At 44.1% G+C, this 72,089-nt stretch overlaps 1 protein-coding gene across 2 annotated transcripts; it reads left to right on the top strand.

Moving 5' to 3' along the window:
- The first annotated feature begins 25,609 nt into the window (after positions 1–25,609).
- Positions 25,610–50,592, top strand: scn4ab (sodium channel, voltage-gated, type IV, alpha, b). Of its 2 annotated transcripts, XM_085404974.1 has the most exons (30): positions 25,610–25,777; positions 25,861–25,998; positions 27,986–28,104; positions 28,197–28,286; positions 30,073–30,201; positions 30,510–30,601; positions 30,755–31,027; positions 31,101–31,164; positions 31,252–31,393; positions 34,251–34,451; positions 34,520–34,628; positions 35,597–35,835; positions 35,965–36,036; positions 36,116–36,217; positions 36,767–37,123; positions 38,681–38,882; positions 38,974–39,215; positions 39,407–39,506; positions 39,656–39,810; positions 42,608–42,781; positions 43,960–44,082; positions 44,170–44,454; positions 44,629–44,682; positions 46,188–46,329; positions 46,413–46,510; positions 46,603–46,873; positions 47,004–47,625; positions 47,725–47,869; positions 47,948–48,025; positions 49,158–50,592. In XM_085404974.1, exons 1-30 carry the CDS (start codon positions 25,646–25,648, stop codon positions 49,506–49,508), a joined length of 5,301 nt encoding a protein of 1,766 aa, XP_085261100.1. In that variant the 5' UTR covers positions 25,610–25,645; the 3' UTR covers positions 49,509–50,592. The 2 variants fall into 2 exon arrangements, with proteins under 2 accessions (XP_085261100.1, XP_085261099.1); XM_085404973.1 differs by lacking the exon at positions 25,610–25,777 and having other exon boundaries at positions 25,931–28,104; positions 46,188–46,325; positions 46,406–46,510.
- Positions 50,593–72,089: the final 21,497 nt, after the last annotated feature.

Genomic DNA, 72,089 nt, shown 5'->3' with positions numbered 1-72,089 from the left:
AGCCAGAGAGGGAACCAACACCTTCCCCTCCTCTGGAGCCTTTACAACCAACGGAGCCAAATCTGGAGACTCCGAAAGACCAGAGAGTGGGCAGGCTCTTCGCCTCGCTTCAAGAGACAACATGCCAGGAACGACCACTTTCCCCCTCCACCCAAACACCACAACCTGACCAGGTGTCACACACTGAGGTGCTGGACCTCACACAGGGGGAATCCACCCCCGTTAAGGCAAGACGCATTGGCCCTGTGAAAGGGTTTAAACCACAAACAGCTTCTCACCGGGGCCCACCTCGCAGCGGTTTAGACAGACTCAGCTCCTGTGTGCAAACTCGGCTCCAGATTCAGCCAGCAGAAGGATCACCATCTCCTCCACCATCTCTTCCTTCTTCACCGACCTTACCGGGACAGCAGGTGAGGACCCCGACCAGACATCCCAACACATACAGGAAACTGACAGACTGGCATCTACACGTCGGGGACCCCTGGCTCATCGTCGGCGATTCCAATGTTAGCAAATTGCCTCCCTTTGCAACCGACAGCCTTCAGATTGACAGTTTCCCGGGTGCCAAATGGTGGCATGCAGAGTTCATCCTACAGAAGGCCACTATTGACACTACGGTGACACATCTGATCCTGTCTTTTGGCATTAACAACAGGTCCCAGAGAGACAAAAATGTGCCTGTTCTAGAACTAAAGAGAGTCCTAAAGACAGCCCGGGAGAAATTCCCTGAGGCAGACATTTATGTGCCTGCGGTTAACTTTTCCTCTGCTCTCCCTCAGATCGAACAGGACACTTTGCTGCATATGAACACCTTTATTACAGGTTTAAAAGAGCACATTCCAGCCCTCGCCCCAGACAGCTTCTCCACAGAAGATGATGATGTTCACTGGTCGCTTGAAACTGCAGAGGCAATGCTTCAGCACTGGGAGAAGTATGTAAATGGGGAATCCCCACAAGCCTGAGACGGGAGGGGTCAAGTGATTTACATGTTGTAAATGGTGTTATGAACTTGTCCAAAAAATTCCGTCCTTCCATTGCTCAGCGGACCCTATTGAATAGAGGCCTGACTTTTATCCCCACAAAAGGCTATAACAAAAATCTAAAATTACAGTGTAAATATGACATTCAGCAGTACCATAGGAGGATCAAATTGGCTGCCTTTTATGGAGATAAAAATGAGTCCCGATCTCAGCCCTTCACTCCAAAATCATACTGGTCACCACCCAATGCTCAGCTTCCATCCCAAATTCTTAATTTGATCAAAACAGATAATGAATTTTTTCAAAACCACTTTAATGTAGGACGACTTAAGTCCAATTTGACAGTAGAAGAAATAAAGGCCCTAACAGAATTGAAAGGAAACAAACAAATTATCATTAAACCAGCAGACAAAGGAAGCGCAGTCGTAATTTTGGATAGAGAACAGTATTTGGAGGAAGGCTACAGACAATTGAACGACAAAAAATATTATTTGAAACTAAAAAAAACCCATTTACCACGAAACAGTACCACTAGTGGAAAAGATTATTAATAATTTGAACCAAAAGAAATTTATAAACCTAAAACAAAAGAACTATTTACTGGGCTCCGCTGAGCCAAGAGGAAGACTTTTTTACATGCTGCCTAAGATCCATAAGGATCCGGCGAAATGGAGTGTCCCCTTTCAGGTGCCCCCAGGGCGACCAATCGTTTCAGACTGTGATAGTGAGACGTATTATACAGCTGAATACCTGGACTATTTCCTGACTCCTTTATCCACAAAACATGCAAGCTATATTAAAGATACATATGATTTTGTGGATAAAGTGAAGCAAATAGAAGTCCCCATTGATGCTTTTCTGTTTTCCATAGACATTGACAGCCTTTACACAAACATTGACATTGGTGAAGGCATTGACTCCATTAAGAGAGTCTTTCAAAGATACCCGGATAAGAAAAGGCCTGAAAAAGAATTACTACAACTTTTAGAAATAAACCTCACAAGGAACGATTTTGAATTCAATGGTGACTTCTATTTACAAATCAAGGGGACGGCTATGGGGAAAAAGTTTGCCCCAGCATATGCAAACATCTTCATGGCAGAGTGGGAAACTGCTGCATTAGATAAATGCATAAAGAAGCCACTGCATTATTATCGTTTTTTGGACGACATATGGGGTGTCTGGCAACATACTGAGCAGGACTTTGAGATGTTTCTTAAAACTTTAAATGACCACAATGCTTCTATTAAGCTTAAATCAACCATCAGTAAGACCTCTATTGACTTTCTTGACACAACCACCTTTAAGGGCACAAATTTCATAAATGACCACAAATTAGACATTAAGGTATTCTTTAAACCCACAGACACTCACGCCCTACTATTTAAAACAAGTTTTCATCCCAAACACACATTTGCAGGAATTGTCAAATCTCAACTGCTTAGATTCCACAGAATCTGCACACAAAAATCTGATTTTGGAACTGCTGTCAAGACCCTATTCTCTGCTCTCTCCACTAGAGGGTACCAGTGGTCTTTCCTAAGGAGGTGCTTCAAATCATTTCTGCTGACAAAGCCAATTGATGTCTCCCCTTTACTTCCAGTGGTCATCACATATGCCCCCTGCACCTGCAAATTAGTCAGGGCTATTAAGAACCATTTCCAGAACCTGTCTCGTGATGTACAGACACTCCATACTCACAGAGTGATTGCTGCCTTCAGGAGGCATAAAAATCTGGGTGATCTCCTCATTCGAGCGCAAATCACACCTCTCTCTGTGCCTAGACAGAGACATCAAGGGCAATTTTTCCATCATCATAGGTTGGTGCAAAGCCACTCCAATGGTCAGGTTTTTCTGTCATTGTGCAAAGGGACCCCGAGGTCCAAAAACTGTATATATTTGATTGCATGTAAGAGATGTGGGATCCAGTATGTGGGAGAAACTGGTAACACACTGCTCACCAGATTCACTCAACACAGGTACAACGTCACACGGAAAAAGAACACTCACACTCACCTTGTCAAACACTTTTTATTGCATGGCTGGGATTCTGTCACAGCGACAGCCATCCAAATCAACTCGAGGTGGACAACACAACAGAGATGGAGAGCTGAGAGGATTTGGATAGCTAAACTGAATACAGTTTATCCAAATGGCCTCAACGAAAAGGGTTATAGGAGGTATTAATACAATAATGTGTATATAGTTAATATTTCATGACTTTCGTGTATGTACTTATGGACAATTTGTCACTGCACTGGGGACCTCGCCTTTCTCATGTCTCACAGGGGAGCATCCTGGCCCTGAAATTGACCCTGACCCTAACCTCAGTGACCCCTCTAATAATTTGACCTCCTGCCCTAAACCTAACCACCTGCCACTCTGATTGGACACGAGAGCTGGTCATCCCCCACCCCTGGAGTGGACCCTAAACCTAACCTCCATACCCCTCCTCCCCCCACCTCTCTAACTGCATCTATTACGTTCCATTTGGAACTCCACTGGGGGGGTCCTGGACACCTGAGATGGGAGCAGGTATGGTCTGTGCATTGGAGCACGGCCCCCTTCGGGGACCGTGCTCCCAACTTTGATTTCCCCTAACCCTCTTTCCTGGAAATTAAATCTTAAACCTTACCCAAGTACTGATCTGAAGCCCAAGTAATCCTAATCCCAGCTGAAACCTAAAGCCTAACCCAAAGTCACATCTCCTTTCTAAATTTGCTCCCCAAGTCGGGTTGAGTCCTCCCCAAGCAGGGTTGAGAGTGTAGTATTAAAGCCAAGTCGGCATTGTAGTAGCCCAAAATTCGGAAGAGAAAGAGGTCAGATGTAGGCCAAAAGGAAGGGTAAAGGGCAGAGGTTAAGAGAAGGGAAGAAAAGGATGATGAAAAAGGAAAAGTTAAAAGGGGAAAGAGGAGAAGACTGGAAAGGAAGAAAGAAAGAAAAAAGGAAAAATGAGAGCCAAAAAGTCTGGCAGAATTGGAAAAAAGCAAACAGCTAAAAAAAAGATATTACAAGAAAGCCAAAGAAAGCCAAGGAGGCGGGATCAGAGGGGAGAGTATAAGTAGGGGCCTCAAACCCAGTGCTCTTCAGTATGCCCTCGCCTGAGGAAGAAGAAACAACTTCGAAACGTCGCGACAAGGGCATACTCATTTAATTTTTTCTATTTTACGTTAGTTTGTTGTTTTAGTTTGTTATTTTGGGGGATTTTATTTCATGTTTTAATTTATGTTTTATTGGTTTTCCTTAAAAGCTCAAATCAGAGACACGTTAAAACTAAATTAAAAGACCACACAGAAAACAAATTGGGATTGAAAATTCTTTATTAACACCAAACCAAGTAACGGACACGGTGAATCAGAACCTGCAAAAAAACAAATACTTACCTTGAACCTGTAAAAAAGAAAATACTTACCTTTCAAATTTAAAAACAATTATGGAGGTAGAGGGATGTGAGGCTGCGGACCATCGGGGTTGATGGCCCGTGCACGCCCTGTTCCTCCTTCGGGAGGGGCAGTTTCTTTTCTTCAACCCTAACCCTAACCTAATTAACCTTAATCTGGCCCCAACCCTATTCCTTACTTTAGCCCCAACCCACATGACAAACCCTAACCCTAACCACTTGGTGTTCTGGCCTTAGCCCTAATTAATTGGCTCCATAATTCATAATTAAATAATTTTTGATTTGGCCCTAACCCTAATTACTGGATAAAAATTACTTACAATTAATTAAAAACACTCAATTCAGGACTTACAAAAAATTACTACATACACAATAATAAAAAAATACAGTAGACATGGTTAAATGTGGTTAAAAAATTGTTTCTACGATTATAAATTGTTTACATGGTTAAAAAATTAAAATCTTTCTAAAAACATGTTTTTGCCAGTGAGGAGTGATTAAAAACTACATTTGTAAAAATTCTATTCGAAAAATTAAAAGCGAAAAGGTAAAAACACTAATTTGGCTTTCTAAAACTAAATTCGAACGGAAAAAAAGTGGGAGGGTATAAATAGAAGGGGAAGGCACTCGCTGCTCATTTCATTCCAAACCATCGGACAGAGCAGACGTCTGAGAGCAAGCCTGTTTCCCATTTATTTTTGTGTGTGCCTGGCCTGAAGAAGACCTTCACAGGTCGAAACGTTGCCACATAGGCACACAAATTCATTTATTTGGCCTATTGTAATTTGATTTCTTTTTTCTTTGATAACTAAAAGGTTTTTTTCAAAACCAATTCATTTTTTTATTTTATTTCTTTAAAAATTTAAGTTAAAAATTACATATTTAAGTTAAAGCTTTAAAAATTTACTTTAAAAATTTAATTTAAACTTTGGTAGAAAAACCAATTAAAAAAAACACTCGCCTCCATCCAACTCACCATGGTTGGATGGACTTCTGACTGGACCCTGGTGCGCCATGGCGGACGCCGTGGACAATCCAAGGTCCAGGCCCCTTACCGAGGGATGGCCCGTGCACCGCCCGCCTCCAATTGGAGGAGGGGCCCAAACACTCATCCTAACCCCCTAACCCAACTTTGATTTCCCCTAACCCTGACCCTGACCCTAACCTCAGTGACCCCTATAATAATTTGGCCTCCTGCCCTAAACCTAACCACTTGCCACCCTGATTGGACACGAGAGTTGGTCATCCCCCACCCCTTGAGTGGACCCTAAACCTAACCTCCACACCCCTCCTCCCCCCACCTCTCTAACTGCATCTATTACATTCCATTTGGAACTCCACTGGGGGGGTCCTGGACGCCTGAGATGGGAGCAGGTATGGTCTGTGCATTGGAGCATGGCCCCCTTCGGGGACCGTGCTCCCAACTTTGATTTCCCCTAACCGGCCCGTGCCGCCTGACCACCCGCTTGGGTTATTCTGGGACCCCTCACTGTGATGCTCTGTTACAAAAAGAGAAAAAAGACACATGTGACTGTATCACCTCAAATATGGACCATTACATCGCCTTGTACCAATTGTACACTGTATATATTACTTGTGACATTTCACTGTACTGGATGGACTGCTTGTATGCAAACGCCTCATGATCTGGACTTTGTTGTGTGAGAAAATCTCTCCACAATGTTGATCTGTACAACACTATTATGGCTGAATGCAATCTACCCTCTGTGTTTTAAAGACTTATTGCAGCCATGTTTCACACCTGTATTCATAGGTAAAAGTTTTTTTCAATATGACATTTGAACGGTCTGTCTTCCCAAGGTCCGTGAACGCAGCACCTGCGGGGACCGTGCTCCCAACTTTGATTTCCCCTAACCCTAAAGGAAGGGGGTGCCATAAACACAAATACAGTGAACGAAGGACGGGATGTCAAAAAAGACAGGGGGTGCCATAAAAAGATAAAGAGAAACAAAGAGATGAATAAAGAAAGACAAATAGAAAAAGACAAGAAGTCACGTACAAGAAAGCAGAAAAACAAATAGAGAAAAATTAAGAAAAAACAAAGAGAACAACGTAATGATATGAAAGAGAACAAACAGAGAAAAAGAAGTGAAAAGCTGTAAGAAGCAAAAGAATGTTTTACAAAACCTAAGAAACAATTTTTCAACTAAAAAACACAAGTGGGAGGAGCTAACAAAGGTATAAAAGGCCAAGGGAGGCAAACAGAAAGACAAAGACAAGACACACTGGGTCGGCCTGAAGAAGGCAAAAACATGCCGAAACGTCGCGAACGGCCCAGTTGATGCTAAAAGTGCACTAAAACCCTAGATAAGGGCAATTTTTTGAACCAGGGCAGGGACACCACCACCCGGCCCCATCGATGGCCCGTGCACCTCAGGCTACCAGCTTGCTGGTGGCCTGATTCTTTTCTCTCACCTTTAACTCATTGGTGTGTGTTATCTGGCTTCATGGATAGATAGAGCTGGGTGTCATCAGCATAGCAGTGAAAATGTATGCTATGCCTTCTAATGATGCTGCCTAGGGGAAGCATGTATAATGTAAACAGAATTGGCCCTAGCACTGAACCCTGTGGAACTCCATAATTAACCTCAGTGTGTGAAGAGGACTCTCCATTTACATGAACAAACTGGAGTCTATTGGATAGATATGATACAAACCACTGCAGCACAGTACCTGTAATACCTACAGCATGCTCTAATCGCTCTAATAGGACATTATGGTCGACAGTATCGAACGCTGCACTGAGGTCTAGCAGGACAAGCACAGAGATGAGTCCACTGTCAGAGGCCATAAGAAGATCATTTGTAACCTTCACTAAAGCTGTTTCTGTGCTGTGATGAGCTCTGAAACCTGACTGAAACTCTTGAAATAAGCCATTCCTCTGCAACATCGTTTTAAATGGCTATATCATATATGGTTAATCTAAAAATCATAGTTTTCCACAAATAAATCATGAAGTGGATAAAGATGTTAGGGTACCTGGGCTGTTGACCCAGCGTTTTCAGTTGTGTACCTTTATTTGTGTGCTCATCTTAGTTTATTACTGTGAAGGTTTTCATTTCTGTTTTGCATTTCTATTTTCCCCAGTTCTTCTTGGTGAACTTTTTTGTAGTTCTTAAATTTTGGTTTCCATACTCCTTCTATTCTGTGTCCAGTCAGTGTCTGTGTCTGCCCTGGTCCCACGTCTCTGTTCCCTCTGTTGCTGCCTGCTTGTCTGTGTCTGTAAGTTCAGTCTGTGGTTCTTGTTTCACTTTGAAAGTCCGTGTCTCAAGTTCAATGTGCTTCCCCTGTATCGTTAGCCCCGATTTGTCCCAGCTGTGTTTCCCTCCTGACTCTCATTCCCTGATTGCTCCCTCTGTGTATTTAAGCCCTGTGTTTTCTTTGGTCTGTGTCATGATCTCCATCGTTCATGCTGTGTGGCCTGCCCCAAATTGTTGTTTTCAGTTTAGTTTTTGTATTCTCAGTTTTGCCAGTTCTCTGTTTGCCTTCTAGCAATAAATCTGAGTTTCAGTTTACTTTCTGCCTCCAAGAGTCTGCACATTGGGCCCTCCTTACCACCACTTCTGCCTGCACACAGCCTTCACATGACAAAAAAAAATACCGTCAATTTATTTGCCAAATTTGAATTGATTATCAACATGACCCCAATCTACACCTCTAAATGCTTTGTTTCAAAAGTTTGGAGTTATAGTGTTAACAGACAGAATGACACGCAAACATAAAACCTCCTGATCTTACAACTGTTCCGAGAGAACACTTTTCCCGTCAGTTAACAGGTTTGGTTTTAAGAATATATCCTATATGGATGACTGGTTTCCCACTAAAGTACCTGATATTCTAACTGGATGGGACAAATGCTTAGTCTTGCAAGTGGAAACTAAAGTTGGAGTGTGTTATTAAGTGGAAAACATTCAGTTCAATTCAGTTTTATTTATATACCACCATAATACAACAAGTGTTGCCTAAAGGTGCCTTATACTGTCTGGTAAAGACCTTACGATAATACAGAGAAAATCCCCCAAATCTCATGACCCCGTAAGATTACAGTGGGAAGGACAAACAGGAAGAACCTGAGACAGAACCAGGCTCAGGGAGGGGGCAGACATGTTTGTGCAGTACAGATGATCTGATCTCCTGAGATATTCTGCTCAAGCCAAGGTCTGATGGGAAAATCCTCCAGCCTGCCTGTGGAGGGAAAGTATGCTGCAGGACTTTCAATTCCTCTCATGGCTGCATAAAAGCTTTTTATGACTGTTGTGACAAAAACTTACGTTGAATCTAGCTTAGCCTTGGTGAGATTCTGCTTTCAAGAGACATTTTAGATTCAAGCTCCTCAGTTGTCATGTCTCACATAGGAATGCATGTCATATATCATGCATCTTTAAAAACAAATATATTTTTGACCAATTAATCTGTTGATCTTACTAAATGTCTCTTTTATTATTTTAAATGAGGGGTTGATAATTTTATGTTGTCAGAAAGGATTTCATAAAGTTCTGATGGGAACTGCTGAACGTGTGTGTGTGTGTGTGTGTGTGTGTGTGTGTGTGTGTGTGTGTGTGTGTGACAGAGTGAGAGAGAGAGTGTGTGAGAGTGTGCTGACACACTACCTGACCTCTCAAGTTTCAGCCAGAGACGTAGAGTAAGGCGAGGCCAGAAGACCTGAGACGGAGAGAGACATACGGACAGGCAGCATGGTGCTGTGACTGATGTTTACTGGATTTATTGTGGAAGAAACAGCAGAAGCAGGTGAGTCTGAACTTTATGCTTTTGGACATGAAGTGAAACCTAAGATTTTATAGACTCAAGACATTGGTTTGTTGTTGACCTTTTCATTTGTTTATGGAGCAGTTTTTTGTGATAATTAAAGACACGTTTTCATCTGTTAGTCTGAAAACTTTAAAATTTACAAAAAATGTCTAAAATTACAATTTTCACCAAAGATTCAAAGTGCTTTGGATTCTGATTTAAATGTAAGAGCAGGATTTCATGCTTTAGTTTTCACTTTGAAACAACCGATCCTCGTTATTGTCCTGCTTCTCAGTACACTGTGTGTGTGTGTGTGTGTGTGTGTGTGTGTGTGTGTGTGTGTGTGTGTGTGTGTGTGTGTGTTACACCTGTTGCGTTGCTGTTAACCTGATACCCTCTGTCATCATATCTGCACATCATCAGACACTTTTTAGCTTAAATGAAAAAAATATCAAAGTAAATCAAAAGTAGACTCACTTTAACCAAACTGCTCTTCTTTTATGCAAAGATTCAATTCAATTTTATTTTATTTATATAGCGCCAAATCACAACATAAGTCGCCTCAAGGCGCTTTAAAAACCAAAAACACAGAATCATTTAATCTTTCCAGGCAGGTTTGGACTTTTGAATTTCCCCTATAGTGACCAGTCTCTCTACTTGAAACTTGTGTGAAAGCCTCACAGGAATGTTCAGTTGAGTGGCCTGTGCTTGCAGGTTTGGCATGTTTGCTAACTGAGTGTCTGTAAGCTCGAATTATGAGGATGAACTCTGATTGTTTCACTTCATGCTTTTGCTGCTAGAAATATAAAAAGGCAAAATAAATTTGTCTTGTTGCCATGGTTTTATGACGTGTCAAGAAACATGCTTCAGGGAATGATAGCGTAAGATGATAATAGCTCACAGTTTAAACAAGCAGGAGTATCTGAAGTGGCTGACGCAGAGACAGTGGAGTCAGATTTTTTATTTTTTTTTTTGGCCTTCTTATTTACTGCCCAATGTGTAAGTCGGAGAAACCAGAGTGCTCCTTCTTTAACATCTTTCTGGCAGATGATGACGTTGATCTCGTGTATGCAGCACACTGCAGCAGCACCTTGTGATTATGGAGGTTAGCATTACTATGCTACATTATCCACCCTAAATGCGACTCAGACTTTAATAGTTGTAAAGAGGGTTGGGTTTTATAAGACGAAGCACTGACTGGGTTTAGAGTTTAAGGTAAGCCAGCAGACATTATTTATAGGCCAGCTGACTGTAGTGAAGAAGCTGATCAGGGATCAGATATTAACAACTGCTGGGACCAACAACTGCTGCTTTCCAATATAGCCCTGTGTGGCTGCAGCAAAGCTGAGCACTAACAGAGGAGGGTCACACCAAAAGGTTAAGAGTCTGCCACAGGAAATGGCATTGAGCTGGTCACATTAGCACTATTAGAGTCAGATCAGGATGCTATGTTTGCTATAAGATGAAGTGGCAGCTTCTGACCAGGAAACATTTCGTTTAAATTGATGATCACATATCCGGTTGCTAAAACGAGCTTTTCTTGAGAACCGACAGGTGCAATAGTTTAATCACGTGTGCTAGCAGCTTCTAGCCTCACAGGCCTGTACTCCATACATAAGTTATGCTGCTGCCCGGGTTGGGTAGGTTAGGTCTGCAGGTATAGGTGTGAATGCGGGAGTGAATGCGAGCGCGAATGGTTGTCTGTCTCTGTGTGCAACAGACTGGCGACCTGTCCAGGGTGTGCCCCGCCTCTCGCCCTATGCCAGCTGGGATAGGCTCCAGCGCCCCCCGTTACCCTGAAAAGGATAAGTGGAAGTGAATGGATGGATGGATGGTCTGCTACTGTGACATTCTTTAGCAATAAATGCCCCAGGCTTTGTAAATAAGAATGCAACAATTTATTCAAGTGTTCAGGTCCCCAGGAAAACCCATGACATCCTAAAGCAGAGGCTGTCAGAGTCCAGAGCATTCTCATTCCCAACACATAACCCAAAGCTCTTCATAATCAATATGTCAAAGACATTTACATGTACAGATTCATTCCATCTGGCTCTCCTCTGTGTGGTTAGTCCTTTGTCTTTCCTGTTGTTGGCTCATCTGCTTACCTCCCTTATGTTTCCCAGGTTCCAGGTTTCGCGGTTCAGGTTTTTGTATTGTAGTTGTGCAGTGTTCTGTTAAAGCCTTCTCCGTCTCTGTCTCCATCTGCATTTGGGACCACAATCTCTCATCTCCGTCTGCCTCAGCAGATGTGACAGTAGCACTTTCAGCTTTGTTCATCATGTTTCATGTCTTGATCTTGCGTTGAATGACTTTGACAAGGTGCTGTTAGTTTTTGGTTCTTTGTTGTATTCATTTAGAAGTACTAGAATGTCTTTTTCTCCTCCAGTGGGTTGTCAGTTATTATTTATTTATTTATTAACCTTTATTTAACCAGGAAGATCCCATTGAGATTAAAAACCTCATTTTCAAGGGAGACCTGGCCAAGATAGGCAGCAGCAGATGTCTCACAGTTACAGAAATGACTCAAACACAGGCAGCAACAACACACATGCAACAATAAGTGAAAGAATACAAATAAAAAATAAAATAAAATTCTATAAAATTCAAACAAAAATAAAAAAGTCAGTTAAAATGACAATCAATCTAATTGAAACAGTTACATGTTATGGACTTGGCCTCAAGGATTCGTAAGTAACTATTAACAGTAGTTTCGTAACAAACAATGTTGCATGACTCACTTCAGCTTTTTGCTACCTTTTTTGTTGATCAAGTAAAGGGTGCTAGGATCTCCTCAGTAACTGTGGGAGGAGTAACATCACCAGGGTCAATTGAAAATCTGATCTAAAGATTAACCCTACATATTAATGACATTTATATGAAATAAGGACTACAGCCAGAGATTGGGAAGATAAAGCTTCCATGCCTGATGGGTACAAATTTAACCTATGTCAGCCTCTGCACCTTTACATGCTTGGCCTCTTCACACATGGAGAGTTCAGTTGCTCACAGATACGACAGTAACCACATCACTTGAACTTGCCTGAGTAGATGTCAGGCAAGTTCAGTTACAGTCAGGATTAGCTACATGAACTTAACTTTGGTTAATGCTGTTATTTCCATAGAGAGTACAATTTGTCTTCTTGTCAGTCTTTCATATCTTGTACATGTTTAACCTGATAAATATGTCACGGTGTGTTACACAGGTTTCACCACCAGGCAGTGCCAATGAGCAGAAAAATGTAGACAAATAAACTTTATCTAATGCTGATGCTAAATGTTAGCATAAGGAGAACTAGTTCCAGAAAGAGTGTTTCATTTACAGAAAAAAAACTCTACAAGTGAAACTGGTGCCAAGTTCACCTGTGTGTTTCACAGTAGTACTAACTTTAGTAAACTGTAAATTTACCTTTATCCAACCTCAAATAAAGTAGCATTAGTCACCTCTGGTAAGCATGAATCGTCCAACAAGTTAATGTTAGCTATTTAAATAACTGATAATTCCATCGTATCATACTTTAAGGCAGTGGTTCCCAAACGTTTTTTGCTGGGCCCCCCTTAGTTTTACAAGAAAAATGTTGCTCCCCCCCCCTCCCCCCACCACAAACACATCCTCCAACCACACACACCCATATTTTGTTACTCCATTGCGGTTTATTTAACACCTGAAACATTTAGTAAACAATTAAGCAAATACAAGTAAACTGCAATAAATTACAGGTAGTAATAAAATACACTACTAATTCTTTTACGCTACGTCCACACCTACACCTAAACGACTTCTACTGCCGTTTTGACGAGCCATCAGGCAGCCTTCACACCTCCAACGGCCCCAACAATAGAGACACTTTGGACACTAATTCCCCCACCTCTCCCCCCTCCATAGAGCCATCACCACCTTCAAACCGTTCACCTACAACACCCCCCTCCTCACCCCACACAAAAGAGGATTTCACACCACCTCCTCCCACCACAACTCTTCATATTCATGAAGCAGATGTGAGGAAGCAGTTTAAGAGTCTGAATGCTCGGAAAGCTCCCGGCCCAGACGGTGTGTCTCCTGCCACCCTCAGACACTGTGCAAACGAGCTGGCCCCAGTGTTTTCTGGCATTTTCAACTCCTCACTGCAGGCATGTCATGTGCCTTCCTGCTTCAAGTCCTCCACCATAATCCCTGTCCCCAAGAAACCTAGGATCACTGGACTAAATTACTACAGACCCGTGGCTCTGACATCTGTGGTCATGAAGTCTTTTGAGCGCCTAGTTCTCTCCCATCTCAGGACCCTCACGGCCCCCCTCCTGGACCCCCTGCAGTTTGCATATAGAGCCAACAGGTCTGTAGACGACGCCATCAACATGGCCCTACACTTCATCCTGCAGCATCTGGACTCCCCAGGAACCTACGCCAGGATCCTGTTTGTGGACTTCAGCTCTGCCTTCAACACCATCCTTCCAGACCATCTCCGAGGCAAGCTTTCCCAGATGAATGTGCCTGATCCCATCTGCCGGTGGATCACTGACTTCCTGACGGACAGGAAGCAGCATGTGAGGCTGGGAAAGAATGTCTCGGACTCCCGGACCATCAGCACCGGCTCCCCTCAGGGCTGTGTTCTTTCTCCTCTGCTCTTCTCCCTGTACACCAACTGCTGCACCTCCACCCACCAGTCTGTCAAGCTAATCAAGTTTGCAGATGACACCACCGTTATTGGACTCATCTCGGACGGGGACGAGTCTGCCTACAGGAGGGAGGTTGAACGTCATACAATATTGATTGTAAATAAGGTTAGCACGTTGTTAAAGCAGGCCATACAAAAGGCGTCATACGTTTTGTTGTCCTGGTGCAGCCACAACAACCTGGTGCTGAATGCCCAGAAGACAGTGGAGATTATTGTGGACTTCAGGAAGCACACAGCCCCACTCCCCCCCATCATCCTGACTGACACCCCCATCACCTCTGTGGACTCATTCCGCTTCCTGGGTACCACCATCACCCAGGACCTGAAGTGTTAGCCCACCATCACCTCCGTCATCAAGAAAGCCCAGCAGAGGATGTACTTCCTGAGGCAGCTGAAGAAATTCAACCTGCCAACATGGACGATGATGCAGTTCTACACTGCAATCATCGAGTCCATCCTCACCTCCTCCATCACCGTGTGGTACGCTGGAGCCACTATCAGGGACAAACAGAGACTGCAGCGTGTTGTGCGCTCTGCTGAGAAGGTGATTGGCTGCAGACTCCCATCTTTGCAGGACCTGTACACCTCCAGGACATTGCGGCGTGCAGCTCGGATCTCAGCTGACCCTTCTCACCCTGGACACAGTCTGTTTGACCTGCTCCCCTCAGGCAGGAGGCTCCGGTCCATTCGCACCAGAACCTCTCGCCATAAGAACAGTTTCTTCCCCTCTGCTGTTGGACACATGAACAATAACCATATGACTGTTCCCACCACTAACACATGACCCTACGCTGTGTTCACTGCATCATTCCATGTTTGGCACTGATCACCACCTGCACTCATGTATATATCTTTCAACGTAGCACTCTTAATTCTTATTCTCATGTATATATCTCATGTATATCTCATGCACATATCTTCCCACGTAGCACTTTTAATTCTTATCCCTACTTTTATTTTTTTCCATGTCTATTTAAGTGCTATTTATGACACTATGTTTGCACTGAAGCACCGCAGCAATTTCCTAATGTTGTAAACCTGCTCAACATTTGGCAATAAACCCCATTCTGATTCTGATTCTACACGGGTAAACCACACGTAAACTGCGCTTCGAATCACCGAAAACAGGTTTTTTTTAAACTCCTTTTTTGCGTTTACGTGTGGACGAGGAATACAGAGTTCGTCACGCAACGTCAAAGGTATGTGCCTTTTTTTCACGTCACGCTGTGCACCACGTTATTGTTTACATGTTTACAGGGGCGATCGTGGCTCAAGAGTTGGGAGTTCGCCTTGTAATCGGACGGTTGCCGGTTCGAGCCCCGTTGTATCCTTGCGCAAGACACTTCACCCGTTGCCTACTGGTGGTGGTCAGAGGGCCCGGTGGCGCCAGTGTCCGGCAGCCTCGCCTCTGTCAGTGCGCCCCAGGGTGGCTGTGGCTACAATGTAGCTTGCCATCACCAGTGTGTGAATGTGTGTGTGAATGGGTGGATGACTGGATATGTAAAGCTCTTTGGGGTCCTTAGGGACTAGTAAAGCGCTATATAAAATACAGGCCATTTACCATGAGATGAATTGCAGAATGGCAGATAGAGAGAAAATACTGTTAATCTGACAATCTGCAGGTTTTACACGCTTACATATACATTTAGAAAGGCAGAGGCGTCACGGTGTGATTATTTTAGTTGTAGTTGTTTTTTTCCTGTGTAATAATATTCAACACTGCTATCAATGTGCCTCTTTGTGCAAAATGGGTTCAAAAACATAAACAGCTGTGGGACTCTGTTTGTCCGTGATTTGAAGAGCCCAGCGCGTGTTCCCGACGCAAGGAAAACCAATTCTGCAGGGAGACCTACCTTGGCATTTGTGCAGGTGAAGCCAAAGGGCAGACATGCTTCACCATATTTTCTAGTCTTTGGCTTAGAATGAAGTTGGTTTGGAAACATATTCAGCGATGCTTCATCTCCTGTATTGTGTTTGTGTGGGAGCCCCAGGACTCTAGAATGCAACCAATTTGGTCACAAATGCGACCAAACTTTTCAGTGGTGCGACTAAAAAAAAATTTGGTCGCACCGGTGCAACCAACTGTTCGGGTAACAAAAAAATAAATAAATAAATCTCTGCAACTCTCCGTGTGGTCAACAACAGACACACATTATGCCCCTATCATGGACTAAACCAATCAGAGATAGTCAGGGGCGGGACCTCTCTGATTGGCCATGGTCCAGTTGAAAGTGCAGGTGGAAGAGGGAGGTAAGTAGCTTGAATAAAGCGATACCGATTCATTAAATCCTGAATTGAATTTTAAATATAACTGTGTTTTGCCAGAAACGCCAGATTCTCAGATTAAAGCTCAAAAAACTATTTCAACAACCACCAAACAGCAAATGAGAGCAGGTACACGGATTCCACACAAAGGCGTAAATACAGAGCGGACCCGACACATAAGAATCAGCTTTGTCTTTCTCAGCTTTCTCACCCGACGGCCCGCAGACAGACACGCTGTCGGAGCTTAGCGATTCTGATGCGTCGGGTCTGCTCTGTATTTACGTCTTTTTGCACTGATTCTGAGCTGCAGGTTTTGTCTCTCCAACCAAAATTCACCGAGCCAGCAGCAAAAGAAGCAGCAAACTACGCTTCATATTTGATAAATGTCGTCATGAATTCCCTCTGAGTTTTGCTGTTTTGCTTCCACCACGATAAAAATCACACTTCATGCACAGCTCTCTCTCTCTCTCTCTCTCTCTCTCCCTGTACTTCAAAAACAGTTTCCCGTCTCAAATCTCTGTTTTTTGCATTATTCATTCGCTTATTACCCATCAGTGTACCGTTGTTTACAGCGCTGTCGGCCGCTGTCTTTTTCTTTTTTTCACTTAAATGACCTCGGACAAGAAAGCCTAATTTCTGCTGTTCAGTACTGAAGAAATTCTAACTTTTTAAATTTTTTTGTGTTTTATTCTCAGTTACTTTGACACAAAGGCATCTGCAGTGATGTTCACAATTCTGATGAAGTCTCACATGTATCAGTACTGATGAATGATCAGAATTATAATATTTCTGACTGTCTGAGGCTAAATTGAATCGAATCAGGATGTTGAGAACCGGAATCGAATGGATTATAGAAATCAGTGATGATACCCAGCCCTAGTGAGCAGCCTAGGCCTGACAGAAGTAGATGTAGCTGTGGGTAACAAGAAAAGATGAAAAGAACTACAGGGAGTGCAGAATTATTAGGCAAGTTGTATTTTTGAGGAATAATTTTATTATTGAACAACAAACATGTTCTCAATGAACCCAAAAAACTCATTAATATCAAAGCTGAATGTTTTTGGAAGTCGTTTTTAGTTTGTTTTTAGTTTTAGCTATTTTAGGGGGATATCTGTGTGTGCAGGTGACTATTACTGTGCATAATTATTAGGCAACTTAACAAAAAACAAATATATACCCATTTCAATTATTTATTTTTACCAGTGACACCAATATAACATCTCCACATTCACAAATATACATTTCTGACATTCAAAAACAAAACAAAAACAAATCAGCGACCAATATAGCTACCTTTCTTTGCAAGGACATTCAAAAGCCTGCCATCCATGGATTCTGTCAGTGTTTTGATCTGTTCACCATCAACATTGCGTGCAACAGCAACCACAGCCTCCCAGACACTGTTCAGAGAGGTGTACTGTTTTCCCTCCTTGTAAATCTCACATTTGATGATGGACCACAATGGGGTTCAGATCAGGTGAACAAGGAGGCCATGTCATTAGTTTTTCTTCTTTTATACCCTTTCTTGCCAGCCACGCTGTGGAGTACTTGGACGCGTGTGATGGAGCATTGTCCTGCATGAAAATCATGTTTTTCTTGAAGGATGCAGACTTCTTCCTGTACCACTGCTTGAAGAAGGTGTCTTCCAGAAACTGGCAGTAGGACTGGGAGTTGAGCTTGACTCCATCCTCAACCCGAAAAGGCCCCACAAGCTCATCTTTGATGATACCAGCCCAAACCAGTACTCCAACTCCACCTTGCTGGCATCTGAGTCGGACTGGAGCTCTCTGCCCTTTACCAATCCAGCCACGGGCCCATCCATCTGGCCCATCAAGACTCACTCTCATTTCATCAGTCCATAAAACCTTAGAAAAACCAGTCTTGAGATATTTCTTGGCCCAGTCTTGACGTTTCAGCTTGTGTGTCTTGTTCAGTGGTGGTCGTCTTTCAGCCTTTCTTACCTTGGCCATGTCTCGGAGTATTGCACACCTTGTGCTTTTGGGTACTCCAGTGATGTTGCAGCTCTGGTGGCAAGTGGCATCTTGGCAGCTGCACGCTTGACTTTTCTCAGTTCATGGGCAGTTATTTTGCGCCTTGGTTTTTCCACACGCTTCTTGCGACCCTGTTGACTATTTTGAATGAAACTGTCACGGCTCGGGTCAGCGGCCGTGTGAAGGGTGGAAAGGAGGACTCAAATGCAGCACTTATTCAGACGTGAGGGTGATTTATTAACAATACCAAACATAAAGTGGAGATGGCAAACAGAACTAAGGATGAACTAAACTGGGAGAAACTAAGCCAAGGAGTGGCAAACCTGAACATCGAAGTGAGAAACAGCAGGGAGAGCACGCAGGGAATTTCACAGGGTGTGAACACAGACGACGCGACGAGGAGCAGAGGAAAACACACACTATAAGTACACAGAGAGACACTGGGAAATCACACACAGGTGGGGGAAACAGCTGGACCTGATTAACCTGACGAGACAGGGGAACACTAACACCAGGGACCAATAGAGGGAGCACAAACCCAGAACCCAGTATCTAAAATCCCAAACACAAACCATCCCAAAACAGCCACAAATAATAATGAAAGTAATAACAATAAAGAACATAAACACAAAGTCACTGAGTCATGGCCACAGGACCATGACAGAAACGCTTGATTGTTCGATGATCACGCTTCAGAAGCTTTGCAATTTTGAGACTGCTGCATCCCTCTGCAAAATATCTCACTATTTTTGACTTTTCTGAGCCTGTCAAGTCCTTCTTTTGACCCATTTTGCCAAAGGAAAGGAAGTTGCCTAATAATTATGCACTCCTGATATAGGGTGTTGATGTCATTAGACCACACCCCTTCTCATTACAGAGATGCACATCACCTAATATGCTTAATTGGTAGTAGGCTTTCGAGCCTATACAGCTTGGAGTGAGACAACATGCATGAAGAGGATGATGTGGACAAAATACTCATTTGCCTAATAATTCTGCACTCCCTGTATTGATAACTTTTTTGTTATGTTAAGGCCTGATCTGTCTGAAATTCATAGCCAGTGCTCTGACACAGTGCCATCAATCTGTGAATGCTGAAAAAGCACAGTGTATCCAGAAAACACATTATATGCTGCAATAAATACACTGCCCAAGTGTCCCTCTACCACTGCCTTTCAGCAGCGGACAGCAGCAAAAAGGTCGTCAGAGGCCGAGATGATGATTAAGTTTGACATTTTCTACAATATTGACAAAGCACTTTAAGCACAAGACTGTTAATCATTCAGAAGTGAATGTTGTCTGTATGGACTGCAATTTCCCCCCCAAAAAACTGCACATGTAAAACTGCGGTGTTAAGTGATGCGGTTGAAAAATTGGAGTGCGCCTAACTTTTGTGCCGGTGCGCCTATTTTTTTAAAGTTAGGCGCACCGGTGCCCCCATGGCAAAAAGTTAGTCTAGAGCTCTGGGGAGCCCCGTCACAAACCTGTCCATTATGCTAGCAGTGTCCAAGCGTTTATTTATTTATTTTCCTTTTCATACAGTGCCCCTCCTGCAATGGCTCTGCGCCCCCTGTAGGGGGTTGGCCCCACACTTTGGGAAGCTCTACTTTAAGGGTTAACAGAATTCACCGAAAACAGGATTCCAAAATCCTGCAGCTTAACCTGCAAACTGCCCCACATGGTGCCACAAGCACGACCTTAAGATGACAACTAAAAAGTTATTTGTTGTCATTTTCAACAGATAATCACTGAATACATTCAGGCCCACTAATCATGGCGTCTTCTTCACAAGCTGAATACATAAAAGACAACTGAGTGTTTCTGAGTGAATGACACAGACTAAACCACAACGAAAATGGGGCTAACGTTACACTAACCAGGAGATGGCAGCCTTTTAATGGGCAAAGTCTTTAAACCATCAGTGTGATAGAGTGGGAAAATTGGCTAACATCATATCAAATGTATCAGTTAAAGCCACCAATAGTAACATTAAGTGATACAATCTTAGTTTCAGAAACGTCTTCTAGAGTTAAACTTATTTTGTTTAGTGTGAATCCTGATCAAGGTCTCTCTTATCTGTCGCCTAGGATCAGGAGACGCTGGTCTTAGAAGCAAAAAATATCAAGAAATAATAAAACTGAAATAAACACATTTTTTCAGACATCTATTAAATAACACGTTGTTTTAAATTGTGTTAAATTGCGGGGACACCTTGTGTACCGGCATTATTAAAAATTGCATGCCAGGTTAACTAATGAATGACACAACACTTTACAGTTAAATAGATACATGGATAAAATTAAGGAAAACAACGATTTCATGGTTTCTCATCTGTCAGTGGCTTTGCTCGGTAAATATCATGAGGTAATTTTCCTGTAATAAACTTATTTTTGCACATTTCTTCTAACATATCTTTGAGATTTTCTTCAGTTTCCTAATCTCACAGAGCCTGATTGTCAGAGGTTGTGTGCGGAGGCGAGGAAGAGATGACCCACACGCAGGACTCTTGGTGCAGAATGAGGTTTATTGAACATGGAGACAAAAGATGATAGGACGGCTGGCTGAACTTAACGGACTGGTAGACTAACTGGCTGGATGACTGAACTGAACACGCGACAGGAACAACATCAATGACATGACCGTGAACGAGTAGAAACAGAGGGCTTAAATACACAGACTGATGAGGATGATAATGAGAGACCGGTGAGTACACAGCTGAACATAATCTGGCTAATGACACAAGACGAGCTGACACAGGAAAAGCAGGAAGTGAGCACATGGAAGTGGAAAAATAAACTGAACATGAACAAAACTGAAAACACTGGGTCACCGACCCAGGAACCCTGACACTGATATGTTCACACTGAATAGTTTAGTGCAGGACACAGCAGGTTGTATTTAGAGGCAGGAAATGAGGATACATACAATCCTCCATAAGTGGAACAAAACTGATAAGAACCTCTGTTAATCCCAACTCTTAAAATCTTCCTGCTTTGTCTTCCAGAGCCTGAGCTCCGGGAGAAAATACAGAGGCATCCTGTTTTGTTTTCCTTATTTGAGTATTTTGCCATTCATTTTTACCTGCCTCTTTGTTGTGTTAATTTATAACCTGTGTAACAGTTGGTGAAATGTTAGTATTTGACCACATTTTGACCAGCTCTTGTAATGATAATGTAATTAATGCATTTTATTTTGTATGTTTTATTTTTATGTTGAGCATAAACATTTTCCTTTTTTTTTTGCATACCGGATTGGTGTACAGTTAATTTGATACATGGAAAATAACCGGTTAATTTTGTAAGTATAAGGTAAGAGCAGAGGTTACTTCCTGTTTTGGGAAGTAAGGTCAGAGAAGCTGCTCATGGTGACGGTCTAGCCGTGTGAATGTTAAAGAAGAAATAAGTCCTAAGTTCCAATTACACCGGTTTGTCTACTTGCAGGCCAAAGTGGTATGTTTGTTTATATTTTGTGAATTTTATATTGCAATATGTTTTAATGCTGAAATATAGTTTTCTTGTACATTTGTATTCACCAGTTCTACGGTGTACCTGTGTATGTTAAGAGAAGCACAGTAAACATCAGTAAGGAAGAACTCTCGTGTCTCTCGTGTATGTGTACAAGCCGGCATAACCTGTTTTTATTTAATGTAGTTTTCAGAGTTGAAGAGAAGCATAACTGAATGAAACACCCACACATGCACACATGCGTGATGGCAGAAGGTTGGAGGATTTATAGTTACAAGTTTCTTGGCATCTGATTTGCAATGTGATCCTCGCAGAATCCGTACAGACAGAAGCACGTGTGTGTGTGTGTGTGTGTGTGTGTGTGTGTGTGTGTGTGTGTGTGTGTGTGTATCTCCATGTTTGCGTGTGTGTGTGTGTGTGTGTGTGTGTGTGTGTGTGTGTGTATCTGCATGTTTGTGTGTGTGTGTGCTGGTGTCTGTCAGCTGCTCGACTCTGCAGCTTGGTTCTTGTCCGCAGAGATTTCAGAGAGAAATTGTAGAATCTGAACTTGCTGTCAGTGAACTTGGGAACGTCTCAATCAGAGAAACTCACACAGCAAAATTTGACACTGACAATATTCAGACAAGACAAATTTGTCTGCAACAAACCACAAACCAGCTGGGGTGACGTTAAACAGTTCAAAAACAGCCATCAGCACTTCTGAATTGATTTAAGTAGATGACTGCAGAGCTTTGCTGTTCAGATCTTCAGGAGGTTCCAGCCATCCAATCATGACACACAGAAAGACAAAACATTACTAATAATATAAAAACTTCAAACAGCTGTGGTAAACAGTGAGCGACGGTTCTGCACAAAGCAAACCACGTCACGGAGGTAAGAGTCAGAAACTCTAACGGGAAAGTCAACGTTAGTGTGCAATGTCAGACATAGGCTAGCTCTGTACTCATGCATCACACAGTCTTCTAACTCTGTGCAATAGAAAAACAGTGAGTGAGACACTGAAATGATTCCATTCCAACAGAAGGCAGCTCGCTCACATATCGGAGCTCCCATCTGTCTCTCACATGAAGATTGTTCAGGTAGCTCCAAGTCTCAGGACACGACTGCAGTCTTTGTTTCTGTCATGTGGTCACTTTCTGTCCTCCATGTTTTGGATCAGTAGAAAGAGTGAGGTGAGCACCAACAGAAGGTGATCTGAAGACGAGCTCAGTATGGAAACCCTCTGTGTGTGTGTGTATTTGTTATTATTGCTGCAAATTGTGGTAAATTCAGACTGAATGACAGGCCCTACATTAGTCACATGACAGTCAGCTGTTTCATATTGGTGCTCTGTGGTCACACGCTGTGCTGTTTAAAGTCGATATAGTTTAAATATTGCTCACCGATTTACAAAGACTTAAAGACACACACACACCTTAGACTGTTCTTTGGGGAACAGGTTGTTATGATGTTCAAGTTGGTATGATGTTTAAGTTCCCAAATAACTGAATAAATGTTTCTTTAAAATGAAATGTGGAACAGCACCCCCTGCCTGTAGGAGGCGTCTGCAGCTGTAGTCTGTCATTCACTTCCTGCTCAAAGACCAACAGAGCCAAGAGGGAGACAGGAAATACCAAACGTTACTGAGCACATCCAACAGCATTCTGCAGGCTATGGTTACACACACACACACACACGCAGAGTTATCTGTGTTGTTGTTCCAGCAGGGTGTGATGATGTTGTGTCACACCGATAGAGAAAAGTCCTTCTGCTTTTAATGCATCTGTGGGTGTGTGCCCTCTGATAGTGTTAGTGTGAGCTGATTTATGTATTTTGTTCTCGGAGTCACTCAGACTTTCCTTTCCTTCCTTAAAGGTGTAAAAAAAAAGTTTTTCAGATAAACGGGATTCGATTGTGGACAAAGGAAAGCCTTTAAGAAGCTCAGTCAGCTTGATAAAATCTCCTTTTTCCTTTTCTGCAGCTGAATGTTTTCCAGGGAAGTTTATGAAATATTCTGGATTCACAGGCTGAAGATTTGTGCTGGAAAACTGCTTGTTGTCGATGTGAACACAAAATCAGAATGTCATCTGCATATAAACAGACTTTTTTGATCCGTGTTAGACGTCACGAATCAGGTCCTCATACTGCTGTGAATTCCGGCCTTATGCATTAACAGTGAGGTTTCACTGCCACCATTAGGACCAGAACACGATCAAACCATGTGGGGACTTAAGAACTTCTCTGGATGTCAGGTTTAATGAAGACCTCTTAGTTAGGCAGGCATTCAAATGACATAATCTTTTATTGATGGAAAACCAACATGCCAAAAAAACAGACACACTGGCAGCTAGGAAACCGACTTGAACTCTGGAAAATTACAAAATAGGAGGTACGATAAGCAGGAAACAAGATGATGTGACAATGGACTAAGGCAAACTGAGGGAATAAATACAAGAGCTGATGAGGGCCAAGGAGAGACACCTGGGAATACACACAGCTAAATCTAACAACGGGACAGGAGCTAAAGAATAACAAAGTCTGGACAGACGTCAGATTTAATCTATCATGAATTATGTTTATTACTATTAGTCATAATGGGTTTTTTACTTAAAATGGTCACTGTGAATGTAAAGTGATGTAAAGTGGTCTCTGATGCCATCTTGTGGTGAATCAAAACATTACTGTCTGTCAGTCTGTGTGTGGCGCCGGCTATCACCAGAACAAGAGGCTGAATGACATGTCACTGATGGACACACAAACATTCACACAAACACACAAACACATGCACACATTGACAAACAAAGACATATAAATGCACACACACACACTTTCAGGTTAAATCAGAGGACGCAGCTACAGCAGCTCTCACTGTAAGCCTGGTTTTGTGCCATCATCAGATTTTCTGTGGTTACATTTGACCTATTGTGCTTTCATGTGTTTGTATGTTCATGAATGTGCATGTGTGTGTGTGTGTTTTGTGTTTCCACAGCAGTGGCACTTTTAATGAGAGTTAATGTTTTGAGCTGAATGTTAACGAAGCTTTAAATGTGTTTGTTCTGATTGATGTTAGTGAAAGTTATTACATTTATTTTAAATCTGTTATTCTTACATGTGATGAAACAACATTTTAACACAGGTGTTACTTAGTGTTTGAGGTAATAATGAATTCTTTGGACTGATTCAAAGTGTGTGTGAGCGTCTCTATTAAGCTTCCTGTAGCCTAATATTTGTGGGAACCAGCAGAGTCACTGAGCTGACAGACGAGCTGGGAGACATGCAGTTTCTCTGCTGAGTCTACTGTAAAATGTAGTCAATCATCAGTGTGATCAATAGTGATGATTATATTCACTGAAAGAAGTTTTTATAACATGCTACATGTCGGAGTCACGGTGGATGAGTTTATATCCAGCTAAAATACAAAACAATGTAGGGGTTCAATGAGAGGTGAAGAGGGTATGAAAGAAAATCATGTAGAAACACTGAAAGGATGTGTGTGTGTGTGTGTGTGTGTGTGTGTGTGTGTGTGTGTGTGTGTGTGTGTGTGTGTGTGTGTGTGTGTGTGTGTGTGTTGGAATGAGCCAGGTCATCGTACTCACTGTAATTTTACACCCAAGGGTTAAATTGATGACTCCCAACAGCTGCTGGTGCCATAGTAACGCAAGGGTGGGGTCAACACCAGCAACACTGAAAACATGAAAGCTCAAGTGAAGTATAGTGAGATACTGCATTCTGATTTAATGTTGTAGTTTTGATTTAGCTTTACTTATAACTACCACATGACGGCAGGAAGCTCCGGCCCAAGGTAAAGACTCTAAAATATGAGAGAAAGTGTTGAGCTGTGAACAACATTTAAACGCTCCAGGCAGGAAGGTAGAACGTATTTTTAATAGTCACGTCATTTCAGATTACCAGTGAACTTTCTGATTGATTCTCGTAATTATTCACACTTTATTTACAGTCACATTTTTCTTGTGGTTCTTGTTTGACTTAGTTCGCTTTTAGTTAGTTTCACCGTGACATCATGGTGCTCCTTTCTAATGAAGGGCTTAAATCCCCTGCATTTTCTTTCCCTACAGGTGACAGGTGAACTAGGGAAGTTCAGGAGATTCTGCATGATGCCAACATGGCACCTCTTTTGCCCCCTATTGGTTCAGAGATTTTTAAACGATTCACACCAGCATCACTGGAGGAAATCCAACGGCGCCATGAAGCTGAAGAAAAGGAATGTCAGATAAGAAAGGAGAACAACATTGAGGTATATAATATACTGACTGATCAGCTAAGGATAAGTAATCAGGACTCTGAAAACATATAATCCATACTCTGGCTGTGCCACAGATTGCAGAGGAAGATCTTCCTAAACCAGCCAGTGACCTGGAGGCCGGAAAACCTCTTCCCCTTATATATGGAGACCCACCTCCTGAGTTTCTCAACACCCCACTGGAAGAGTTGGATCCTTTCTACCAGTCGAAGAAGGTGTTTTTGTTTAAAGAAATATATGTTTGAACATAAGGATGTCCATAAGTGTACAACACATTTCTGTAATTGTATTATCATATCTACGGCCATATGTTCTGAGCCCTCAGGTGAAGAGAGGAGCTGAACTGCCAACTGATCACCAATTGGTGGTGAGTTGGATCAGGTAGCAGGGGCAGATGCCAGACACACCTGGCACACCCAAATATATCATGGGGGTGTGCTGGAAATGTTCTACACCTTCATTGATTAGGCTGCTGCAAGGAGATGCAGCTGCAAAGCAGTTGATACCTCTCGTGATCCCTAATCAACATTGTGGACACCAGAGGGGAATAGAGCCACTGGGCCATTGGGCTTGGTTAGCCTGTGGGACTCCACAGGCAGCTGACAGGTACCGACAGGCGAAGGGGAACTCAGGCTATAGATGAAGCAAAATATCACAAGGGGAAAGAGGTGCTCGAATTAAACTGTTTATAGCAGGGTGGGTTGTTGCTTACTTCAGCTGACTTGGTCATAGAAAGGAATACTTTGAGGGCATCCTGAATCCTATTGGCATAGCTTCTGTAGAGCTAGCAGAGTCTGAGAACAAGGGAAGGAATTGGGCTTAGTTAGCCTATTACTAGAGGTGAGTCACTGACACAGTTAAGCAGTTTCTTGGAGGCCTGGCTCCTAGGGTGGATTAGGTTCACCATGAGTTTCTAAAAGCCCTGGATGTTGTAGGGCAGTCACGCTAATGGTAAAAACACAGCCCTTTTCTGCGGTGCCAAGGTGCCACGTTCCCAGCCACCATCGATGAGTCAGAGACCCCCGGGAGAATTGGTGGGGGCGCGGGAGATGTCGTCAGTAAGTCGGGAACTATCGCCTGGATGCTGAAGCTCCTGGTAGCCAGGAGAATGTGATCTGCTTCTTCTGCAAGTGAGTGGTAAACCTTCGCAGCCAGCAGTGCTCTCACTGTCAACGTAAATGAAGACAGAAAACCAAACAGCAGTGACTGAAGTTGGAGGACGAATGCAATTTTTTTTCCACACAAAGAGGGTTCCCGATGGTTAGGAACAAATGTAATCACATGGCAGGATGCTGTTAATGGACCAATTTTCAGTCAGGAGAACAACTGCAATAGAAGGTTAGTCATTAACATACTGCTGCATGGGCTGGGCTGTAGTTACATTGTAAGGTTTTAAAAACTGAGCTTAAAAAATGAATAGTAATGGTAAAATCCGAGAGAGGCCGACAGTGATCACTGACTGTTTTAGATTAAATAAAACAAGATACAAAGAGAACACGCTAAAAACACAACAGCCTTAATAAATGCAGAGTAGTTTGGACCCAGAAGCAGGATTCATCAGGTCATCACTTAATGATCGGATATTCCACCCTCTGTGAATGGTTTAATGCAGTACAGTTGTTATTATTATCACTCGTCACATCCTGTTTATGACAGTTAAAATAAATAACATTCATAAGAAAATTGTCTGTGTAAACTGTATCTGGTGTTTATTAGGCCGATACTACTGTACTTTAATGTAATTGATAAGGATAGTACTCCAAGAGCCATATATTTTATGAGGTGGTACTCATTGTGAAAAGCTTGAGTAGTAAGGCATTCCTAGTTGACACACCTGCAGCACAATGTGGAGCTCTGGGATGGTTCCTCTGGATTGGCAGACTGGGAAGGTGGTCCCCATCATTATGAAAGAGAACTGGAGGGTGGATGCTCCACCTATACAGCGTCTTGAGTTTTCCTGGAATTGTTTATGTCAGGGTACCAGAGACAAGAGTTCATTTGCTACTAGAACACTGGATTCAGGAGGAGCAGTTTTTGTCATGGTTGAAACAATGGACCAGTTCTTTATCCTCTCGAGGATATTTGAGGTTGTGTGGGACTTTACCCAACCAGTCTACATGTTATCATTTGATACTGATGGTGAGAAACACCATACCACCTGTCTGCCTGTCACCTGTGTCTCACCTGTCTGTCTCTCTGCAGACCTTCATTGTGCTCAGTAAAGGAAACGTGATCTACAGGTTTAATGCTGAACCCGCCTGTCACCTGCTGAGTCCATTCAACCCACTCAGGATCTTAGCCATCAAGGTCCTCATTCATTCATATCCTTTACGATAGTTTGCACCCTACCTGCATAATGTCACAGTATGCCTTTATGACAACAGGATGACATTTTTTTTCTTACAAATAAAACTTTATTCAGTCTGTTCATTATGGTAACGATTCTGACCAACTGTGCGTTTATGACGATGAGTGACCCACCAGCATGGAGCAAGACAGTCGAGTGAGTTCATGCACGCGCGCACACACACACTCTCTCTCTCTCTCTCTCTCTCTCTCTCTCTCTCTCTCTCTCTCTCTCTAAAGTGACATCACGTTTCAGGTTATTGTGTGGGGGTTTTTTCATGTTTTGTGGCTGTCTGAGACCCTGGAGTATAATCGTGGGTGGGTCTCTGCAGATGTCTCTATGACACCACGTGACATGTTTATCAGTGAGCACAGAGATTCTCAGAAAGCTGAGAGAAAGATCCTGCAACAGCTGGAAAACGTGCTCTGTGTCATGGTCCTGGGCCATGTTGGCCCAGTATTCTTAGTTTTCTTGTATGTTTGTATTTTGTTCCCTATTTAGGCCATGTTTCCTGAGTTGCCCTGTTGTGTTGTTCCCTAAGTGTTTTCCCTTCGTGGCTTTTACCCCCTGTGTGCCCCTCTGTGTATCTGTGAGCCCTCGCCTCTCCTTATGTTTTATTCCATGTTTCCCCTGCCCGTTATGTCTAAGTTCTCCCCGTGCTCTCTCTCCCCCTGTGTGCCCTCTGTGTATTTATGAGCCCTCGTCTCCCTTTGTGGTTGTTCCATGTTTCCCCAGCCCGTTATGTCTGTGTTTTCCCCGTGCTCTCTCTCCTCCTGTCTGAACCTCTGTACTTCCTGTTTGACTCTGCCCGTCTCCCGTCAGTGTTATGTTCACCCCGCCCTGTCTCGTTATGGTTATCTGTGTCAGCTGTGTTCCCCGTGTGTTCCCACTTTCCTCGTTAACCCTCTGTGTATTTCTGTCTGCGTCTCCCTCTGTTCGGCGTCGCGTTCTCCCTCATGCTGTGTGTGATTCCCCCTGTGTTTCCTGGTGAACTTTATGTTAGTTTTTCCCAGTTTAGTTTTCCTTTTATCTTTTGTCGGCAATAAAGCTGCATTTTGAGTTTATCCCCTGAGTCCGTGAGTTTGCATTTTGGGTCCTCATCCTGCCTGCCACACAGCGACCATGACACTCTGAGGGAAATGTTTTGGAAAAAACCCTTGGACTACCCACGTTCCCTCTTTTGACTTCTTGTATTCCAGCAGCGATTCTTAGTCTCAGCAGCTTTGGTCATTTGGTTGTTTAGTTCGCCCCAGGCACGTGGTTACAGTACCATGTTGAAGTCACATGACACATAAAAACAATAATCAAACATTAAACTAACTGAATCAAAGTTTCTTTGATTTAAATCATAATTAAGTGTTACAGCTCTCCTTTACTTTCCTCGTTTCACTCTGCAACCTGATTTCTGCTGGAAGAATATATGTAAACTCTCATTTCCCTCCATGAAATGTGATAAGAAAAAAATCCTGATCATATTGTAAAACTTCAGCAGAGGAAATCCTGTTTAATCGTGAAAGTAAGAGCATGCATATATGTGAAGGCAACTCTTAGTTTGCTACAAAGCACAAGGACTGGGTGCTGAAGGTCACTTGGTCTGATGAGTACAGGTTTACCTTGTTCCAGAGTGATGGAGACATGAGAGTAAGAAAACAAGTGGGTGACGTGATGCATCCATCATGTACACAATATCACTAGTACCTGCTATACAAGCCAACCTGATCAGCTGAGTGAGATGGTCAGGTGATGAGAGGTGAAATGTCCTCACAAAACTGTCACTTTCTTTCCAAACTCCACCATGACCTGGATGACCGATACCTACACAGACATATGTAATGGTCAGAAATCCAGTGTTAAGTCCAGTTGGGGATTTTGCTGTGCTGCTATAATACCCTGCTGATATGAGTTTTATGTTTTTTATTTTCTCTGTTTCCTTGTTGAACAGATATGTGTTCACAGGCATCTACACATTTGAAGCATCTATCAAAGTTTTGTCTCGAGGATTCTGCATCGGAGACTTCACCTTCCTCAAAGACCCGTGGAATTGGCTGGACTTCATGGTCATCAGCATGGCGTAATAATCAATCATACATTTGATGTATTAATCAGACAGCATACGGTTCAGATGTAATTTTATTTCATTTTATTTGGCAAAATGAAAAAAAGAAGCCTCAGAAGCAGCTTTAACTGTAAAAGCAAAATATTTTATTTTAGATGGAAGCTATTTATATTCCATCTTCATAGTTAAATTTCAAACAACATTTAGTAATTAAAGGAAGATGATGCAAGTGACGATGATTAGAATGATTACAAAGGTGAAAAAAATTATGAAAATAGTGACGATGATAAGAGATGAAGGTGTTGATGATGTGTCTATTCCAGATATTTGACGGAATTTGTGGATTTGGGAAATGTGTCGGCATTGAGGACATTCCGAGTTCTTCGAGCTCTTAAAACGATTACCGTCATCCCTGGTCAGTGTGTGTGTACATGACTGGATTTTGGATGTTAAGTGCACCTAAAAAACAAAAAACGTGTTTAACCACCAAAAAACCAGCGATTTTCGTCTCCCTGTAGTGATGACTTTGATGTTTGTGATTAGACTTTAACACCCATCCAATCCGCAGGTCTGAAAACAATTGTTGGAGCTCTCATCCAATCAGTGAAGAAGCTTGCTGATGTCATGATTCTGACAGTTTTCTGCCTCAGTGTCTTCGCTCTGATTGGTCTTCAGCTCTTCATGGGAAACCTGAGGCAAAAATGTGTCCTGATGCCACCACCATTTCTTAGCAACCACACGTCAGACAGTAATCTTAACACCAGTTTCTATGGCAATGACACTTACAGCAACAACACGGGAAGCAGTAACTTTGACTTCTACGAGTACATCAACAACCCAGGTAGGAATACTTTAAGGGTTAGGATTAAGCTTCTCTGAAGAACATAGCTGTAACCCCAGTCTGTCTGTCACAGAGAACCATTACTACTATCCTGGTCATGCTGATGCTCTGCTGTGTGGAAACAGCTCTGATGCTGGGTATGTTAACATAATGATACAAATAATAGTAAATGGCAATAATAGTAATGTTAACATGAGCACAGATGATGACAACAATGTGTCCAGGGTCTGTCCGGATGGTTACGTCTGTATGAAGGCAGGGAGAAACCCAAACTACGGCTACACCAGCTACGACACTTTCGGTTGGGCGTTCCTGGCTCTTTTCAGACTCATGACTCAGGACTTCTGGGAAAATCTGTTCCAGCTGGTCAGTAACTCGCTGGTCCACTATAGGCTGTTTCCACAAACTGTAAAAATGGACACATCCTCCATGTAGAAAAAGCTGCATACTTTCCAATCAATCAGGAGCCATTTGGTCTCTGCGAGAAAGTAAACCGACTACTTAACTGGCTTTTGAGTTCACTAAACTCTTTCCTAATGAAAACTGATGTTTGGATAGAAGCAGTTCACACCAATTATCTCAAGTCACTTGAAAATCGACACCCTACAATATTAGAGAGCACTCTGCAGCAAAATGCTCTATTAGGATGCTGTTATGGCATTTAAGATAAGATGGGACCTGATTGTTTAAGACCTTGTATGTGAGGAGCATGATTTTAAATTCATAATAAATGTAACCCTCTCAGGCTCAAATTAAACTTTTTGTTGCTAATGCACAACCAAGTCCTGCAGTGGTACTTCTGAGTAAAACAAACTCATAAAATATGTATGTGGGGTAATCAGGTTGTTAGTTTTTAACTGTTGCAAATCGGCAACGCCTGCCTTGAGAGGGTAAACAGGGAGCTAATGAGGAGAAGCCAGTATGGGGGAAATCAGCTCTCTTTATCAATATAATGTGTCTGTGTGTGTGTGTGTGTTTATTGTAGGTTTATTCATTTGTAAGGAACCCCATTAGCCTCCACAACAGTGGTTTCATGTCTTCCTGGGGCCCAAACCATCGAATACAATCAAATTTAAATGTCTGTGTGTGTGTGTGTGTGTGTGTGTGTGTGTGTGTGTGTGTGTGTGTGTGTGTGTGTGTGTGTGTGTCAGCCTGTATGTACACAAACCTCTGCATCCAATTCTTGTTTTTTAAAGTGATTCATGATGTGTGACATACAATCCTTCACTGCAGTTCACCGATACCATCAAAAGCCCTAAAATACTATGAGATTCATGCTCATGATGAGTGGATGGAAACTTCTGGCCGATGACTACTCTACTGATGATGATTTAAAATATTACGTAGCTCCATCAGACCTGTCGTGACTGATTTTCACTTCAGTTCTTGTGTAATTTGGCATACTTCAGGCTTTTCACTCTGTTTCCCACAACATTGGTTTGTCCCTTGAGTAAAGAGCTTTGTATGAGTTAATGATTTATAGGTCAGAGTTCAGAGGCTCAATACACACAAGAAAAAAATTTCATTTGAAAATGGTCAGGGACAAGGACTGGATTGAAAATGGATGAAAAAACATCCAATGTAAAAAGAAGAACTTTGAAAAAGCTTGAAAAAACGTGAAAAACTATTGGTCAAGAGAATTTTTTAAATTACAAGACAATCTGGCTCCTTGGAAGAAACATATGGAGAACTGAGGGATGGCATTTGGACATTACATCCATTTTTGAGATACAGTCTGTTTCCTGACTTCCCATGATGCACTGCCATGTTACGTTTCATTCGGTTTCTAACTTTCTCAGAATTTAGGATGAAAAATATTTGTGTGACGTTTGAAATATTTGACAGCTTGAAACAGCATAACTGTAGATATAAACATCATAAAGAGAACAAATACACCTGTGTGACGTCAGCACAGAGAAGGGCCATTTACCATTTTACCAAATAAACACAAAATAAATGAGTGCAGAATTAAATGAGAACATAAACAGGGCAACAGTGTCATACATAGGGCTGCTCGATTATGGCAAAAATGATAATCACGATTATTTTCACTGAAATTGAGATCACGATTATTTGACGATATTTATTTAACCCTTTAAGACCTACTATAGAACCAAGTCCACCAGAGCTTATATTATTTTTTTTACATGCTGTAGTGCCATTTGTGGGAGCATTTCAAGTTGCTATACATCAATACAACTGTTATAGCCCATATTTTAATAATATGTATGCATTAAGTCCATAGTAATTACATAAATTGCAAAAAAGTGCAATAAACTACAAAAAAAATTGAAAATCGCTTTTGTTTTGTTTACATATATTTCTACTTGGAGAAATTTAAGAGGTTTATCCCTCAAAACTTTAAATACAATAAAGTTGCAAAAAATAGTTTCCCACCACAGGAAATTTATTTTGAGTGTCTTCATAGTTTTATTTTGGAGATACAGCAATTTTTATATATTGCAGGAAAAACAAAAAACAATCCTATGATGCAAATTTGCAAAGAAAACAGCATGTGCATCATTTCACTGTGGGAAGTGTTACGAACAGCTGATAGGAACGGCAAAGCGTGTTTCTGGAATATTATGTTTTTGTTCCTGCAAGCGCTTTTTATGCAATTTTTGCAAAGCTATATGTGGAACGAAACCGTGACCGAGGACAAGCTGATGGCATCAGATGTAAGTACAACTCCTCCGGTTTCATATGCAAAACAAATTATTGCGCTAGCTTACACGGTTCAGGTTCTACAGGGATTTAAAAATAGTTACGCAAAACGGAGCGTGCTGCTCTGACCGGCTTTAAAGGGTTAACAATGACTTTAAAAAAATAATATAAAATAGTGTGCAACACCACTGAAGTTTTTTTTTTTTAAACTCTCTTTTCAACCAACGGCAGTCACTCTCCAAATAACTTCTGCTTAGCTTTCCGAGCTTCCCTCGGGTCCTCTTAATCAGCGGTCTCCAACCTTTTTTGCGCCACGGACCGGTTTATGCCCGACAATATTTTCACGGACTGGCCTTTAAGGTGTCGCGGATAAATTAGGGAGGGGCTAATAATCGGCTCAGTCATTTTTAATGATCGTTGAAAGCCCAGATCGTAATCGTGATTAAAATTCGATTAATTGAGCAGCCCTAGTCATACATCTTATATATTATGAGACAAACCAAGAGCCAAAGCACATACAGCAGTTCCGCCCACCTGTCCTTCTTTTGTTTCTATGCAGACTTTGCGAGCCGCCGGTAAAACCTACATGATCTTCTTTGTGGTCGTCATCTTCCTCGGGTCATTTTACCTCATTAACCTCATCCTGGCTGTGGTCGCCATGGCGTACGCCGAGCAGAATCAAGCCACCATCGCTGAAGCCAAACAGAAGGAGGAGGAGTACGCTCAGATCCTGGAGGCGCTGAAGAGGAGAGAAGAGGAGGTCTGATCACTGGCATGAAAACTTGCACAGGATCATTTAAACACAGCTGAATCTTTGTTTCATTACAGCAGGCAACCAGGACGGCAGAGCTGTTAGAGGATGCAGACCCAACACTGCAGAAGAAAAATTCATCTACAGATTTAAACAGCCACAAGCTAGAGCACAATGCAATGGAAGGTACATACACCTGTGTCATGTTACCTCTAACACAGAGCCTGTGGGATGTCCTGTCATTATGACCAACCAGGCCAAACTGTTCAGAGGTAGACGTTGAGCACCTTGCGGGAAAAACGAAGCTGGTCGTTTTCATTTGAATGGTCCCTATGTAAAGTCTCTTTAAAAGCATTTTGAAGTCTCTGGTAAAATCTCTGTGCTATACTAACAGTGTTCAGTGGCTCTGTGGTGTAGTGGTTAACACCTGGCCTTATACGTGAAAGATCTTTGGCTTGAAAGTGAAAGGAGGCACGAAATTCATCCTCAGTGAGTCCCAAGTTAGCATAAACCCAGATAAACATGAGGGTTCAATCATCCATCTGTCTTAAATCACAGCTGCTGCAGCTGAAAATACCAACCTACAGTGTCCAAATAGCATCATCTCCAATGTTCATAAATGTCTATAGTAATTGTTCAGCTGCTTTCAAATACATTTGGTCTAAAATGTTTATAGGCACATTAATGAGCTCAAATCAATTACAGCTTTCATGTATTTCCCACAAACAGCAGAAACATGTTAAACCAAAGGTTGAATTTAACTTTGAGCTACTGCTATGCAGCAGAAGGTGAAATAAACAAAGACTCCAGAGGAGAGATTTAAACCACAGTGGTAATGAGTAATAGCTACAGCAAGAACAAGGGAGATGAAAATTAACCTTCTTCACCTGGAGATAGAAATTCAGTCTAAATTTTTAAACAATCTCACTTGACTTCTGATCTCTGGCTTGTGACAGTATGCAGGGAAAAAGCATAACACAAACAGAAAGCCTTCACTGTACTTATAACCTCTGTGAAGCTCTTTGTCTTACAATGAACACTGCATAAATCCCATTTAATTGGTCTGTGACATTTGTATGTGATATGTGCACATCTGGACCTTTAGAGAAAATCTCAATAAAGCTCATGCTTCACCAATCAGCTGTGACTTTCAGAATTTGAGGATGACCAGAGGCCGTGTCCTCCATGTTGGTATGTGTTCGCTGACATCTTCCTGAAGTGGAACTGTTGTGGCTGTTGGCGATGGCTCAAGCAGTGGCTCTTCATCATTGTTATGGATCCATTTGTGGACCTCACCATCACCATCTGCATCGTCCTCAACACTGTCTTCATGGCTATGGAGCATTATCCAATGACAGAGGAGTTTGAGGAGCTGCTGAGTGTTGGGAATCTGGTCAGTGATAGAGTCATACAATGTGATCCTGATTAGATGCATTCAGCTCACATGAATGTTACACTCTGTTAAACACAGTAAAGATCTTAACATATTTGGATGTCTGACCCCTCACCTCTAAACCCCCAGGTCTTCACAGGTATCTTTACAGCTGAAATGGTCCTTAAGCTTCTGGCCATGGACCCGTATTACTACTTCCAGGTCAGACTTTGCGTTTGTTTACTGATGATTCACAACTGTTCCTATAGTAACATTTTTGTACTTTTTGTCATGGCTGTAGGTGGGCTGGAACATCTTTGACAGCATCATTGTCACCATGAGTCTGGTTGAACTGGGATTAGCTAACGTTCAGGGCCTATCAGTGTTACGCTCATTCCGACTGGTCAGTGCATCCTCATCATTGTCATTACCATCATCACTTACTCAGAAAGTGAATGAAAAATGATATTAGAATCAGAATCAGAATCAGAATGGGGTTTATTGCCAAATGTTGAGCAGGTTTACAACATTAGGAAATTGCTGCGGTGCTTCAGTGCAAACATAGTGTCATAAATAGCACTTAAATAGACATGGAAAAAAATAAAAGTAGGGATAAGAATTAAAAGTGCTACGTGGAAAGATATGTGCATGAGATATACATGAGATATATACATGAGAATAAGAATTAAGAGTGCTACGTTGAAAGATATATACATGAGTGCAGGTGGTGATCAGTGCCAAACATGGAATGATGCAGTGAACACAGCGTAGGGTCATGTGTTAGTGGTGGGAACAGTCATATGGTTATTGTTCATGTGTCCAACAGCAGAGGGGAAGAAACTGTTCTTATGGCGAGAGGTTCTGGTGCGAATGGACCGGAGCACTAATGGACCAGATATTAGTGCTAGTCTGTCTTCTCACCCTTATCTCACATGCCTCTTCACCTTTACAGATGCGAGTATTTAAGCTGGCCAAGTCCTGGCCAACCCTGAACATGCTGATAAAGATCATCGGGAACTCGGTGGGGGCTCTTGGGAACCTGACTCTGGTTCTTGCCATCATTGTCTTCATCTTTGCTGTCGTCGGCATGCAGCTGTTTGGGAAGAACTATAAAGACTGCGTCTGTCGCATTGCAGAGGACTGTGAGCTTCCTCGCTGGCATATGCATGACTTCTTCCACTCCTTCCTCATCATCTTCAGGGTGCTGTGCGGTGAGTGGATCGAGACCATGTGGGACTGTATGGAGGTGTCGGATCAGACCATGTGTCTGATTGTCTTCATGATGGTCCTGGTTATTGGAAACCTGGTGGTGAGTATCTGACTAGAAAGTGCTTTTTCCCAAATCAGTTTCTTATTGTTTCAGGTTTTGAAAGTCAAAGGTATATGGTGACATTTACAGAAAGGCAAGCAAAGACGATAAACCCAGCGTTTTTGTTTTAACACAAGCCTCATCAACCATTCACAGCAGATTTTTTTTCCATGCTCTTTCTATCTAACATTCACATGCATTGATGCATCAGAAATTAACCTGAGGTTAGTATCTTGCCCAAGGAAATTTGTCATGCACATTGGTGCACATTGGTGCACTGGTGGTGAGATGCTAAACAAACCTGGTGTACCCAAACATGAGGGTGCACTAGGAACGTCTGACAGAGGCCCAAATCCAAAAGCTCTTCAACTCCCACCTCTGGCGGAGTTTTTAAGGCATTCTAATGGAGGTTGGTGACATTGAGTTCCATTAGATCATGTTCCACACCTCCACACCATTGCTGTGGTTACTGCAAGGGGCTACGGCTGCAAGGGAAACACGGAAGATCAAGGGAGCTGTCAGGCTAAAGGAGGTGTCTTATTGGGCTTGGTTAGCCTGTGGGACTCCAGAGGCAGCTGACAAGTGCTGGCAGGCTAAACGAATTGGGCTCTGACAGTGGCTGATGCAAAAACTTGGGCGTGGGACGAGTTTGGTGAGACCATGGAACAGCACTTTTTGACGGCCTCATGGCGACTCTGATAAACCGTCTGATGACTCACACAACTGGTCCGTGGCTATGCCCCTGGGGTGGACAAGATTTGCCCTAAGTTCCTTAAGACTCTGGATGTTGTGAGGCTCTCTTGGTTGACACGCCTTTGCAATGTTGAGTAGAGTCCTGGGACAGTGCCTCTCATTTCCCTTTGTGAAAAGGGGGAAAAGAGGGTGTGCTCCAACTACAGGGGGATCACACTCCTCAACCCCCTGGGACTCACTCTCCAGTATCTATGTCGGGATACTGGAGAGTGAGTCTGTTCATTTGTTGAATTTTGGGTTCAGGAGGAACAATGCCATTTTTCTCCTGGTCACCATCACAGGATACTCAAGGGATGTGGTCAAATGCCTTCTCCAAATCCACAAAAACACATAAATAGGAATTATGAGTTGTACATTAGCTTGCCACAATTGCTTTGAGGCTGTCCAAAAGTGCTGTTCCATGCTCTCACCACACTCAAGTTTTTTGCATCAGACACTGCCAGAGTCCAACTTCATTTGAGCTGACTTTGGAGCTCCACAGGCTTGCCAAGCCCAGGCCAAGTAGATTTAAATCTGCTTCCAGAGATGATAGCTAAATGCACCCACAAGATGCCAGTAAATCAAAGGATGACGTAAACAGGCAATGAGAGAAGCTTTGTGACAGAACACTGAGATGTGAGGCGAGAGACAGCTTTCATGTTTTGGTTTAATTGATATTGATTTATAGGTTTTACTGAGCAAGCAGTGCCTGTCTTGCATTCACTGATAAAACTGTTATTTTTTCATTCTGAATGTGTTCCTAAATTAGTTTCTTCTTATTTTAGGCCATGAATCTGTTTCTAAAGCTTTTCCCTTTTGTTGCAGGTCCTGAATCTGTTCCTGGCCTTGTTGCTGAGTTCTTTCAGTGGTGATAATCTAGCAGCTCCAGAAGATGAAGGAGAAAACAATTTACAAATCGCCATAAACCGGATTAACCAGGCTGTGGCCTGGACCAAGTTCTGGATCCTGGAACACATCTGGGCTTTAGTGAGAAATAAGAAACAAGTCAACCAAGACCAGTCCAGTGGTACAAGCCATGTTTCAGATGTTTATTGTTTATTAGTGTTATGTGTAAAGAAAAAAAGCTTTAAATTGGATTTAATGTCCATTTACTTTAGCAGTCAGTTGTGAGGAAGACGACACAATGATGAAGGAGGTATTACCTTTGACCTTTGTGACCTCAGATGAACCAGAGCCCCATGACAAAGCCTCTAGCTTTAACCATGGCATCCTGACCAGTAACTACCATACCATTGCATCCCTGCGGGTCCCAATAGCCGAGGCTGAGTCCTACTTTGACATACGTGAAAATGAAGAGGAAGAGGAAGATGACCTGGATGGAGAAGAGAAGTACTCACAAGTAATCCCTGTTATTGTTCCTTTCTATTCTATGGACCTTTTTTCACAGCAGCATGATGCAGTAGCTAGTATAGGTAAACACAGGTAATTTAGGCTCTGCTCCTGTATTAATGTCATTAGTGTTGGATTAGTTTTAGTAATTATGTATTAGTGTTGTCTTTATCAAAGTTTAACTGCTCTCTTTTTGTTCAGGGCAATATGTCATCAGTCTGCAGTACTGCAGATTTTCGTCCTGAAGTCCCAAAGGAGGAAGATGAAGAAACAAACACGCCTGTGGACTGCTGCAGCGACAGTAGGCACATGCATGCGTTCATAGACACACATTAGCGTTTGTGATTATAAGGTGAAGCGTTCCTTGTGGACCGACTGCAAAGTTAAATGTGTGCTGTGATTTCATTGGCCAATTCAAACACTGCATTTGTTTGTTAATTGATATTTCAGAGTTTTACAGTGGCTGTCCACTCCTGGACATAGACACTTCCCAGGGCCGTGGGAAAGTCTGGTTTAATTTCAGGAGAACTTGTTTCACTATTGTAGAGAACAACTACTTTGAGACATTCATCATATTCATGATCCTGCTGAGCAGCGGTGCTCTGGTAAAACCTTCATTTCTTCTTCTGAGTTTTTTATGTTTTGTTCTGCTTGTAATATTTTTGTTTTTTTAATCCTCATAATTCTGATTGCTGCTCAGTTTTCTCAGTGCTGATTGGTTTGTTTTGATCATGTGACTGAGCAGGTCAGAAATGACTGGTTCGTATTTGTACAGTGATTACTAACCTGTGGAGACAGTGTGGGCAAGCACATGTTGGCTACTAATATGTCTGCTTCAGGTTTTACAGGTGAGATATAACAAATACCCCTACATGAACACACGACAACTCAAAGAAACACCTTTTAATCAGCATTCAGCATCAAGTCAATTAAACTTTTATGAAGCTCAGTTTCAAGCTGCTTTCGTATTATTGAAATTACTGTTCCTGGAACACTAGAGGATCAACAATTGACTGGCCCACACGCTTGCCTAACCCAAATGTGATAGAACACAACCGGGACGTTATGTTTCAATCCATCCAACGCCACCAGGTGGCACCTCAGACTGTCCATTAGCATCATCTTATCAGAAAGAGGCTCTGACATTGTCACCCATGCATACAACACAAACTACGGAGTGCCATTTGTTGGTTGCTGCAATAAAATTTCAGCAAAATAGACCAGCCTGCTGCATCCTTTTTTTTAGTTAGATTTTCAGGATGTTGTCTGTAGGTAGGTCTGGGATGGCAGGTTGTAGATGCGTCCTTGATCGAACACTGCTGATTTAAATGGCTAAATGACCTCCTCAGCATGTCGTGAAGTTCTCCAGAGGCCTGGTAATGAACTAATCATGTGATTCAGGTGTGTTGACCCAAGGTGAGATCTAAAACCTGCAGGACACCGGCCCTCGAGGCCTGGAGTTCGACACGCTTGATGTAGGTTGATAATTTTAATTTCTATCAAACATTGTGGCATCCTTTCACTTCTAACACATTACCCAGCTCTTATCGGTACAGATATCCAGTGTGGTTTTTTTCCAACTGAGGACTAATGTGTTTTCACAGTGGTCCTCTAACTTTTATGAGCAGTGTACAAAAATGGGTAAGGTTCAAACTTTACTTTTTCACTATGTAAAATGTGCAACTGGAACTTCTTGTTCAGAAACGGATTATTCTGCACTTCCATTCTCCTTTTCATTTGAGATGATTAGGCTTTAAATAAACTCAGAATTTAAATGACAGGTTAACCGAGAGGTCAGGTTTGAATGCCTGAGTGAGTGACATGATAAACTCTTAGTGTTTGTAACAAGTGTTCTGATGGTGCCATCACCATCAGTTTGCTGATGTCTGAAACTGAAGAGAAATACCATCTTAATCTTGAAAATACCTTTGCCTGGAATACCTGGAACTACCTTAAAATACCTGCAAGATACAATCCAAAGTGACCTGTGAGCTCTTTGGTGTGATCAGAATGGAGGCCTTTTTTTAAAAATAACTCGCCGTTTAAGACAAAAAGAACCAAGTCCTTTACTGTTGAGCCATTTTTTTTGTATTTTAGCAAATGAGTTTGGTAAAATTATCAGAGGAATAAACTAAAGCAGTATAAAACTGTTTGTGTCTATCAAGTGTAGAAAGTAGAGATGGCACGATACCACTTTTTTATGTCCGATACCGATACCAATATCATAAATTTGGATATCTGCCGATACCGATATGAATCCGATATAGTGTTTTTTAATCAACAAAACTGTTTTTTAAATATCTTGCTGCATTTTGTATAAGTTCATACTCAAGTTTAAAACAACAACTACACTAAAGCTATTCTGTTATACCTGTATGCAAAAAAAAAAAATTTCATAGTTCAGCAATACTGATCAATCTAATAAACTTAAACCTACACCATCCTCCCTATTCTGGTATTTTAAAAAGTACTTAAAAAGTAATAGTTACTATATACAATAATGGACTTCTATACATTTTACATCAGATTAAAACTTTGGGTGTCAGATAATTATTTATTAAAAGCTAGACATTTTAAATGAGAATAAGAAAGAAAAGTATGTCTTTGTGCCCCCTTTTCCCTGTTCATGCCCTATCGGCCCCCCTGGCTAAACTTTGCTAGATCCGCCCCTGGAAAGTTACCAGCCGTCAGCTACGTAGAAAAAGATCCTGGTGTAGAAAGTAATAATAAATAAATTCTAACAACAGCTGATCAAGCTTAAACGTGCTGCTGTTGTTCAGCCGCTGGTTTCCTCTTTCTGGTGCAAAGTGGGCCAAAAGCAAACAAGAGACACGGACTCGCGACAGAAAAGCCGATCAGCTGATCATTAAGCAGTTTCATGATTGAAGTAGCAGCCGGAGAGCGAGAGGCAGTCGCTTGTTAAGCTTAACGTGGGAATGCTTTACAAACATTCAGAGATGGACTTACACACTTGCTTTACTTCTCTCGGGGATAACTTTGTCGGAGATGAAATGCCGGGTTGCTAGCGAAGCTCCAAATGCTATCCAGACCACCGACAGGTCCTGCATGCCACAGCCGCTCTATCACGTGATGCATACTGCTCCGACGTGCTAACGTTCTGAGGTGAGTTACGGCGTGTTGCAAGTTTTGTGAGGTGCTTTCGTGATATTTAATGGATCGGATTAAATTTTTTATTTTTCTCCGATATCCGATCCAGTAATTTAGGTCCGTATCGGACCGATACCGATACGTAATATCGGATCGGTCCATCTCTAGTAGAAAGCACTTTAATCTTGTTGAAAATGTCTGTGTTGGTTTATTTTAATAAATATCACTCTACAAGCAGATGCACTACACAGTGAACTCCTTTCCATGTGGTGACTAAAGCTGATTTGAAAACAGGCTTTTGAAGATATCTACATGGAGCAGCGTCGGGTCATAAAGACGATCCTGGAGTATGCGGATCAGGTGTTCACCTACGTGTTCGTGGTGGAGATGGTTCTCAAGTGGGTCGCCTATGGATTCAAGACCTACTTCACCAACGCCTGGTGCTGGCTTGACTTCCTCATTGTAGATGTAAGAACAGAATGGATGATTACCAAAGATGCTGTTGATGTTTATCTTTTGTTTTTCTATGATACAACTGACAGACATTATGAAACATCCCAGATTTCTATAAACAGGAATGTGAACACGGGAGGTTAAAAATTCTACTTCAATTTCACTGAATCAACAACAGTCTGCCTGTTTGACCCACACAGCATTCAGTCACTGTTCCTAGTGTTTTTGCAGCTTAAGTTAAACACACAATGCTTCATGTACTTCACACTTGTCTGCCAGTCCCCGATGTCTCTAAAAAAAGGAAAAGAGTTCATCAAGCTCATTTCCGCCACCTGGAACTTTCCTGGCACTGCCCCTTGAGCCCGCGGCACCACCCCTCCACTGGAGTGGAGCTAAAGACCTCTGCCTTACCTCCACATATTTTAAACAAAACGAGGGTTTCTACAGACACAAACATGGATGTCCATGGCTCCCTGGTGTCTCCCCAGACACTTGCATATAGTTTAATAAGGAGAGATCATTAGAAGGATTTGAACATAATTTATTGATGTTCAGAATTCAGTTTGAGGTATTTGGTGGTTCGACTACAATGGCCCATCACAGCAGAACGGAATCCCACTGGTGATAGGGATTAGGGCTGGACCCCTAGGAATCTTGACGCTGGTGGTGGAAATGAAGATGGAGACTTGAATGGAGGCTGAGTCATGAGAGGTGTCGATGGGGAGGAGGAGGGTTGTACCAAGGGGTCTGCAATGGAGTGGGTACACAGTGAGATTTATAGTACCCACAGCAAAGGCTGATTGGCCTGAAGAAGGTTGGACAAAAGATGACTGGACTAGAGCAGTGATGTCAAAATCAGCTGCACAGTGTGGGAGAGTAAATGAAAGCCTAGATTAGCCGCAATGCCGGGAAAACAGACAGATATGTGACTACAGATATTCCTTATTGAACTTGTGCATAAGCTTCATTAGGGAGACTCCACCACAGTAATAAGGACAGGTTTCCATTCCTCCAGGTTCATGTCTAAACTGCTAATAAATCTGAATATTTCATATAGACTTCTGTTCATGCACAGCTTGTTTTAAATCAGAACAAAGTGTTTATTCTGGGGTCCTCACACCCTGTGGCGTAACAGTCTACTTTAGGAGGACATTAGTACTCTGACTTCACCACCAGTGTCATTTGTCTTTCAGGTGTCTCTGGTGTCGCTAACAGCAAATATCCTAGGATACTCTGAGCTGGGAGCCATCAAGTCCTTGCGGACCCTAAGAGCTCTGAGGCCCCTGAGAGCCCTCTCCCGCTTTGAGGGGATGAAGGTGGGGCTAGCACATGTCTACAACCCTGTCAAGAGGGTCTCAGGGTGCTAGTAAATTTGTGTTTGACTGGTTGCTTTCTCACTGCAGGTGGTGGTTAATGCTCTGGTTGGAGCAGTCCCATCAATCTTCAACGTCCTCCTTGTGTGTCTGATCTTCTGGCTGATTTTCGGCATCATGGGCGTGAACCTGTTTGCAGGAAAGTTTTATTACTGCTTCAATGAGACATCGGAAGAGTTGTTTCTCCCTGAGAGGGTTGACAACAAGACCCAGTGTTTGGCTCTGATTCAGGAAAACTTCACTGAGGTCCACTGGAAGAACCTGAAGATCAACTACGACAATGTTGGAATGGGCTACCTGTCTCTGCTGCAAGTGGTTAGTCTGAACACCTGTGACTTCACAGAGAAATAACCCAATAGATCAATACAGAATAATTCTACTGACCTCACTGATCAGATATTGCTGTCATGATGTTTTGTGGGTCTTTACCTGCTGATTCTTGCAGTAGATGAACAGCTGAAACTGATGTTCAGGACTTTTGTCTTTCAGGCCACATTTAAAGGCTGGATGGATATCATGTATGGAGCAGTAGACTCAAGAGAGGTCAGTTGTACTGAAACGATTACTGAGACTGTGCTGATACCGATGCACAGATCTCCTACTTGTGAGCAGATTTGTGTATTTAAAAATGAAGTCTGACGGAAAGGGACGAGAATTTTTCATGTCAGAACGTTTCGTTGCTTCTGAGTTATTGTGGTTAGTCGGGTAAACCTAAGAAAAACATTTAAGCCATCACAACAATTTAGCTTATTTCATTTTGTTGGATTCCTAAACAATGCCCTTTAGGCGGGAAAGGAAATCAGATATCTAATGGCAACCAGTGTTGGGGAGTAATGGAATACTACATGTACTGGTGTTACGTATTTAAAATACAAAATATGAGTAACTGTATTCTGTTACAGTTACCATTTAAAAGATGATATTCAGAATACAGTTACTTTGTTGAAATAAATGGATTACATGGCGGTCTTTTCCTGTTTCATATGTTTGGCTATGCTCTCTCTATTTTTGGTAATTCCACGCCGGTGGAAACCCAAACAAAACACGCATTATGAGGCTCAAATGTCTATGTCTCTATCTCGCGGCCCATGTCACCTCTACTTGTGGTCCGCATAATAACGTGAAGAAATATTATTTTAAAATGTATTATTCAAAAAATGATTTAATATGAATGCAATAGCAGAGTGTTACAGTCATAGCCCTAAAGAATGTAGCCTGATGGGCAGTGTAGTCTGTGCTGCAGGGAGAATGGACTGCCATACCCGTTATGTGTCTGTGAGCGCGAGGAGGGAGAAAAAGGAAAGGTACGAGCTGTCATCGAGCAGAAACGGGAGCTGGAAGCATGTAAATATAATAATAACCACTGCAGCCAAACAGAGAGCCTGACGAGCCCAGCTGTAAGTAAGCTATTAAGACTCGACTGTACACCGTGTTCGTGTTTTCCTCTGAAACAATAAGCTCTGTTGGAGCAGTCTTTCAACGCCTCTCTCTGTCTCTCGCTAGCAAAGTCGACCTAGACAACAAAGTAAAGCTAGTTTTCAGCTACGAGCCCGACACGAACCCGACGTATTAGCCAGAGGTCCCTTTACTACGGTTCGGAGCCGCGGACCTGTTTTATATACGCGTGGAATAGTTTTCTATACGAGATCGCTGCAAAAAGTGCAGCCTTACCTAATGTCCACCTACTGTTACTCATTTATATTAAGATTTAAACATCTAGTTGGTGTGACGAGTAACCTTCAGTAATAGTAATAAATCACACAGCAATAGGACATTCATGTAGTTGTAAAAAGCATGATAATATATTAAGTAATCCAAAGTATTCAGAATACGTTACTCTCATTGAGTAAAGTAGCAGAATACGTTACAAAATACATCTTGGGGCATGTATTCTATAGTGGAATACATTTAAAAAGTAACCTTCCCAACACTGATGGCAACACCCTAACCCCTGAAATAGTGTCCCCAGAGAATGACATCACTCAACAGTTTTCATTCTCACCCTGACCTTTATCTTGGTTACCATGGTTACATTCTTGGGAGCGTAGGTGGAATCCCAGCCAATGTATGAGGACAACCTGTACATGTACCTGTACTTCGTCTGCTTTATCATCTTTGGCTCATTCTTCACCCTCAACCTTTTCATCGGAGTCATTATAGACAACTTCAACCAGCAGAAAGCTAAGATAGGTTTTTACTCACTGACATCAATCATTTATTACTGGATTTCTATTTGCCAGCTGACTGTGTGTTGTTTTTTCTTTACATGGGAGGAGGTGATATTTTCATGACAGAGGAGCAGAAGAAGTATTACAACGCCATGAAGAAACTGGGCTCTAAGACACCTCAGAAACCTATCCCACGGCCTGAGGTCCGTTTGATTACTCCCTGTGAGCAGAAAACAGGATTTAAACATTTGGGATGGAGCAAGATTTAAATGGTTCCTTTATTTTTTGTGTCCAGAATAAGTTTCAGGGTCTGGTCTTTGACTTGGTGACCCAACGTTTTTTTGACGTTCTCATCATGGTGTTGATCTGTCTCAACATGGTGACTATGATGGTGGAAACAGATGAGCAGAGCAAGGACAAAGAAATCATCCTTTACTGGGTCAACCTTGTTTTCATCATCATCTTCTCCACAGAGTGCGGTCTAAAGATCATCGCTCTGCGGCAGCACTACTTTGCCGTCGGCTGGAATATCTTTGATTTTGTGGTGGTTATACTTTCCATTGCAGGTGAATCCATGTTTGAGGAAACTGACAATATTTAATATTTTTGTTTTTTAATTCACACGTTAATAGAAGAATCTCATACTTTCTTTTCCCTTTCCACCTTCTTTCTTTTTTCCTTCCTTCCTTCCTTTAGGCCTTCTCCTTGCTGACATCATAGAAAAGTACTTTGTATCACCTACGCTCTTTCGTGTGATCCGATTGGCTCGTATTGGCCGAATCCTTCGTCTTATTCGTGGAGCCAAAGGGATCCGGACGCTGCTCTTTGCCTTGATGATGTCCCTTCCTGCTCTCTTCAACATTGGTCTCCTTCTCTTCCTCATCATGTTTATTTTCTCCATCTTTGGTATGTCTAACTTTGCCTACGTGAAGAAGGAAGCGATGATTGACGACATATTTAACTTTGAGAACTTTGGAAACAGCATGATCTGCCTCTTCATGATCACCACATCAGCAGGATGGGATGGACTGCTAAATCCCATCATGAACACGCCCCCAGACTGCGACCCAGACTTTGAAAACCCAGGAACGACTGTCAGAGGGAACTGCGGCAGCCCAGCATTAGGCATCGTTTTCTTCACCACGTACATCATCATGTCCTTTTTGGTGGTGGTTAACATGTACATTGCCATCATCCTGGAGAACTTCAATGTAGCTACAGAGGAGAGCAGCGACCCACTGTGTGAAGATGACTTTGAGATGTTTTATGAAACCTGGGAAAAGTTTGACCCCGATGCCTCACAGTTCATACATTACAGGTGAGTCCACCTGTGTTTTAGTCTGGCTCTAATCTGAGATGTGGTGTTCTCTAAAGACCTGTAAGAGTTAAGTTCTGTGGATTCTAATGTGTTCCTCAGTGAGCTGTCAGACTTCTGCGATGCTCTGCAGGATCCTCTGAGGATTCCCAAACCCAACGCTGCCACCCTGATCCAAATGGACCTGCCTTTGGTACCCGGAGAAAAGCTGCACTGTCTGGACATACTGCTTGCTCTCACTGCACAGGTAACCTCACCTGCTCACATTTACAGCTTATTCTATTGGATCTTTATTATATTATACTATATTATATTACATTTATAGGTTTTAGGTGATTCCGGGGCCATGGATGCTCTAAAAGGCAACATGGAAGACAAGTTCACAGCCAACAACCCATCCAAGGTTCTATTCTATTCTATCATAAAGTCTTTACCAGTGTCATGTACAGTTCTTGGGAGAGTTTGCACATGGGCATATTTAAGTACCAGTAATTGGTTTCCTTTCAGTACTGCTTTGAATTTGTGTAGAAGCTGTTATTACATCTGAGACCTGTTTATAGCTTAGCTTCATGCTTAGCTTGTCTAAATTTTTATTTCATGTTGAGATGTCTAACGGTCACACAAAGCTCTCATATATATGTAAATGACAAGTGACAAATGAATCTGTGGAGAAATCTTTGGAGAAAAGAAAAAAAATGCAAAAAACGTAAGTATGTTTGATGTGTCAGTCAGAATGAGTATGTTCTTTGGTCAGACCAAAGACCCAGATAAACAATCTCATAAAATCAAAACTTACATGTTCTGGCAACCAGAGTTAGAGTTAGGATTGGTGTCTAATGAGGTTAAGATGGTTAACCTCTGTGTCACGGCCTTTAAGCTTCCAAACAGAATAATCCAAGAAAAGGCCTGAGGTGGCAGCAGGTGGTTTGTTTCAGAACGCACTTCCAACGTGACTCTTTGAAAAATATATGCTGTTTATTTCTTGCAAAATTATGAACCAAATAATTTCTTACAACTTATAAAACAAAACAAATTTCCCAAGTGTGGGACTAATAAAGGTTATCTTATAAACAAAAGTTAATCTAATTCCACAAGTTCACAGAGTGGTCAAAAAATCATTTTAAAAACGCTCCCGTCTTACCAGCTGACAACAAGGAAAACATTTCCACCAAGCATGCTCTGAGTTAATGCGAGGGTCCAAACAACTTTTCCAAAATTAAACTTTTAATTACAGACTTTAATAGGGAAATAGCTTAAGTATGTTATAATGGATAAAAATTATGATTCACAAGAATTCAACAAAAATGGCCACAACACATTTCTGTCCTGATGGGAAATGAAGAGACATTTTTAGAAGGCGATTCGTGGGCTCTTCATGTGTCGGTGAACATGCAGCAGATCAAGCTCAGTGTTTTTGTAACAGAGCAGCATTTTTATCTGTTCATATTCAGTTTCTGACAAGCTGTCAAAAACATTTTTGACAGCTTGTCAGAAATATTATTTGTCTCTGATGCTGTGATCATTATGACATACAGGAGTCATATGAACCAATCAGCAGTACTCTGCGGAGGAAACAGGAAGAGGTAGCAGCGACAGTGATCCAGAGAGCGTACAGGAAGCACCTCCTTCAGCGGGGCAAGGTCAAACGGGTATCCTACAAATACGGAGAGAAGCTGGACGGACGACAGGACAAGCCACCAGAGACAGAAGCAACTCTTTCTAAAGGACTGAGTCAGCCGTACAGCGGCAGCCACGAGCAGACGGCTTCAGGTCAGGTGCATCCCACCCGGGTAGAGCTTCAGAGCGAGTTTGTTCTCCGCGCCGCCCCGCCGTGCAGCACTCATGAGTTTGTTCAAGATGAGAACCTGAGGGAATCTGTCGTGTGACAGCACACCTGTTCCTCCAGTTTCTCCTCTCACCTGTGGAAGCTGCAGCTGGCGTTCTTTCTACAAACTCAGCAGAGACTCTGTTTTTCCGGTGTGTTCAGAGGTTAACACCTTTGTTAATGCCCTGTGTGACGTCAAACTTTGCAGGTGACCCTGATTATTGATTGTTTCTGAGTCACCTCGATCGACTCAAATGTTATGATGGATGTGTTTGATATTGTATCTGAAACTGCCTGAGACAGTACTCATTAATTCATAACAGGCATGTGCTACTAACCTGAACCTAAGAGCTGACAGTCAATGAGAGTACAGCATGTTAGCAGGTGAAGAAGTTCTGGTTAAAGTAGTTCAAATATAACCACATGTTTACCTATTTAATTAACATTTCATCAACAAAAGACTCAACCTACAAGTTGTTTGTATTCCCAGTTCTTAATACTTCCAGTTTGTTGAATGCAGCTGCAGGTGCTTTCTTTACGCAAAATCAAAGCTTCTGCAGAGTTGATAAAACGGGAAGTGTTGTTTTACTGGCTGAGGCAGCTTGTTTGCTGTATGCTGACACTGTTCCTGATTGGTGAACATTTCTGACACACTAATGACATAAAAGCAAACACCCCTCAAAGACTGCTGCACACCTTTTTAATAAAACATGTCCATGTACCTGGAAATGAAAAGAAATAAAACTGTTACACTGAAAATGGACAGCCAATAGGAACAGGCTGTTTTTGTGATGTAAACAGTGTTTATTCACTGAAGAAGAAGAGAAGTAATTTCTTTTTTCTCTTTTTATGGACTCTGCTGAGTTTCAGTGATCCTAAAACCTTTGTCTCTTCTCAAAATACATTTATGTTGTTTTTTTACAGACTTCACTTGCAGGTGAACTTTGTCAAACTGTCTTCTTGTTGTTAAGAAACTTTTGCTTCATGTGGTGGATGAGTCTCAGCCATCTGAGTGGTCAGTTGGATGGAGGATAGTTGTGACCTGCAGTAAAACAAAGCTTCTGTAAGTGTTGTCATGACGTTTATGTCTGTACATATCAATAAAGTTTTCCGATTCGCAACTGCACTTTCACCTGGACGCTAAGTATTCACACCTTCAGATTTCTCTTCCTGTCTGGCTCAGAGGCGACAGCTGCTGTCGAGTCTAAATGGCCAAAGTTCAAAGAGAAAGACAAGAAGAGCAACAGCTGACCAAGGATCTCACACACACACACACACACACACACACACACACACACACACACACACACACACACACACACACACACACACACACACACACACGTGTTCTGGTGTTTGTGAGGACTTCCCAGGACCTTGACCCTGAACTTGAACCCAGTCTGAACCTTTAAAGCATTGCCTGGGGGCGGGGTCTTCAACTTACTGTTAATTAAACTAATTTAAGGTTAGTCTGTTTGCACTTACCGATAATGACTTCAAATCTATTTTAATCATGTGAGCAGTAAACTGTTGACAGAATAAGTTTCTACTCTGTCGCCCCCTGCTGGACTTACTATGCTACAGCCCCTTCTAAATAAAAGCACGAGGCACAAGCAACCAGTTCAGTGGTTAATAAAATGCATCGGGTGACATTATAATGTGTGAATGTGTGCGTGAATGGGTGGATGACTGGATATGTAAAGCGCTTTGGGGTCCTTAGGGACTAGTAAAGCGCTATATAAATACAGGCCATTTACCATCATTTATTTATAATCTTCTGACTGATTACAGAATGAATCCAGTGCACACCTGGTCTCTGCTCAAGGCCACTCACATATTCACTGCGTCTCTATCTCCATGGAGACAAGATGCTAATTAAGATGAATGAGTTTATTTCCTAACAGTTTAAATATTGAAGCTGCAGGAAGGTCACACAGTGACAGTTTTATAACACACACACAAATCGTTAATAATCATGAACAGCTTTCTGTCCCAGCCCGATAAACCAACACCATTCCACTTGGGTCGTGTTAATGTTCATTAATAAACTACTGACTGAAATCTGAAGACGGGCCTGTAAAAGAAATAAAAAGGAAGAGTTTTAATAAAGTGTTGCTCTCAGCTCGGTTTGCAGGAGCTTTGTCAGGTGTGTTTCAGCCTTTAGGACGATCATGGATGAATCTGATGGCAGTCACAGAAATCCCAAATGAATGAGGAGTTACTCTGGATCATCTCTGCAACAGGGAGAGAATCTCATTTGAAAAGGATTTCCTTTACAAGCTGTTTTCTCCCGTTTATTTGCAGTTATTATCTAATGAACTGACAGGTTTTATTTATCTAGCAGACAACAGATTGGGTAAAGTATGTAAGATAATCTGTTTGTAGTCCATCTTTCAGACATTTGGCAGCTACGTCAACATCACAGTAAGAAGCAGCTAGATTGGGATCACCAAACTTCTCTTTCCTTCGTCACATTTGACAAGCGGGAAAGGCGATCGAAGACAGAGGCGCAAGTCTTTCTCCTTGGTCTCCTCCTGCAGCTGATGTTCGGCTGGTTTTGCTGTTGTTAGCTCTAATCTGAGCTGCTGTCCACTCTTCGGATGAACTCTTCCTCTTCAGACAGAGACTTACATCAAAGAGTTTGGTGTTTTTTGAAGAAACGTTATTGAAACTTTATGGGTTTTTTTAAATAAAAGATGATTAAAAAAAAGTCATTAATGAGAAAACACGTCCCTGCACAGCCTCAGACCAGTCTCTCTATGATTTCTCACTTTCATGCAGTGTTGAATAAATTCAGTTTCCTGTGTGATTGCTGACCACTGTGAATACATTTACAAACATCTGACCGTGTTTTTCACTCGGTTACATCTTGTTTTCAGTACATGTAATAACATAAATATTCAGGTCAGCTATTTATTAGTTTCTGTGATGTTTTACTCTTTTCAGCAGCTGAACAAATGTCAGTTTATTGAAAATAAACATATTGAAAAAGATATTGAAAATCTTAAAGTCAAAACGGGGGTTGCATTTTCATTCATTATTTTTTTAATAGAAAAACCCTTTTGACAGGGTTGAATGGAGTTTTTTATTCACCGCATTGTCAAGATTTGGAATTGGTGATCATTTTTGTAGATGAGTTAAGACACAGGGCTGAAAGCCTCTGTTCTCACCAATGGGCTGATGTCCCCATTTTTTAATATCTCCAGGTCTACCCGTCAGGGTTGTAGTCTTAGCCCTGTTCACTATCTTTTTGGAACCCCTGGCTATTAAAATTAGGGAAGATTCAAGTATTGTGGGTGTGAATGGAGGGGGGAGAGAACATAAATTATTTCTATATGCAGACAATAGTTTGGTGGTGTTTCAGGACCCTACCAATTCTATAACAAAATTGCTAAATGTTATTGGTGAATTCTCTAAGTTATCAGGCTACAAAATTAACTGGCATAAGTCGGAGGCAATGCCAATATATCAAACATGTATTGCTAATTCATTATCAGCTTTCAATTTCAATGTGTTACAAAAAGGGATGAAATACTTAGGAATAATACTTAATCTGAATGTTGATGAAATTATGAATGATAATGTAGGAAAACTACTTACTAGGATTAAAACTAATTTGGAGAAATGGGGTAAGCTGCACTTGACACTATGGGGCAAAGTAAATACGCTAAAGATGGCAGCAGCTCCTCTGATCAATTATTTCATTGGAATGATACCAGTTTATTTCACCTCAATTTCTCCTTATCTTTCCTCATGTGGTGCATTTTCCATTGTTATACCTCTCTGACCTGTCTTCCCCATGTGATGTTTTGTGTAATGTATGTATGGTCGGAGGTTAAGATGGCGCCGCAATTGCGTGCAATTGGTCGGCAGCCTTATGAAATTTCACCTTGTGGGACTAATAAAGGTATATCAATCAATCAATCAATCAATCAATCAAATTTTCGTAAGATGTAATAATATGATAAAACCCTTTCTTTGGGATGGTGGTAGACCGCAGAACAATCCTGGTCGACTGTACCAACCGAGAAAAGAAGGGGGTTTATCCCTACCCAACACAAAACAGTACAGCATCTCATTTGAAATGTGCAAGCTGTGTAAACACTGGGCAGCAATAAATTCAGACCTAGACTGGGTTCTAATGGAACGTGAACTGGTCTTTCCATTCACTCCCATTGAGGTGTTGGCTCAAAAACCAGACAATAAAGGGAATAGAGTAGATAACCCTATTTTAAAGTTTTCAAAAATGGTGCGGCAAGAGCTGTAATCTCTCCCCATACTTTCAAAAATATGCACCCCTGTGACATAACCCAAAAATAAAAATAGGTAAACAAACAATTTATTGGCCACAGTGGCACAAAAAAGACATTAGGGAAGCTGGAGGTAACTGTATCCAATCTAAAATTCTCAGCAGGTACTATTACACACCAATGAGACTTTATAAAATGGGAATTATAAGTAAAGATGACCTGTGTTGGAAGTGCCAAGAAGCAAAATGTACGTTAGTACATGCTTTATGGGAATGTCCACTGGTCTCCCCAATATGGGAAAATGTTTTAAAATCATATGGAGGGTTGGGTGACACTTAAATTACTTAGATCACCAAGATTGTGCCTATTGGGGGACAGAGGTGAGGTGCCACAGTTACACAAAGCAGGCTTCAGAGTGCTAAACACTGGGATTGTGACGTGTGTTCGTCTTAATTTAACACTTTGGAAAGACCCTCGGACTCCAACCCTAAAAGGAAGGGAAAATGACTGAAAATGCCGCATGCGAGAAAATGCTGGGAAGACTCTAATAGAACTGACAGAGGCGAGGCTGCCATAGCGCGCCATCGGCCCTTCTGGCCAACACCAGCAGGCGGTAGGTGAAGTGTCTTGCCCAAGGACACAACGACAGAGACTGTCCGAGCCGGGGCTCAAACCAGCAACCTTACGATTACAAGGCGAACTCCCAACTCTTGAGCCACGATCGCCCATCAATTAAGGGTCTTGTGTGTGCAACAATTTATTTATTGTTGCACACACAAGTACAAGTACCTCGGGCTGTGGGTGGACAACAAACTGGACTGATCATGCAACACAGAGCACCTGTTTAAAAAAGCCCAAAGCTGACTGTACTTCCTCAGGAGGCTGAGGTCTTTTAACATCTGCAGGAAGCTCCGGAGGATGTTTTGCCAGTCGGTGGTTGTCACTACCCGATCCGTACCGGAAACCCGATCGGTACCCCGCATGCGCGAAAGGTTTCTACTTCCGGTCGTAGCGTTTTACGATAGTTATGGGTCAGAGTATCTGTTAAGATGTTAAGAATAACAAGTATATCTTAAAATGTTTGCAATAATGAAGCATTTCAGTACAATGTAGACAAAAACGAAAAATAAAAAGAAAGTTACGGATCAGGACTCTCCGATCCTTACTGCGCATGTGTAAAGTCTGACCGTACAAATCGGGTCTACCCGATCCGTACTGCGCATGTGCAGATGTTTTCTTCTTCTTCTGTTCGTTTAATGGCAGTTTACTCCCCAGTGTACGAGGATACCGCCACCTGCTGACCGAGCGAATAAACCCTATTATAAACTGAATTATCGTCATTACAAACGTGTGTTAAATCTGATTTAGTGATAGTCGAATGTGTTTATGCTTGTCTGTGAGGAGAGGATTGTTGGAATAGTGATGATGATGTGCGCTATCACTGTCAATTGTCAGTAAACACTTAATCTGGCTGATGAATCTACACGTGAGATATTACAAAGTCTGCATTATTAACTCTGTAATTAGGCGCCATTCTTCTTATTTTACGGCGCTGTTGCTCAATCGGGGGATGCTCTCTGTTGAGGAGAAAAAGCATGAATTTCTTTGTATACGGATTATCCATTGTTTAAATGTCCCGGGCAGTCGAAAAGGAGGCAGAGCTGTTGAGAAATGCTAGGAGCTAACTGGGCGCTAACCGTATCATTCAAATATATTGAATGTCGCAATGTTGGCAAAGAGAGGAAGTGACGTAAGATTTGCGCATGCGGGGTACCGATCGGGTTTCCGGTACGGATCGGGTAGTGACAGTGGTTGCTGGAGTACTTTTCTATGCTGTGGTGTGGTGGGGGAGCAGCACAGCAAAGAAGGACTCATCCAGGCTGGAGAAACTGATCAGGAAGGCTGGCTCTGTGGTCGGCATGAAGCTGGACACTCTGGTGACAGTGGCAGAGAAAAGGACACTAAAAAACTACTGGACATTATGAACAATGCTGGGCATCCTCTGTACACGGCCATTAACAACCAGAGGAATCTGTTCAGTGATAGGTTGCTTCTCCCAAAGACAAGAACCAACAGACTTAAAAACTCCTTTGTCCCACACGCAATCAGACTGTTTAACTCCTCTCTGGAGGGGAGAGGGAGGGGAAACAGGAGGACAAAGGAGGGGGGAACAACTAAGCTGTAGTGCCTCTTCACTTCACTGTGCAATACCTTTAGTGCAATACTTTTGTTAATAGTCAACGGTGTGTCACAACCCGGCTCATAGGAAGTGACAAACAAATGGGAGACCACACACAGGCTTTTAAAGGCTGTAAGACATATTTAATGAAAATAAGGTAAAGCAACTTAAACACAATTTAAAGGACATAACAGCCATAACTGAAACTTCCAAATGAGCATGACAAGTGCCAGAGAGAGCGTCAAAGCCAGCCACCACTGGTTCAGTCAAGGTGTCTTTAAACACTGGGACTGGCCTCTCAGGTGTGCTGCATCACTAATTGGGTCAGCTCCACCTACCTGCAAGAAACAGGTAAAAGAAAAAGCAAAACACAAGGCCAGCCCACTGGCTGTCACACTTCCCCCCCATAGAACAGGGTGTCACCCTGAATTGGCAAACACATTTACATTATGAATTTGCAACTAGAAGAACTAACATATATTAAATACATAACATATATACACACATAAGCACCCTCACTTTCAACACCTTTTGTATGCTCAAAAATCATCTACAGCTCAACTCCAACCTCAGCAACCTTGGTACCTAGGAGCAATTTAAGAGGAAGGAAAACGATACTGGAGAGGACATACTTCAAGCATATGAGGAGTGAAGCTGCTGGTTACAAAGGGGCACGGGACAAAGCATCTGCCAAGACATTATCTTTGCCCTTAATGTGCTGGATATCCAAATTGTAAGGATGCAAAAAGAGAGCCCACCGCATGAGCCTCTGATTTGGGTTCTGCAATGTGTTCAAGAAAGTGAGAGGGTTATGGTCAGAAAATACCTCAATTGGCCGAGCAGAATCTAAATATACCCTAAAATGCTGCAAGGCCAAGACTAATGCCAAAGCTTCCTTCTCAATGACCGAATAATTCAGCTGATAAGAGTGGAACTTCTTGGAATAGAAACTAACTGGATGTTTAGTACCTTGCTTGTCAGCTTGGACTAGAACAGCACCTGCACCAATGTGGCTTGCGTCCACATACAGCTTGAAGGGCTGATCCAGACGAGGGGCTAAAAGCACAGGTTCAGAGCACAGTAAAGCTTTTACATCCCAAAAAGCTTGCTGGCATGCTGCAGACCAAATAAACTTCATTTTGGCCTTCAACAAATCAGTCAGAGGAGCAACCACTGTTGAGAAGTTTCGACAAAAACAGCGATAATAACCGACCAGACCCAAAAATCTCATGAGTTCTTTTTTGGTTACTGGAACAGGGAACTCTTTGATGGCCAACACCTTTGCATCAACTGGCCTCACATAACCTTGGCCCACAACCTTACCAAGATAGGTCACAGTTGCTTTTGCAAATTCACATTTTGCCAGGTTGATAGTCAGATTTCCCCAAACTAATCGTTCAAACAGAGTGCGAATGCGATCCAGATGATCCTCCCCGGTGTTACTATATACCACCACGTCATCTAGGTAAACAGCACTGCCTTTCAGCCCATTAACAACCATATTTATGAGTCGCTGAAATGTAGCTGGAGCATTGCGTAAACCAAAACCCATGACTGTATATGAATAAAAACCAGATGGCATGATGAAAGCAGATATTTCCTGAGCTCTGGGAGTCAGCGGCACCTGCCAATATCCCTTCAACAGATCAAACTTGCTCACATATTCCGCTGCACCAACTTGGTCAATACAGTCATCAATATGAGGCAAGGGGTAGGAATCGGGTTTGGTCACTGCATTTACTTTACGAAAGTCTGTGCAACAACGTGGTGATTTATCAGCTTTTTCAACCAACAAGCATGGGGAAGCCCAGCTTGATGACGACGGCACTGCAATGTTGTTTTCCAACATGTAATGAACTTCCTTATCGATTATTTTCCTCTTGTCCTCAGAGACCCTGTAGAACCTCTGCCGGATTGGTTCTGCATCACCCACATCAATATCATGCTCTATCAAAGTTGTTTTAGAAGGTGTGTCTCTAAACAATGTTGGATACCTTTTAATTAATGTAGACAGTTCCGCACATTTGTCAGCAGGCAAATGGCCCAACAGCAGCTCTAAGTTCCGAAGAGTCTCTGAATTCTTCAGACGACCCAGCAATAAAGGATCATCAGGTGCTGCCACATCCTCCCCCCCACAAACTGACTTCGCCACTGTACAAGCCGACAACCCTGGACTCGATGTGGAAGGAGAAACGAAAGAGCCCGACAGACCGACGGATAAGGGACGAACATGATAGGGTTTCAACAAATTAATATGGCAAAGTTGATTTCTTTTCCGGCGATCCGGAGTAGCAATCAAATAATTCTGTTCAGACAGTTTCTGTACCACGGTGTAAGGCCCAGCAAACCGTGCCTGGAACGGTGACCCTGCAATCGGCAGTAAAGCTAAAACCTGGTCACCTGTACTAAACTGCTGCTCATCAGAACGCCGGTCATAAAAATATTTCATCTTGACCTGAGCCTTTTCAAGGTTCTGATTGGCCAACTGACCTGCCACATACAGTCTGTGCCGAAAACCATTAACATAATCTATCAAGTTCACTGGTGGTTCACCTGACAACCACTTATCGCACAGCACTGTCAACGGTCCCCGAACTTTGTGGCCAAAGACCAAGTCATTTGGGCTAAACCCAGTACTCTCCTGGCACACTTCACGCGCTGCCAACAGAAGCCACGGTAAACCTTCCTCCCAGTCACTCCTCATTTCGGTGCAATAGGCACGTAACAAGGACTTCAGTGTTTGATGGAAGCGCTCTAAAGCACCTTGGCTCTGTGGATGATAAGGAGAGGCTTTATTATGTACAATATTCAACAGCTTAAGAACTTGTGCAAATAGATGTGACGAAAGTTTGATCCCTGGTCACTCTGAATAATCTGCGGTATGCCAAATATAGAAATAAACTGTGTCAAAGCCTTCACCACAGACTTAGCTGTGATGGTACGCAACGGATATGCAGCAGGATAAAGCGTAACCTGGCACATTACAGTTAACAGACACTCCGAACCAGATTTTGATCTAGGAAGAGGGCCCACACAGTCAATGATCAAATGTTCAAATGGGTTACTCACAGCAGGGATGGGACAAAGTGGAGCAGGTTTAATAGACTGATTTGGCTTACCTACAATTTGGCAAGTATGACAGGTCTTAATGTAAGCTGAAACATCACGCTTAAGACGTGGCCAAAAGAAGTAGCGCAAGATGTAATTATAAGTCTTCGTCACTCCCAAATGCCCAGATTTGTCATGAGAACACTTCAACACCTCGTCACGGTATTTAGTTGGAACCACAATCTGGACAACTGGACTTCCAACACAGTCCAACCCTTGCGGAATCCACCTACGGACTAGCACCTCCTTCTGCAGAAAATAACCAGTGGCCGCACTTCTAGCGTCATCACTAGGTTGCACTTTGTGAAACAGCTCAGTCAGTGAAGCATCAGCACGCTGTGCCTGAATTAACTCTTGCTGGGAAACTGACAAATGTTCAGGAACAATCAAATCTGGTTCAACCTGACACTCTTCTGCTTGAGTTACAGGCTCTGCATCCCTTTTAGCTGCAGCCCTCGTAACAGCACAAGCTGCAAAGTCAGAAAAACCCTGTTCACACTCATGGGACTCATTCAGAACTCTAGATTTAACAGGTAAAGAACTGTCAGCCCAGACTCGATTTCCAGCCAAATCATTCCCCAAAATCACATGTACGCCCTCAAGTGGCAAAGCAGGGCGAACACCAAGGCAGATGATATCATCCACAAAACTGCATGACAGCCTGACTTTATGCAATGGAGCACAGATAGTGGTTAAACCCATGCCTTGAACAAGCACGCACTCACCAGTATTAGTAACCTGTGAAAATGGCAACACGGAGGCCAAGATAAAAGAATCCTTCGCTCCTGTGTCACGCAAAATCTTTACAGGAACTTTATGAACATCACCCGGGAGTGATACAAACCCCATCTGACACAAAATCCTCAAACCCCGAATAGCTCTCTGAGTCAGACTTAGTCGAAACTGGCGTCTCCCGAGAGACTACTGAATTTTCCCGTGCAGGAATTGTAAGAGCCGCAGGCTTAACCTGTTTGCCTGTACGCGCCAACTTGCTTTTCAACAAGGGACATTCTGCTTTCCAGTGTCCATCGCCATGGCAGTAGTTGCATGCTTGACCAAACTTACTGGGCTTCACACCACCAATGGCCTTCGCAGGGTCCGATGACATAAACTTAGTTTGACCAAAAGCTCTAGCGGGAGCACCAACTGAAAAACAGTTTCTACCAACCTGCCCCTTATGTGCCAAGATATATTCATCAGCCAATTTAGCAGCGTCAGAAACTGTTGTCACTTCCCGTTCGGCAATATAAGTGGCAACCACAGGAGGAACACACTCTTTAAACTGCTCCAATACCATCAACTCACATAAATCCTGAAAAGTTGTCACTCCCAGTGCCAAACACCATCTGTTGAAGTGTTTAGTTAAATCCCTCGCAAATTCTATATGCGATTGCGTATCAGACTTCCTCCATGATCTGAAACGTTGGCGGTAAGCTTCTGGTACCAACTCATACGCCCTCAGAACTGCATCTTTCACAGTAGCAAAACTCCGACAATCAACTGCACTGAGTGCTGAATAAGCTTCCTGAGCCTTTCCAGTCAAAACAAACTGTAACATAATCACACAGTCAGCTTCTGGCCATCCCCTCAATTCGGCAATGCGTTCAAAAAGGGAAAAAAAGCATCTGGCTCTCTTTCATCAAATTTCGGCACCAAGCGCAAATTATGCACAACATCAAAAGTTTCAACTCCTTGTGGAGAAGACTCTTTAGCCTCAACACCACCTGATAACTTGCCCACTTTGATTAGGTCTAACCGATACTGCTCTAACTCCAACTTTTCCTTTTCTAAAGAATGCCTTACACGTTCTTTCTCAATGCTCAGCTTGTCTCTTTCCATTTGTAAGAGTAACAACTCCTTTTGCTGCTCAAAAGTCAAAGCAACGGCAGTTGAGACCACAGACTGATCAACCTCAGCCACTAAAGTTTTCATTTTACCTGGCAACACGACTTTCTTTACTAATGCAGCCTTTAACACTCCTTTAATCGCATCTTTCAACTGTTTATCTCCAACATCGACATCGTAATGTTCAGCAAGCTTCAAGAGTTGTTCTTTAGTACAACTATTCAAAAGTTCCTCCGATGGAGACTGAACAAAAGCATCAACAGTAGCCATAACAGCAAAGTATTGATTCTCGACATGCAATTTAAAACAGCACTTTCCCACTAACTGCCTAACCAAATCTACTTAACTAAAGCCTAGTCTTCATGCAGTTACTTACGGTGGGTACTTATGCACTAAAAACCGCCAGAAAGAGAAAGGCAACTGCAGAAACAGCGACCCCCTCAATCCTGGGGATGTGCTCCCGAGACAACGGCTCTAACCGTGTTCACCGCAACAGAAATTTCAGTGAATGATTCTCGAGAGAAACACTCCTTCAACCTAACAGGGAAAGCACTGATTTCAACTTTGCATATTCAATAATCAACACAGCTCATACGCTCCAAAGTTGACACAAGACAGCACATCAACACTAGCTCCAGTAAACTTAAGTCTACAGCAAACAACAGTATTAACATGACTGCCTCCACTCAATCTGCCTAACCAAATGGCCTCCCAAACACAATACACAGCAGACCCAGATTATCAAAGCACCACAAATAACCAAACTGATCAGCAATCAACTCAATAATTGCCTACCAGGCAAGTCCTAGCCAAGACAGACAGACGATCCCAAACGAGCCCCCATTTGTCACAACCCGGCTCATAGGAAGTGACAAACAAATGGGAGACCACACACAGGCTTTTAAAGGCTGTAAGACATATTTAATGAAAATAAGGTAAAGCAACTTAAACACAATTTAAAGGACATAACAGCCATAACTGAAACTTCCAAATGAGCATGACAAGTGCCAGAGAGAGCGTCAAAGCCAGCCACCACTGGTTCAGTCAAGGTGTCTTTAAACACTGGGACTGGCCTCTCAGGTGTGCTGCATCACTAATTGGGTCAGCTCCACCTACCTGCAAGAAACAGGTAAAAGAAAAAGCAAAACACAAGGCCAGCCCACTGGCCGTCACAGGTGCAATAGACCTCAATACTTGAAATGTGCAATTCACTTGTATATTTATTTTCATTCCTATTTATTCTATTTATCCCCTTCGTATATTTTATTTATATATGTCTCTATATTTATATATGTGTGTATATATATATAATATTCTGCTCACGCTCTGTAACTTCTGTCGGTGCTGTGCTTTTGGAAACCGAATTTCCCAGAGGAACCCACCCGAGGGATTAATAAAGTTTTATCTTATCTTCTTATTTATTTATTGTTATTTTTTATTTCTTCACTGAATGTGTTTGTCACGGAAAAGAGGGACCCAGGCGCGGTTCTTGCTCACAGAAACACAGTGCGTTTATTTACAGTGAAACAGACAAGTCCAACAATCCATTCAAAAGTGCAATTTTCCAATCGTGCTCGTCCCTTGCTCCCAGTGCGTTCCGTGTAGTAACTCCCTTAGTGTGTGTGCTCCCCAACTCGCTTCTCCGCTCGCCCATCCTGGAGGAAGAAGGAAAATCCAGCGTTAGCCACACGCTAGCCGAATAACACACTCACACTGCTCGCACAGACTATACCAGTTCGGAGTAATAATCCCACGTCGACTGTCGCCGTGAGTCCAGGTTAAATACCCCTTTCTAGCCTGGAGGAATGATTACCAACCACTGGTCAGGTAATCAGCTGCAGGTGGGCCGGCAACAGCGAAGAGGGACTCCCAATGACGACAGTCGCCAGGACACGCCTCTCCCACGGCGCGCACTTCCGTAAACAACCCCGAGGGCCAGGGAGGGAGAAGCAAACACATATACAGAAAACATAAACACAAGCAGGGTCGTCCGGAAAGGGCCGTCCGACCGTGACAGTACCCCCCCTCTAATGGGAGCCTCCGGGCGACCTGGCAAACTTGTCCGGATGCCGGCGGCGGAATTCTCTCACCATGCGATGATCGAGAATGGCAGACCGCGGCACCCAAGAACGTTCTTCCGGACCGTACCCCTCCCAATCCACCAAAAACTGAAAGCCCCTACCACGGCGCCGGGCATCCATTATGCGAGTAATGGAATACGCCGGGGCGCCGTCGATAATCCGGGCGGGTGGCGGGGGCCCAGGGGGCGGGCACAAAGGGCTGGTCCGGACGGGCCTAACCTGAGAAACATGGAAGACGTTATGTACCTTCATAGCAGGCGGAAGGGCCAGCCGGACCGTCACCGGGTTCAGGACCTCCTGGATGGCAAAGGGGCCAAGAGACCGAGGGGCCAGTTTCTTGGATTCAGTCCGAAGAGGGATGTGCTTGCTGGAGAGCCACACCCGCTGGCCGACCTGATAATCCGGAGCAGGAGAGCGACGGCGATCCGCCAATGCCTTGTTCCGCTCGGCCGTTCTCAGGAGTGCTGCGCGCGTGGCCCGCCAGACCCGACGACAGCGCCTAAGGTGGTGCTGGACCGAGGGAACCGCCAGCTCTCCCTCAGAGATGGAGAGGAGAGGGGGTTGATACCCCAGCGACGCCTCGAAGGGCGAGAGTCCAGTCGCTGATGACGTGCTGGCGTTGTGGGCATACTCCACCCAGGCCAACTGCTCGCTCCAGGTCGCTTGGTTCGATGATGCGACGCAACGCAACATGGCCTCCAGCTCCTGATTGGCCCTTTCGGTCTGACCATTAGTTTGGGGGTGGAACCCGGAGGACAAACTGACCTGAGCTCCCAATTCTGCACAGAACTCCTTCCAAACCCGCGAGGTGAACTGAGGGCCACAGTCGGAAACGATGTCCTGGGGTATGCCGTGGAGCCGAAACACATGCTGCGTCAGTAACTGGGCCGTCTCCAAGGCAGAAGGGAGCTTGGGCAGAGCAATGAAGTGGGCAGCCTTGGAAAAACGGTCAATAATGGTTAGAATGGAGGTGTTACCTGCAGAGGGAGGCAAGCCGGTGACGAAGTCCAGGGCGATGTGCGACCATGGGCGTTTTGGAGTGGGTAACGGTCGCAGGAGGCCAGAAGCAGGCGAGTTGGTGGTTTTGTTCCGTGCGCACACCGGGCATGCCGCAACATAGTTCTGGACATCGAGAACAAGAGAGGGCCACCAAAACAAACGTCGTAGAAAGGAGACAGTGCGATTTTTACCTGGGTGGCACGAAAACTTGGCAGTATGTGCCCAGTGAATGACCTGACTACGCGCTGTGGCCGGAACATATAGTCTCCCTTTCAGGCCCGTGCCAGGGTCGGGCTCCCGTCGCTGGGCGTCCCTGACCACCTTTTCAATCTCCCATGTTAGTGCACCCACAATGCAGGTGGGGGGCAGGATGGTTTTTTCCTTCTCGTCCTCATCGGTCACGGGTGCGAACTGGCGCGACAACGCGTCTGGCTTAGTGTTCCTAGAACCGGGCCTGTAAGTAATGGAGAAGTGAAAACGAGTAAAAAATAAGGCCCACCTGGCTTGTCGGGCGTTGAGGCGCTTGGCTGCCTGGAGATACGCCAGATTTTTGTGGTCCGTCCACACCACGAAAGGCTGCTCAGTGCCCTCCAGCCAATGTCGCCATTCCTCAAGGGCCCACTTGATGGCGAGCAACTCCCGGTCGCCCACGTCGTAATTTCTCTCGGCCTGAGACAACCTGCGGGAGAAGAACGCACAGGGATGCAACTTGCCGTCGATCCGTTGGGAGAGAACTGCTCCCACGCCCGAATCGGACGCGTCCACCTCGACGACGAAAGGCCGGCCGAGGTCCGCCTGGACGAGGACCGGAGCCGAGGAAAACAGGTGCTTGAGCCGATCAAACGCTTGCTGGGCTGCGGAGGCCCACTGGAAAGACAACTTAGGAGAAGTTAGGTTGGTTAGAGGAAGGGCTACCTTGCTGAAATCCCTGATAAAGCGGCGGTAGAAATTGGCGAAGCCCAGGAACCTCTGCACCTCCTTGCGGGTCTTGGGAATAGGCCATTCCACTACGGCTTTGACTTTGGCCGGGTCAGCTCGCAAACGCCCCTGTTCCACAATGAAACCCAGAAAAGAAACAGTTTCCACATGGAACTCACATTTCTCCGCTTTCACAAAAAGGCGGTTCTCCAATAGGCGCCGTAGAACCAGACGTACATGGTTGATGTGCTCAGTCTGTGACCTGGAAAAAATCAGAATGTCATCCAGATACACGAAGACAAAATGGTTAATAAAGTCCCTGAGCACATCATTAATCAGGGCCTGGAAGACCGCGGGGGCATTAGTGAGACCGAAGGGCATCACTAAGTATTCGAAGTGCCCCAGGTGGGATTATTCTGTCACGGAAAAGAGGGACCCAGGCGCGGTTCTTGCTCACAGAAACACAGTGCGTTTATTTACAGTGAAACAGACAAGTCCAACAATCCATTCAAAAGTGCAATTTTCCAATCGTGCTCGTCCCTTGCTCCCAGTGCGTTCCGTGTAGTAACTCCCTTAGTGTGTGTGCTCCCCAACTCGCTTCTCCGCTCGCCCCTCCTGGAGGAAGAAGGAAAATCCAGCGTTAGCCACACGCTAGCCGAATAACACACTCACACTGCTCGCACAGACTATACCAGTTCGGAGTAATAATCCCACGTCGACTGTCGCCGTGAGTCCAGGTTAAATACCCCTTTCTAGCCTGGAGGAATGATTACCAACCACTGGTCAGGTAATCAGCTGCAGGTGGGCCGGCAACAGCGAAGAGGGACTCCCAATGATGACAGTCGCCAGGACACGCCTCTCCCACGGCGCGCACTTCCGTAAACAACCCCGAGGGCCAGGGAGGGAGAAGCAAACACATATACAGAAAACATAAACACAAGCAGGGTCGTCCGGAAAGGGCCGTCCGACCGTGACAGTACCCCCCCTCTAATGGGAGCCTCCGGGCGACCTGGCAAACTTGTCCGGATGCCGGCGGCGGAATTCTCTCACCATGCGATGATCGAGAATGGCAGACCGCGGCACCCAAGAACGTTCTTCCGGACCGTACCCCTCCCAATCCACCAAAAACTGAAAGCCCCTACCACGGCGCCGGGCATCCATTATGCGAGTAATGGAATACGCCGGGGCGCCGTCGATAATCCGGGCGGGTGGCGGGGGCCCAGGGGGCGGGCACAAAGGGCTGGTCCGGACGGGCCTAACCTGAGAAACATGGAAGACGTTATGTACCTTCATAGCAGGCGGAAGGGCCAGCCGGACCGTCACCGGGTTCAGGACCTCCTGGATGGCAAAGGGGCCAAGAGACCGAGGGGCCAGTTTCTTGGATTCAGTCCGAAGAGGGATGTGCTTGCTGGAGAGCCACACCCGCTGGCCGACCTGATAATCCGGAGCAGGAGAGCGACGGCGATCCGCCAATGCCTTGTTCCGCTCGGCCGTTCTCAGGAGTGCTGCGCGCGTGGCCCGCCAGACCCGACGACAGCGCCTAAGGTGGTGCTGGACCGAGGGAACTGCCAGCTCTCCCTCAGAGATGAAGAGGAGAGGGGGTTGATACCCCAGCGACGCCTCGAAGGGCGAGAGTCCAGTCGCTGATGACGTGCTGGCGTTGTGGGCATACTCCACCCAGGCCAACTGCTCGCTCCAGGTCGCTTGGTTCGATGATGCGACGCAACGCAACATGGCCTCCAGCTCCTGATTGGCCCTTTCGGTCTGACCATTAGTTTGGGGGTGGAACCCGGAGGACAAACTGACCTGAGCTCCCAATTCTGCACAGAACTCCTTCCAAACCCGCGAGGTGAACTGAGGGCCACAGTCGGAAACGATGTCCTGGGGTATGCCGTGGAGCCGAAACACATGCTGCGTCAGTAACTGGGCCGTCTCCAAGGCAGAAGGGAGCTTGGGCAGAGCAATGAAGTGGGCAGCCTTGGAAAAACGGTCAATAATGGTTAGAATGGAGGTGTTACCTGCAGAGGGAGGCAAGCCGGTGACGAAGTCCAGGGCGATGTGCGACCATGGGCGTTTTGGAGTGGGTAACGGTCGCAGGAGGCCAGAAGCAGGCGAGTTGGTGGTTTTGTTCCGTGCGCACACCGGGCATGCCGCAACATAGTTCTGGACATCGAGAACAAGAGAGGGCCACCAAAACAAACGTCGTAGAAAGGAGACAGTGCGATTTTTACCTGGGTGGCACGAAAACTTGGCAGTATGTGCCCAGTGAATGACCTGACTACGCGCTGTGGCCGGAACATATAGTCTCCCTTTCAGGCCCGTGCCAGGGTCGGGCTCCCGTCGCTGGGCGTCCCTGACCACCTTTTCAATCTCCCATGTTAGTGCACCCACAATGCAGGTGGGGGGCAGGATGGTTTTTTCCTTCTCGTCCTCATCGGTCACGGGTGCGAACTGGCGCGACAACGCGTCTGGCTTAGTGTTCCTAGAACCGGGCCTGTAAGTAATGGAGAAGTGAAAACGAGTAAAAAATAAGGCCCACCTGGCTTGTCGGGCGTTGAGGCGCTTGGCTGCCTGGAGATACGCCAGATTTTTGTGGTCCGTCCACACCACGAAAGGCTGCTCAGTGCCCTCCAGCCAATGTCGCCATTCCTCAAGGGCCCACTTGATGGCGAGCAACTCCCGGTCGCCCACGTCGTAATTTCTCTCGGCCTGAGACAACCTGCGGGAGAAGAACGCACAGGGATGCAACTTGCCGTCGATCCGTTGGGAGAGAACTGCTCCCACGCCCGAATCGGACGCGTCCACCTCGACGACGAAAGGCCGGCCGAGGTCCGCCTGGACGAGGACCGGAGCCGAGGAAAACAGGTGCTTGAGCCGATCAAACGCTTGCTGGGCTGCGGAGGCCCACTGGAAAGACAACTTAGGAGAAGTTAGGTTGGTTAGAGGAAGGGCTACCTTGCTGAAATCCCTGATAAAGCGGCGGTAGAAATTGGCGAAGCCCAGGAACCTCTGCACCTCCTTGCGGGTCTTGGGAATAGGCCATTCCACTACGGCTTTGACTTTGGCCGGGTCAGCTCGCAAACGCCCCTGTTCCACAATGAAACCCAGAAAAGAAACAGTTTCCACATGGAACTCACATTTCTCCGCTTTCACAAAAAGGCGGTTCTCCAATAGGCGCCGTAGAACCAGACGTACATGGTTGATGTGCTCAGTCTGTGACCTGGAAAAAATCAGAATGTCATCCAGATACACGAAGACAAAATGGTTAATAAAGTCCCTGAGCACATCATTAATCAGGGCCTGGAAGACCGCGGGGGCGTTAGTGAGACCGAAGGGCATCACTAAGTATTCGAAGTGCCCCAGGTGGGATTATTCTGTCACGGAAAAGAGGGACCCAGGCGCGGTTCTTGCTCACAGAAACACAGTGCGTTTATTTACAGTGAAACAGACAAGTCCAACAATCCATTCAAAAGTGCAATTTTCCAATCGTGCTCGTCCCTTGCTCCCAGTGCGTTCCGTGTAGTAACTCCCTTAGTGTGTGTGCTCCCCAACTCGCTTCTCCGCTCGCCCCTCCTGGAGGAAGAAGGAAAATCCAGCGTTAGCCACACGCTAGCCGAATAACACACTCACACTGCTCGCACAGACTATACCAGTTCGGAGTAATAATCCCACGTCGACTGTCGCCGTGAGTCCAGGTTAAATACCCCTTTCTAGCCTGGAGGAATGATTACCAACCACTGGTCAGGTAATCAGCTGCAGGTGGGCCGGCAACAGCGAAGAGGGACTCCCAATGACGACAGTCGCCAGGACACGCCTCTCCCACGGCGCGCACTTCCGTAAACAACCCCGAGGGCCAGGGAGGGAGAAGCAAACACATATACAGAAAACATAAACACAAGCAGGGTCGTCCGGAAAGGGCCGTCCGACCGTGACAGTGTTTTTTGTTGTTTTTGGGTTGTTATGTTTTTTTAAATGTCCAAAATAATAAAAAAACTTTAATTACAAAAAAAATCATCATCAGAAAAATGTTAATTTGATAAATGGCTGACCTGAGAAACTTTAAAAGTGTTTTCTGTTCAGGTTAAAGTTCTGCCTCAGTTCTTCAGGGAAAATAAAGATCTTCAGTTTTTTTTCTTTAGAGGAAGTTTACATGCAGCATTTGACAAGCTAAAAAACCTATCCCTGCGCTGAAACCTAAAGACTACACCAACGGAAGAAGGAGATCTGAAACACTAGCTTCCTCATAGAGACAGAGGGCTGGGATCTTTAACTATTTTCTCTGATAATTTTTCTGTTTTGGACCATCAGACTCTGTGTGTCCAGGAAAATCGTCTGTTAGATAATCAAACAAAAAGGACCAGCTCAACATTAAAACAAGAAGTTTGGACATTTTGTATCCCCTGGCACCAAAAGTCCAACAGATAAATAAAGCCTGCCTTATTTTTCCAAATGAATCCCACAGTCGTTTTTAACAGGATATCCTCCAATGTGAATATCAAATATGTAGGGCTGCTGTTTGCATTTGTGTCATGGATCGGCTGTGTGGCAGGCGGGAGGAGGACCCAATCGCAATATTCACAAACACGGGGATGAACTCAAAAGCAGCTTTATTGCTGACAGGCAGAACATAGGAAATACAGAACTCAACTAAACTGGGAATCAATAAACTAACACTCGTAGGGAGACACAGGGAATCCACACAGCAATGAGGGAGAACGCGACGCCGAACAGAGGGAGACGCAGACAGAAATACACAGAGGGTTAACGAGGAAAGTGGGAACACACGGGGAACACAGCTGACACAGATAACCATAACGAGACAGGGCGGGGTGAACATAATACTGACGGGAGACGGGCAGAGTCAAACAGGAAGTACACAGAGGTTCAGACAGGAGGAGAGAGCACGGGGAGAACACAGACATAACAGGCTGGGGAAAACATGGAATAAAACACGAAAGGGGACAAGGGCTCATGAATACATAGAGGGGCACACAGGGGGTGAGAGTCACAAAGGGAAAGCACACAGGGAACAACATAACAGGGCACTTCGGAAACAGAACCTAAACAGGGAACTGAATACAAAAATACAAGAGAACTTAGAATACTGGGCCAACCCGGCCCAGGACCATGACATCACCGCCCCCACAAGGGCTGGCCCCAGACAGCCCAAAACAGGAAACAAAAACGAACAACAGAAAACACAGGAGCACAAGACCACAGTCCAAATAAAGTTCAGGGGGCCGACCCAGAGCCCACCGGCACAAAAGTTCATGGGTCACACGGTCGGGGGGCCGACCAGGCGGGTGGCACAGGTAACAGAGCTGGTCCGGAGGCCGGCCGTACGCAAGGCAACGGCGGCGACGAAGGAGCAGACTGAGCAGTTCAGGGGGCCGACCGCGCGGAAGGCAACGGCGGCGACGAAGGAGCAGACTGAGCAGTTCAGGGGGGCGACCGCGCGGAAGGCAACGGCGGCGGCGAAGGAGACTGAGCAGTTCAGGGGGCCGACCGCGCGGAAGGCAGCAGCGGCGGCGAAGGAGACTGAGCAGTTCAGGGGGCCGACCGCGCGGAAGGCAGCGGCGGCGGCGAAGGAGGCGGAGGCGGAGCAGTTCAGGGGGCCGGCCGCGCGGAAGGCAGCGGCGGCGGCGAAGGAGGCGGAGCAGTTCAGGGGGCCGGCCGCGCGGAAGGCAGCGGCGGCTCTCCAGTGTCAGGCGTACTGGCCGAGGCCCGGTGGGCACAGGACCAGACGAGGCAGGACCAGACGAAGCATAGGCTGAAGCTGGACCAGGAGGAGCAGAAGCCGAAGACTCTGAGGCTGGGCCAGGCGAGGACGAAGACTCTGGGGCTGGGCCAGGCGATGCTGCAGAGGCTGAGGCTGGGCCAGGCGATGCTGCAGAGGCTGATGGAGGCTGAACGGGCCCCTCGGACCCTCCAGCGGAGACAGGAGGCTGAACGGGCCCCTCGGACCCTCCAGCGGAGACGAGGAGGTGCTGGCCGGGCTGAGCAGAGCCACCAGCGGAGACGAGGTGCGGGAGAGGTTCTCTTGAACCCCCAGCGGAGACGATGAGCGGCTGGAGGGGTCCTCCTGAACCCCCAGCGGAGACAGGTGCAGAGCCAGCTGGTGCAGAGACTTCTGGCTGAGGGGACGCTAACTGTGGCTGCACAGGGCGCGCAGTCGGCTTAGAAGGCAACGGCTGGGGCTGTGCAGGGCTAGATTAGATTAGATAGAACTTTATTAATCCCTCGGGTGGGTTCCTCTGGGAAATTCGATTTCCAAAAAAGCACAGCACCGACAGAAGTTACAGAATATTATATATATATATATATATATATATATATATATATATATATATATATATATATATATATATAAGTGGCCGGCATAGTGTACAGGAACATCTGTGCCGAGTATAACCTGGAAGTCCTGAGGTCAAAATGGGAGATGCCCCCAAGGGTGGTGGAGAATGACCGAGCTAAGATCCTGTGGGACTTCCAGATACAGACGGACAAAATGGTGGTGGCTAACCAACCGGACATAGTGGTGGTAGACAAACAGAAGAAGATGGCCGTAGTGATCGATGTAGCGGTTCCGAATGACAGCAATATCAGGAAGAAGGAACACGAGAAGCTGGAGAAATACCAAGGGCTCAGAGAAGAGCTCGAGAGGATGTGGAGGGTGAAGGTAACGGTGGTCCCCGTGGTAATCGGAGCACTAGGTGCGGTGACTCCCAAGCTAGGCGAGTGGCTCCAGCAGATCCCAGGAACAACATCGGAGATCTCTGTCCAGAAGAGCGCAGTCCTGGGAACAGCTAAGATACTGCGCAGGACCCTCAAGCTCCCAGGCCTCTGGTAGAGGACCCGAGCTTGAAGGATAAACCGCCCGCAGGGGCGTGCTGGGTGGTTTTTTATATATATATAAAAAAACACCCAGCACGCCCCTGCGGGCGGTTTATCCCTGCAGCACTACGGGCAATACCTACAACCACGATTACCGACACTAACAAGCTGATCTACAATACGGCAACAGTGATCAGTGAGATGCTTGGCTACAAGTTGAACAGCGACAAGGGGCAGTACCCTCCATGGAGAAGGAGGCTAGAGGGCAAGATCAAAGTAGCACGGAGGGAGGTTAGCCAACTAACGGAGTTGCAGAAAGGTGCGACAAATAAGGTGCCTAAGAAATACAGCAAGCTGTCCATACCTGAGGCCTTGGAAACTGCCAAGCAAAGACTCACAGCCTTGGCCAGCCGCTTGAGGAGGTACAC

Source organism: Rhamphochromis longiceps, linkage group LG4, assembly GCF_057381845.1.
Source record: "Rhamphochromis longiceps isolate RC_006_pf linkage group LG4, R_longiceps_female_GT1.1, whole genome shotgun sequence".
NCBI lineage: Eukaryota > Metazoa > Chordata > Actinopteri > Cichliformes > Cichlidae > Rhamphochromis > Rhamphochromis longiceps.
The sequence above is the reverse complement of the archived record's forward strand: the minus strand, read 5'-3'. Positions and strand labels throughout refer to the sequence as shown.

What these genes read in the sequence shown, in the direction of transcription:
- scn4ab (XM_085404973.1), top strand. Translation starts at nt 27,710, where the DNA reads ATGCTCCACCTATACAGCGTCTTGAGTTTTCCTGGAATTGTTTATGTC. An exon ending in GGGAAAATCTGTTCCAGCTG is followed by an intron (nt 31,394 to 34,250) that starts GTCAGTAACTCG and finishes GTTTCTATGCAG; the next exon opens with ACTTTGCGAGCCGCCGGTAA. An exon ending in TGCTTGCTCTCACTGCACAG is followed by an intron (nt 47,870 to 47,947) that starts GTAACCTCACCT and finishes TTACATTTATAG; the next exon opens with GTTTTAGGTGATTCCGGGGC.